The 72,089-nt window shown below is 41.6% G+C and overlaps 2 protein-coding genes across 9 annotated transcripts; both read left to right on the plus strand.

Annotated features, from left to right (window-relative positions):
• The first annotated feature begins 2,253 nt into the window (after positions 1–2,253).
• Positions 2,254–25,492, plus strand: med25 (mediator complex subunit 25). Of its 8 annotated transcripts, none has more exons than XM_008298392.1 (20): positions 2,254–2,371; positions 4,095–4,244; positions 4,339–4,384; positions 4,514–4,638; positions 4,761–4,859; positions 5,176–5,296; positions 5,473–5,629; positions 7,668–7,816; positions 7,941–8,016; positions 10,702–10,949; positions 12,499–12,600; positions 15,547–15,632; positions 15,727–15,784; positions 15,935–16,042; positions 16,636–16,812; positions 22,085–22,198; positions 22,408–22,479; positions 23,470–23,637; positions 23,750–23,870; positions 25,266–25,492. In XM_008298392.1, exons 2-20 carry the CDS (start codon positions 4,120–4,122, stop codon positions 25,367–25,369), a joined length of 2,256 nt encoding a protein of 751 aa, XP_008296614.1. In that variant the 5' UTR covers positions 2,254–2,371; positions 4,095–4,119; the 3' UTR covers positions 25,370–25,492. The 8 variants fall into 8 exon arrangements, with proteins under 8 accessions (XP_008296614.1, XP_008296615.1, XP_008296616.1 ...); XM_008298393.1 differs by having other exon boundaries at positions 22,088–22,198; XM_008298394.1 differs by having other exon boundaries at positions 15,550–15,632.
• Positions 25,493–63,920: 38,428 nt separating this feature from the next.
• Positions 63,921–69,091, plus strand: lrrc4ba (leucine rich repeat containing 4Ba). Its single transcript, XM_008298401.1, has 2 exons — positions 63,921–64,166; positions 67,136–69,091. Exons 1-2 carry the CDS (start codon positions 63,921–63,923, stop codon positions 69,089–69,091), a joined length of 2,202 nt encoding a protein of 733 aa, XP_008296623.1.
• The last annotated feature ends 2,998 nt before the right edge of the window (positions 69,092–72,089 follow it).

Below are 72,089 nucleotides of genomic sequence, written 5' to 3' on the forward strand. Positions count from 1 at the left end.
GATGACCCTGGCCTCCAAGCTTCATTTACTGTCAGTGTGGACATCTATTTCTTTCTCAGCATATAGAGCTGGCTCAACACAAGTGCAAACACAGAACTGTTAATTGAACTTTCCGTTTATGATATGGAATATTAGCCGCTGTCATCTCAGATGGATACAGCAAGTTCACACAAGGAGGATTTGTAATTTGATATCATTTCTGCTTTAATAGAGGTGTTCAAATTTCTTGACTTAAAAGATGCTGAAGAGACAAGTCCAACTACATGCTTTTATCTCCTGGAAGGTCTACGAATGTAATAGCATCTCTAAAAAGATGATCTGACAACTGCAGCTTATTCAGAATGCTGTTGCTCACTTTCACCCCAGTTACAACAGTGGATGGTTTAGGATCAAAATAACCTCTCTATCACCCCAGAAACAAAACAAAACCTGGAATTAGGAATTACTATTAAAGTAGAAAAACTGTTTTAGGTCCTCTGACTGATAGATTTTTATACATGACATCAATACATTATTAATAGTGAAGCACCTGTTGTTATTGTTGTTTTTCTCCAGTCTGGGATCCTTGGTGAGATATCAGACTACTTGTACATTTATTGAAATGAATCCATGTGACCAGTTTAGAGGGAAAACCCCTCTTTAGTTGAACTGTCAACAACTCATTGACATCTGAAATGAGACCACATGCGACTACACACAACATTTTGTGAGAAGCCAAAAAGACTGGAAACCACTGTTTTTTTTATGTTAAACAATGTGTTGTAGTTCTAAAAGCTTATTATATTATTGTGAGGAAGCTGCAGGTCTCCCCTTACTAAACAGATGCACAGTTCCAGTACATGCTCTACCAAATACATACATGCACTCAGACACCAGTTAGGTTCAGTAGTTTGTTTAATGGTTCTTGTCAATGTTTTGATCTGCTAAAGATGGATCCTATTTAGATGAGTGACACACGAGCTGAATTTATTTTCAGGAGCTGTGCTGTTGGCCATCATGATTTATACTCGTTTGCGATCATTCTCTTTGTCTGAAGTAATTTCCTGGGATCAGAATTATAATGGAGGTGACACGTGCCTTGTGGTTTTAATAAGCCTCATTGGGACAAACCAAATGGACTGAGCAGAGAGGCAGGGTTAGGGATGAGTTGTGTTTGGTGAGGAGGAACATATGTCTCTTAGTGCTGTACTTGTTGAAAATGTGATAAGAAGAAATAGCTCTGCCAATATGTGGATGCTGTGTTTCTTTCTGCTGGTCGTTATCATTTTCATCTTAAAATTAACTGGTAACTAAAGCTACTTTCTTCATGAATTGTTTTAATCAACACAGACTGGTCACTTGTGCACAGGATTAACTTTATTTTCAAATGCTGATGTTGCCATAGCTTTACTGAAACATATGTATCAGAGAGCACATGCAAAACATTGTTTTACACATCGTATATACTGCATATACTGTATTTTGTGTTCTAACACCTTTTTATGTCTTATGCAAAGCACTTTGAATTGTTTGTTTTATTAAGAGGAAGAAGTCTGTATTTGTCACAAATACATTAAAGCACAGTGAAATTCTCTTCTTTTGCACATCACAGTTGGGGTCAAAGCTGTGCTATGGGCCCCTGAAGCAGATTTGGTCAATGGCCTTGTTTAACCCTATTCAGGACTTTCATGTTGCCATATGTAGAAGATCTTTTGGGGTCCGTTGGACCCCAAGAAAGAATATGTGTAAAATATTTGTTGGTATTCATTACAGACTTTTATACTATGTTAAATACATTTCTGATAAGTTGATGTATTTTTTTTGGTTCTAAATGCATGATAAATGTTTACAAAAATTCACCAAAAAAAGACAACTTGAAAAAAAAAACCCAAACCTTTCACCTAAACCAAACGGCCTGGGGACCAAAGGACCACAAAAGTCCTGAATAGGGTTTAGGGCCCAACACTGACAGTTTTGCAGAGCTGGGCTTGAACCCTCCACCTCCTGATCAGCAACACAGCCTGAGTCACTCCTGCCATACTAAAGAGTGAAAATCGAATATGCTTGACTTACTTTCCTTATAACGAAAACAAATCATTTTTTGATGCTGTGGGCTGATATATATTAAAAAAAATGGCACAATGAGTTAAAATTGATTCGCAGCTTTAACCTATGTGAGGCAGCGCTGCGGTCTGAGGCGCCTTAACTGCAAAAGAAAAACACACGAAGAAGAAGACGCCGCTGTTTGTGGGCGGGTTCTTTCGTCACTTCCGTCAAAAATACAACAAACAGTGCTCGCAATGCGGTTCAGTCCGCTTTAATTCAACCTAATTTAACGTTACATTCAAGTTCAGCTGATCCCACGATTCCACTGACGGCCATTTACCATCAGGTCGGTCCACAGCACTTTCTGGTTTGCCGGTGACTTGTTAGTTAGGGCCATTTGAACTATATTAGCTTAAATCGCTAACTACACTAGCTAACGCTAAAGAAGATGCTCTGTGCAGTTCAGCTGTAGTCGACACTACTTTTGGTTTCGTTTCAATGGATTTTTAACTCCCCGTATCACTGAACTAACCAGATGATATTAATCTGAGATGAGGGTTTTGTTGGTGTTTTTTGGAGGGAACATATAAGCTTAACTAGCCTTATTGAAAATTGCATCTAATTAGCTAAAATCTTTTGTACTATTTACTACACAGCTAAGGCACAAACCTAATCCAACGATCAGCTCTTCCTTCGATCATATTTCCAGTTAACAAGCTATTGACTATAGGAATAAGAAATAGCTGACTAGAAAAGGTGTAACTTTACTTGAATGCATGATGCTTATTGTATGAGTAACAGAAGACTGTCAATGGTTCTGCTTGAGAATAACGTACTAAAGAATGAATGCAGTGTCTCATAAAAAAAAGCAATCAAATGGGTATGATAGATTAGCTAAAAAATAAAGATAAGTAAGCTACAATAAAACTAAATCAGCTAATGAAAAAGTATTATTAATATATATAATTATAATTAATTCTGAAGTAATAAAGTAATATTGCACATGATAATAAAGTAGTGCACAGGAAATGTGAATGTTTGCTCATGAAATTGAAATATTGTGCACCGTACTGAACTTACTACTGAGAAAGTAATATTACAAATGATATTGATGTTGTTGTTGAATGTGAAGTGTCTGATGTTTTTTAAGCTGCCGTTCCTACAGATAAGAGGGAAACTTATCCAAGGTCACATAATCACATCTGTCTGTTTCTCAGAGGATGGCATGTACCAAATTTAGATGCAGGTTGTCCATGCAGTCAATACTCAGCTTTGGAGAGGTTGAGTCTTTTTTTTTAAGACTTTCTCTGGTGAAAGTTACGTTGTTTTTTTTCTCACCTTGCTCATGTATGTAGATGGGGTTTGTTACAGGCTGGAAGACATCATCATAAGAAAATTAAGCAGTCACTGCCATAGCTAAGTATTTCCCCCCTGAAACAGTGTCTGAAAAACAGATTCTGACCTCCAGGCTTTCATGTGTAGCAAACCTAAGAAACCAATCCTGTCAACTTGCCTTGTGGGAGTATCTGTGCCATCATTCTTTTTCAGAATTGGCTTCTGGTTTGAACATGTACAGCTGAATTATTCCAATAGCTAAACCGTTTTAAAGCACAATGGGTATTTTTTTTCATTAAAAAAACTTCTTAATGCATAATACACAGTTTTTTAGAGGTTTAAGCAGTGACCAGATAGAGACTTAAGGATCCTAGAAGGCTTTTACCCCCTAGATTTTCTCTTTGTTTCAAATATAAACTTTTCAGTTACACTGTACATTATTGAAAAAGTGCAAAAACAACCCCAAAAGTTAACATCAATTTCCCATCACATATTCCTAACTAGATAATCACCTGTGAATTGAATTACAGTGCTTAACTGAACACAGAGATGATATGTAGAGATTAGTATAAATGGGCTTAATCAAACACTGAAGAGGAACTGTTTATGTGTTACTTTGTACTGGTGTGTATTATTAGTCTACAAACTTAGTTTAGTGTCTCATTCCTGTGGTCAAAGTGCAGATAAAGTTCTAGGGTCATAAAATAGAAAGTCTGTCCCTTTTTCATGTCCAGATCCGTGGTGGCAGGTTCCGGACTCATGGAGCCGTCCACTAAGCCTGGGACCAACCAGGTGGCTGACGTGGTATTCGTCATCGAAGGGACGGCAAACCTTGGACCGTACTTTGAATCTCTAAGGAAAAATTACATACTTCCAGCTATTGAGTAAGAACCCAAAGATGCCTCCAGTTATGATGTTATTCCTTGCAAGTAGTCATGAATTAATACCTCTGTTTGGCTTGTGCTTTTCTTACCATAGATATTTCAATGGTGGGCCTCCAGCAGAAACAGATTTTGGTGGAGATGTGAGTGTTTTTGTAATGCCTGTTTTTAATATTTCAAATTGAATTCTTTGTCAGTGATTTCTGCAGATGGCTGTTAAGCATCTGGTACAGTTGCTAATAAACAACATTCCTGTTTTTTTCTTCATCTAGTATGGAGGGACACAGTATGGTCTTGTGGTGTTTAACACGGTCGACTGTGCTCCTGAGTCATATGTCCAGTGTCACGCACCAACCAGCTCTGCCTTTGAGTTTGTCTCTTGGATTGACAGCATCCAGTAAGTCGTTAAAAATCATCCAACTGACCATTACAGTGCTGGTGTCCATCTCATTTAATATTGCCCCGTATTTCATCATAAATCATGTGATGTATATATATATTTTATTTTTTTCCACACAGATTTATGGGAGGTGGAGCAGAGAGCTGTAGTCTGATTGCAGAAGGACTTTCAGTGGCCTTGCAGCTCTTTGATGACTTTAAGAAAATGAGGGAGCAAATGTAAGTTTTTTCCACACTGCAAACCAATCTGTGTTGATGTACAAAGTTGTTGTAATATTTTAATCCGAGTTAGCTTCTTGAGAGGTTGCTCCACTGTTTGAATAGCAAGAGAAACTTTGTCTTCATTAAGCGATGACAATCTTAATCTATAGCTCCTCTAATAACTACCAGAAGCTGGCTTCAGTAGAGTTTGACCTTATTAAAGTAATTTGAAAAAATCTTCTAAATTCAAGTAAAAAAAAATGATACAACAAAGTTTTAATGAGCAATTTTCTTTTAGAGTTCTCCTTATCTTTCACTCTGTGTGCCATTGCAGAGGTCAAACCCACAAAGTGTGTGTGTTGCTGTGTAATTCTCCTCCATACCTGCTCCCTGCTGTGGAGAGTGTCAGCTACACCGGCTGCACAGCAGACAACTTGGTCAAAATCATCCGAGATGTGAGTTACTATTGATTTTGTCTTTTTTTAAATTTTTGTTACAGATTTACTTGTGTGGTTGTTTTTATTTGATGTTTTTTTTTATAGATGTGGTGATATTTTTATTGATTCTTTTAGGTAGGTAAAAAACAAAATAACTGTATTTAATTGAATGTATGTAATCTCTATATTTTTAGAGAGGAATTCACTTCTCTGTGGTGGCTCCTCGGAAACTACCTGCTCTAAGAGCTTTGTTTGAACGGGCGTCTCCAGTAGGAGGGGCAGTGGAACCTCATCCCGACTACAGTCAGGATCCTTTTCACATGGTCCTAGTCAGAGGCATCTCGCTTCCTGGTGAGAAACATCATTGAAGTTCTCGTTTGTTTTGATGCCACTCTGATAAACAGGTCCATTTTGGTTAAAGCTCTTCGAAAATTGCACTAGACTGCAGGGTGTTGTTCACAATTTTCTGTGTGATTCATGTGTGTGTTGTACTGGTTAATTTACTAGCATTAGTGATGAGCAGAATCATGAAATAATTTTAGTAATCAATCATTTCACCATTCAGTTTTTACTACTCTCAGTTGAAAAGCTCTTGATAGAATTATGAATGCTGATTTTAAGGCCGTTCACATCAGATAGACAAAGTTAGTGGCTAGCTCAAGTTGAACATTCACCGACTAGAGGCAGAACATTTTCTTGGAACTTGACGAAGACCAAAACAGTGCTACATGGGGAATGAATTTTGGACGTAGATTTGTCAGATGCCCAGAAACACAATTCCAAATGAATGCAATGAATGTTGCTCTGGGTCTGCTAGATGTGTAAATAAAGGAGCTGCCCCTGTCCGGAGCGTTTCCCAGTTGACTAGGAGTTTTTAATTTAAGCCATTAGTCAACTTTTCACACATTTATGGCATTAATTTAATTATATAAGATTATTTTTTTTGTGGGGAAAACAATATGAGCTCCAGGGCTGAGAGAGAATGGTATAAGTTGGCTAACATTATAACTGCATTACAGAGAAATACAAAACTGCAGCTAATAATGAGTTTTTAAAATATAAATATCACGCAAGAATGAGCTGCAGCAGCACTGGCAAAAGTGATAATGATTCTGAATGTGTTAAAGACGGAACATTTTATTAATAACCCCAGCCATACAGTGTGCCTCGGGTCCACAAAGTGCAGCCAGCAAGCACCTTGTCCTCTGTGATTTATCACTGAAGCTATAGGACACTACTTTAATGCTGCCATCAGGCTGTCAATGACCTGCACTAGGCACCCATCAAAAAAGACAATTGGCTGCTGCATTGGTAGTTTGGTGAACTCTCAATAAAAATGCAGGATGATTTTTTTTACCAGCCCTCCTCCTCTCTTACCTGTCCTCTTTGTGTCCCGCCATTCTGGGTGTGCATGTGAACACACTGCCAACAGGTTAGCTATAGTACATTTATTAGATCATACTATGTCAATTCTGTGTGTGTTTCCGCCGGTGTAGCTGGAATTCAACACTACCGTCTCTATAAATTATGTGTGTTACGTTATCCTTGAGAGCTGCAGAAGGTCTCTTAATTCGATTTGGGCTCACTGGTTATGCTCGTAGACAGGTACGGTGAATGCAAAGGAAAAAGAATGTGTAGAACTTAGTGGTTTTTGTTTGGAAAAGTGCTATAAGGTAAATACATCCTTATTTTCTGTCAGTGTCAAGATAAGCAGGTGTACACCTTCCCAGACAGGAAGGGTGTTTGGAATAATCATGCAGTATAGTATTTACGTAAGTTATCTGTAGCAGCATGCAGAGTACTGTAGTTTTGTAGCTCACCAGTCGTGGCAGCTGCATTCTTGTAAGCCTCTTATCTTCACACACTTTTGATGGGATGTTACACCACTTTTTTTTTCGTATTCCTCAGGGCTGCAAATGACAAGAGTAAAGCTGGCATTACCGTTGTTTATCTCCCTCCATGCATCTTTTTCCTCTGTGATTTTCATTGTGCAACAGCTTTTTAAATATTTGTTTTCTTTGAGTTACCTCCTCTACCTGCAGCAGACTTAACTCTGAGCTTGATTTTTTTTTTGGATTTCATTTTTGACAGTTTCCCATAATGACTTTCTCACAGATGGTTGTAAAAGACTAGTTTCTCATTTTCAAAAGTTAGAGCTATTCTAGAGATATTAGTAATATGACACATTTCCACTGTAAACTGTTCTATAATTTGTGGTGGTTTTTGCAGTCTTAAATAAAGACTTAGCTGTTGTTAAGTGGGTTACTCCCACACTTTACTGAGTAGGAGTTATAAATATACATTATCCTTCACTTTCAGAGAAATATAATTCAGCAAGTCCAACAAAAAAAAAAAAAAAAGCTAAGCTCATCCCACTGTCTCTTTTCAGTTTCCTCAGGTGGAGGACCTGGGCCGCACAAACCTGTCCTCCCTCCTCAGCCGCTGCCTGTCAGTCAGCCCGTTGTGGGACCTTCGCAGCCCACTCCACCCATTAACACAGCCCACCCTTATCCGGTAATGGGAAAGCAACCGCAGAGTGTAAGGCCGCCAGGAGACTAATTCCTGCTGCCTGCCTTTGGCTCAGTTTCAGACAGTTGTGTTTATGTTGTTTCGCTAAAACGTTTTTCTCTGCATTGTCTTCCTTTAATCTGCTTGCTGACAGAATTCGGCCCCGATGACTCCTGCTCAGGTGGCTGCACAGATGGTCGTGGAGGCAGCCAACAGCCAGAAGAGAAGCTGTAAGTTAGCAGTGAACAATTTATGTTTGCCACGACTTTAGTTACAGCGCGTCTGTGTTTGCATACTGTCTGCGTGATTAGACCTGTGTTTAACAGGAAAGTGTATTCTTTCTTTCTCTGGAAAACTGTTTTCCAAAGAGACTATTATGCTATATTATGTGTGTGTGATGTAGTGCAACCTTTTGCATTAAGCTCCTTATCATTTATGCATATGTAGTGATCATAATCAAGTACAATTATCCATAATCCAGGTAATGCTATGTATACTCACATTGTCTGGATATCAGGGAACATATTGTTTTGAATATTAGAGCGAATATGATGAGCTTTGGGCTGCAAGGTGGCTCGTTGGTTAGCACTGTTGCCTCGCAGCAAGAAGGTCCCGGTGAGGACACCCGGGATCTTTCTGCGTGGAGTTTGCATGTTCTCCCTGTACAGCGTGGGTTCTCTCCAGGTTCTCCGGCTTCCTCCCACAGTCCAAAAACATGTTGAGGTTGATTGGTGATTCTCAATTGTCCGTTGGTGTGAATGTGAGTGTGCTTTGTTGTCTGTCTCTAAGTGTAGCCCTGTGATAGACTGGTGACCTGTCCAGGGTGTCCCCTGTCTTCACTCTAAGTCAGCTGAGATAGACAACCCCCCTGTGACCCTAAGGAGGATTAAGCGGTGTATAGATAATGCATGGATGGTGAGCTTTCAGTTGCCTTGTGTGAACCCACAAAGAGGAGGAAAGGTAGATGACTACTAAATGGAAACATCTGTCACTCTTGTGTTTCACCACAGAGGGAGACTGTGTGGTCAGAGTAGCCTGGTGTTTACAGTGTAAGGAGATTTTAAAAAAACAAAAACTGGATTTATCCCACAAGGGAAATTGTCTTCACGTGTCCCAGCTTGTTTTGAAGCTGGGATCAGTACGCAGGGTCAACCACACCACGGTGCCCCTGGAGCAGACAGAGTTAAGTGCCTTGCTCAAGGGTCCAACAGTGGCAGCTTAGCGGTGCTGGGGCTTGAACCGCTGAGACACCACTACCACTATTTCATGGTTGAGTAACTTTGTAATTTCAAGTTCACACAAAGGGAGTTTTGTGAGCAACATTAACCAGCCCACAGCAGGGTAATATCTTTACGTTAAAACAATTTATCTAATTAATTAGAGGCTTTGAAATGAATGAATCTTGATAAATCACATTTTAGTCAAATAGCAATATTTGACAAAATAAGCAATGTTTTTCAATTCAAATAAATTTTGGTTTACAACTGAATCAATGAATAGACATATAAGTGAACTTAAACAACAAAAATGTTTATTTTTCGCCACCTACCCGACTGGAATGTGTGCATCAGTGTGCCCAAAATTAGGCAACTAAGAAAGATGCGATTAAATGCGTTATTTTTTTTTACATGTTATTTTTTCTGTAGCTAATTAATTGAAATTAATGCAATAAAGTCCCACCCCTACTTTTCACACTGGGTAGATTCAACCAAAAAAGAGTGTCTAAAATAGGAAAACTACCCACATATTTAGGTATGTTGAGCCTAAAGTCAGACTTTCCAGTGTCTCAAAGGTATTTTTTAGTCTAGATGATTACTCATGCTGCAGAGCTACACTAGTCCTGAGAACAGTCTGCCTTTTTACCAGTTTGTTTACTGAGGATTCTGAGTGATACAGACTCTGAGCTGAGGAGATATGTTATATTTTTCAAACCTTTTGAGTCGTACATTGCTAATACCATTGAATAAAGCCATGCATACACTGTGAGGGTTGTGTTGCCACGAGAAACTACCTGCATTCAGTTGGCAATGAAGAAACTGCATAAATATGTGTTTATGTTTGGTCCTGATTTGCTGCAAAGTCCGTTGACATCACTGGTACTGCAATTAATAGAATACAGATTAGAAAATTGATTAGTCTATATGTATTTATTGCAGAGAATATTTTAATCAATAACTTTAATTTGGCCAAAGTAATATCCTTCATTATAGGACAGTGTCAGGCCTGAATCCATCCATCCATTATCTATACACCACTTAATCCTCACTAGGGTTGCAGGGAGCTGGAGTCTATGCCAGCCGACTCAGGGCGGAGGCGTCCTAACCAGGACTGGGGATCTTCTCGTTGTGAGGCGACAGTGCTAACAACAACCCCTCCGTGCAGCCTCAGAACTATGTTATGATAGAAATAAGCCCTGCAGTGATTGGTAAAATAGATATATTAAAACACCAATAACAATTTCCCACCAGCATTACTCTGTTGCAGTGCATTTTTTAGACTCCATGATAACAACCTGTTCCTCTTGACTGAAGTAGGCAGCACAAACTCATTTTGTGCAATAAAGTCACTGGACCATTAAAGGCCTCCTTTTATGTAAAAGCACAAAGAGTCTGAAGCAGAAAACCTGAGTTAACAAATAAAATTGGTCATGATACTCAAATTTCTGACTGGGGTTTTAGGTTTTGTCGAGCCACCTAACACGACGAAACCCTGGCTGTGTCAAACGTGCTACATAATACAGCTCTTAGTTTGGCTCTTGCTATTTGATAATAAAAGCCTATCTATTATTTTCTCTTTGTCTGGTATTTTATGACTATTTTGTTTTACATTTTTGGTATTTACTAAATCCTCTGAACTTAACAGCTATAGCAGAGTCTTAGTCCTTCTTTTTGTAATGTTCTTTATCTTTTCTCTAGACCCACCAATGGTCCAGCAAGGTCCCCCATTCCCCAGTCAGCCAACAATACCAACAGTCCCTGGGGTGAAGCCCAGCATATCAACAGTCACCACAGGTACTCAACTGCTGTCGCAGCAAGTTCCTCCAAATCAGCAGCAGACAGTCCCACCCTCAGGACAGTCAGCACCCAATCAGCAGCCACAGGCACCACCGCAGCAGCAGCAGACAGCAAATCAGCCCACGCCGTCGTCAGCACAGTCCAACATGGTACGTCAGGTTACTCAAGATAAACTAATCATATGTTTAAAACAGAATCTGCTTTTGTTTTTAGCACTTTCACCTACACGTTGGCACTGCTCAGGATTGGATAATAATTCCAAGTTCCAGGTAACCTCAGGAGAAAGAAATGCAACATGGCACACAGACCAGTTGATGAAATATTCTGACATTTTGGGAAATACTCTTATTTGTTTTCTTGCTGAGCGTTAGATGAGAAGATCAATACCACTCTAATTTGTCCTCAGTAAATCTGGAGCTATAGCCAGCAGCCTGGTAGCGTAGCACAGAGACGGGCGAGAAGGGATTCAGCAAGCACGGCTCTACCCAGTTTTCTACCGACAATATGCCTACCATCACCCTTAAATCTACCTAATCAACACATGTCTTATTGCAGTCTGTACAAAGTGTAAACACAACAAAGTGCAGTTTTTATGGCGTTTGTGTAGTTTGTGATTGCTGTGCAGTTTAAAGAAACATGATATGATGGATTATTTAGTAGGTTTGAAGGCTTTTTCCCAGTGCTTCCAGACTGTAACCTCATTATTTACTAGAAATACAGATCTTGTCATGTAACACTCAGCATAAAAGCAGTTATCTGCTAAGTCTGAGGTTATGGGTGTTTAGTGCAGTTATTGTGTCAGACGTAAATATGTATTATGCTTTGTTGTATCTCTTACGCTATATGTTCAAAAAAGATCTGTTTATTTTTTCAACCCCAAGGTTATTCACAACTGCATTGTTTGACCTATGAAATGAGCTCTTGTCTGTGTAAAAAGAGGTGTTCCGTGTCCATCACCATGTTTAGATTAGTTGCCTGTAGATCTGGTCAGACGTACATAAACATGTACCACACAAATCACCATGTTTTGGAGAAACGTGGGTTGAACACAGGCCCTCGATACAGAAGCAGTATGAGACGTATTTTGGATAACTTGTAACTGATTCATGATCTTTTGAAGTCAAATGTTGTGTAAGTCATTGTTTGCTGCTTTAAGGTTTTTATTGTCTACTCATTTAGGAGTTTCACTGTCTCACAGCGCTCAGTCCTAGATTTAATTCGCTGTTCTCATCCTTGTCAACGTTATCAATGTTTAAGCCTTACTGATATTTTGCAATGTAAGTGCTCGAGTTAGGCGACAGAGAACCAGATCTTTAATTTGTGATGCTGTACCACCAGCTGCCTTGAGCTGAGTTTGCAGACTAACACACTGTCTGAAGTCCCATATCAAAATGAATTTTAAATGCTACTACTACTATCACATCAAAACCAGATGATGGTATCTTTTCCCCAGATCGTCGTGTGGTACAATGCAGTGTTTCCTCTGGTTTCCATTCCATTCATACATTTGTTTTTCTTGTAGTGCAATCTCATGTTATTATGGATTACATTGTTGAAAATTAGCCAGAAGTTTATTAATGTTCCAGTTTAATGAGCACTACAGTATTACATGTTTCATTTTACTTGAATATTGTCACCCACTGTTCTCTTCTGGTGGACAACATGTAACCTCCTCCTCCTCCTCCATTTTCTCTGTAGGCTGGTGCAGCTGGAGCTCAAGGCAACGCAAATCAAATTGGACAACAACAAGGTGTAGCCAATAAGATAGTGGCATGGACTGGTGTTCTGGAGTGGCAAGAGGTAACACAAAAACTCTGATATTCAATTCATGTTCATTTGGGGAACAAAACCCGTCTTACTTTTGAAGATGGGTTGGTACTCTGAAAATAAAACTTGTCAAGGAAACCGCTATCAGGAAGTACTTTAAGTCCTCCAGACTCAGATGATGGAAGTAAGTTAAAAAGTAAAATGGGATGATGACAGCAGAAAGTTGACTTGGCTTTGCATAAGGACCTGAAACATGGAGAAACAGTAAGACTAAATCGGTTTGAAAGGAAACAGAATCTGCATACCACCAGACTTGATGTTACATTGTGAATGCACTAAATGTTCTTTGTTTTTTTTTTAATCCAAAATCCAATAGTATGCCTGTCCAAGCATTTATTTTTCTCAAATTTGACATAAATATTCACTCGATGATGAAGTAATTAGATATTTTTGGTCACTGCGACCTCACTAAGCACATTTTTAACCACAACTACGCAATTCATACATTTATTATGGCAAACGTTTACACAGATATCTCACAGGGCAAAATGACGATGTGATGATATTTTATATCCAAAAGGTCGAAGTTGAAGTTTAGATCTGGATGTTTGATATTTTAAGTAGTGAAAACTAGTTGTATTGTGGACTACTGTGAGGCTATTTCTTGGCCAGTTACAGGGACTTCCTGGATTTTCTATTTGTTGCCCAGCAACCTCACAGTGATGACTTCAAGAATATAGGATAAGTGTATGTAGGAGGATTTTTAACATTCAGACAGAGCCAAATTTTCTTTTTCCCTATGTTTTCAGTCTTAATGTTAAGCTAACTTGCTATTGCCTATAGCATGATATTTAAAGTCTATACATGAGTGGTGTTCATCTTACTCTGAACAATAAGCGATAAAGCATTTTTTCTAAAATGTCTAATTTTTTTTACCTTCCTGATCCCAGCTGTAAATCAGCCTGTGTTAGATTAGAGTAAAACCTAGCAGAGCCTGAGAGCTGCAGTGAGGAACCACTTGCCTGCCAACATATTGTGATCATCACCACTGTCTCAGACATATCACAGTGGTCAGTCTTAATAAGCAGCTGTCATTGATTATTGTACAGTATGATTAATTGCACATCATGTTACTGTCCTACTATTGGTTTAGCTCAAGGTCAAATCGATGTAGTTTACAGTTGCTGTGCTGAGCCAGGGAAATGGATGTTAATGGCTTTTATGCGACACTCATGAGGTCTTGAAGTGTTTGTGTTTGGTGGATAGACTCAGATCAATTCCCTCTATCGACTATAGTCTCATCCTCCCTCCTCTGTTTGTCAGAATTATCTAAGTCGGTTAAATGGACAGGAATAAGAATGAGAAGCCCTGGAAAGTGTAAATCTTGTCTATGACAATGTACAATCACAAACAACCTGAGTGGATAAATTAGTAGCTTAATCTGCTACTGCCTCCTGTAGTTAACTCATCGGGCTTTCAGCTCTGGAAGTGATTCCTATCTGGAGCAATCTGTAATGTTGAGAATAATTTCACTACAGACACTAAAACTCATTTGGAGAAATGGTTGTTGATAAAAACTCTCACAAGGGATGCCAACACACTTGGCTGGAGCTTGCACTGAGTACAGTGTTATCAATATGTTGTGTTTTGGCTGAATTTCAATCTGTTATTTCCGGAGAGCTTTTCTTGTCTAAAATGTGGGGTACCCTTCCAAAATGGTTTACTGACACACTTTTTAAATCCACCTCTTATTTAAGACAGATTAGATTTTTTCGTTACTGTCCACATCTCTGGCACTTAATTCCTTCCGCAGCAAGCCCCAGACATAATTTGTCTGCACCACAATGCATTTGTAATGGACTACAGTAGACCTGACTAATTTGTGATTGATTAATCATTAATCCTGTATTGATGCGCTGAAGATGAGTGCTGGCATTTTTCCCAGTAGAATTGCTGCATTGATGCGCTTTGAAAGTTGTCCTTGTTTTTCTTTGATTCTTGACATTTTGTCTTTAAAAACGTACCCACCTGTTCGTTCCCTAATTGCTTCTCCTGATTGGGGTCACTGACAAAGGGGTGAAGGAGGGGGCCCTGTCGTGTTTCAGTAATATTCTCCAATGGCTTCCAGGCTAACTTGAATCCCCAGATCCTGATCAGACTGCTCAGCAGCATATTAAACGTTACGGTCACCCAAAATGGCAGCGTTGTCTACAAATAGAAAAGAATGGCACAAAGTCAACTGAACACACTGTGTGTTACTTAATCTTACAAAACACCTTGGATCTTGCAGACTATGTGAGGATGTAACAATTATAATAGCAGTCCTCTAAAAGCCTTGTGCTTTTAGATATTTGCTGCCATGTTTAAAATTTTTTTACAAGTTAAGTGACTCTGAGATGCACAAAATGAACTTTTCCACCTTTCTTTACTACATTAAAGTTGAACTCTGTGATCTGGCAGCAACTGTGCACTTTTGAGCCTTTTCCAGACTTAAAAAATACATGCAGACAAAAATAGAAACATTCCCATGTCCCTTTAATTATTTGTGAAAGAGTAAAAAAAAAATTGTCCTCTGTGCCTGCTGAATCTAAGGTTTGCCACTTGTTTTGACTTTTCCAGCACCTTGGCAAAAGGCTTTCACAGGGACTGTTAGTGTTGTGATTCAAGGCACTTAGAGCACACCATCAGGTCTGCTTTGAAGTTAGGTTAGAAGTGTGTGTTATCTAGAAGTATTTCAAAGTTTTTTTTCACCTTAACATAATACAGAGCAGGCTCAGTCACAACAACATGCACATCTTTACTAAAAAGTACTAAAGCTAGCTTTGTATTTTAGTTTTAGTTTGGTTGAATAGTCAGCTATTGGAAAGATTTTCAAAATGTCCTGCAGGGTATCAAAAGTAGCATTTGTCATGTGCTTCACTTTCTAACTTTCATCATGTTTTTCTGTCATACCTCACCCCTCTATATCAATTCCTGCAGAAGCCTAAAGCCTCATCTATGGATTCAACCACCAAACTGACGCGTTCTCTTCCTTGTCAAGTGCACGTTAACCAAGGAGAAAACCTGTGAGTCATTCATCAGACACCTTATCTGGAGTGAAAGTTAGTTTGTTTCCCACAAACAGTTCACCACTGATGTGTCATTATTGTCTCTGAACAGAAACACAGACCAGTGGCCACAGAAGCTCATCATGCAGCTGATTCCTCAGCAGTTACTGGTGAGACCGTTTTTGTTTTTTTCTGCTTTTGTTTTAGCGGGTGAACATGTTGTGCTGGCTCCTGCTTGTTTGCAGTGGTGACTTCTTTATGAATGATGCATAACTAAGTCCTTTCTCGCCTGCTCTCTCTCTCTCTCTCTCTCTCTGTAGACAACCTTAGGTCACCTCTTCAGAAACTCTCGAATGGTTCAGTTTCTTTTCACCAACAAAGACATGGAGTCGCTAAAAGGCCTGTACCGCATTATGGCTAATGGTTTTGTAAGTTTTCAAACTCACTCTGCCCCTCTCTCCACCTCAAATGTGTGTCCCCTGTCTTATCCATCATTCAGTATTCCTCAATGTTTTCCATGAGTGGAAACTGAGTGCATGTCCCACCTCTGTCCAGTAGATGGACTGAACATAAAGCTGTGTTGCAGTGTTGCAGTAAAGACTCTAGAGGGGGTTCTAGGCCGTGCATTTCAAACTACATATGATTTTAAACATGATTTGCCATCAGTTCTGAGAGAAAATGTTATTTGTTTAGTTTTGATTAATTTCTAGAAGGCTAGCATAATGATAGGAGTTTTGTCAGTGTGGTGCATTGTTAATCAGGTAATACCATTGAGAAATAGTACAGGCATTAATAGTATTCAGTCCAGCTGAGCTCTGCCTCTTTGCCTGAATTTGATTTACGGCTCAGGGAAAGCACGGTATGAATTAAGTTAATACCATTTGCATTCAATTTATAAAACCGATATGTTTGATTGGGCAAAGGAGCTCAGGAGCAGGTTATGTCCCCAAGCCGGAGCCCATCACATAATTACAACAGGGTCCCGTGTCAAGGTCTTAATCTGCCCTGTGACCCTCTGCAGGCTGGCTGCGTCCACTTCCCCCACACTACTTCGCCGTGTGAAGTGCGGGTGCTGATGCTGCTCTACTCATCCAAGAAGAGAATATTCATGGGCCTCATCCCCAACGACCAGAGCGGCTTCGTCAACGGCATCCGGCAAGTCATCACCAACCACAAGCAGGTCCAGCAGCACAGAGCGGTGAGTGGAGATGGGAGGAGGAGGAGGAGGAGGAGGAGGAGGAGGAGGAGGAAGCGAGCGGAGCTGGTGGGAAGAGAGGAAGGTTTCAGTGTAGAGTGGGGAGACCAAAAGGAGGGGATAATGAGGAGGCATTATAGAGGTGCACTGGGGAATTGAGGTGCATTGTGTAAGGCGTTAAGTTGCATTGTTATTGACATTTCATTTAGTGAGCCTGGTATCTTCACAGCAGCCACTCTAGTAGGGGCTAATGGGGCTAGCATTAGCTACTGCAGTATTAGTTGACTTGCACTTCCAACTAATTATCTCTGCTTAAGTGAAGGAAATATAGGTGCAATTCATATGCACTCTTTATGTCTACTTTGGTTCAACCTTAACAAAATGGACTCCTCAACACTGTGCATTGTGCACCGTGTTGGGTTATTTAAAAATGCTGTGTTAGCATGCACTCAGTGCTTTTAAGCAGGTCTTTTTCTTGTAAATGATATATAACAGCTTTAAACATCAGGTGTTTACATCACACTCCAACAAAAAAATACAATTTATTAATGAATTAGTTGATAGGCTGATTGTTTGGCTTTGAGTTTGCTAATAATTTAAAGCTCCTGCAAACTCTGCTTTAAGTCCTTAATACATATCCATAATATTAAATATTTATATTAAATCAAGGTGAGGGAGAACCATGGTTGGGTATCAATCATTAAGAGTTTAACACTCAGAAACTGGACCGGCATGGTAAGCAAAGACCACACAACTGAAAGCACATATTGATTCAGATTTGCTCTGATTGGTGTATGGAAGTGTGTGACGCTATATTTCCCCCAAAGGAGCTCCATCCAAATTAAAGCAGCTGGAGGAGTGCAGGCAAAACAAAATATACAGAAAGCTTTCAGTTGAAATAACAACAACTGTCCAAACTTTCATTTAAAACCCCATCGCTCACAGTAAGAAGGCGGCTCAGAAAATAGATTTGTGGGTTTCTTTAATTGTGTTTTAAGCAAAAATGGAAAATATGTTTACTCCAGCTCTGTAAACGTTTCCATTTAGCAGTTTCCTCAATCCTATATAATGGGAGAGTAAACGTTTTAGATCGTTCAGAAAAAACAGGAATTTTGAAGCTCTGGTAAACGGTGATGGGCCTCTTCCCCCAAAATAACTCGCAGATTAATCAGTAATTTAAATGATTGCTACTTGGAGCTCTAGTTTTATACCTCCATCTATTCATTACCTACCTCTATTCTGTAGAAGGCCACAGGGGGCTATGAGAGGGGACATGCACCCCATATAGGTCGCTGGTCTGTCGCAGGGCTAACACAAAAAGACAAATGACCATGTGGCCAATTTGGAGTCACCAATCAACCGACCTTGCAGGTTTTTGGACTGTGGGAGAAAGCCGGAGAAAACGAGAAGAACATACAAACTCCACACAGAAAGGCCCGAGCCAACCAGATTACACAACAGTACTAACAGTACCCTTGCTCCACAGCACCACTGTCCCGCCGTTTTTTATTACACGTGTGAAGCATGATGTCATTTCACTGTGCAACAAGGTGCAAGAACTTCAAAAAAACTCTGGAAATGTGTAGATTTGTGAAATCCCACAAAGAGCAGTGCTGTGGGAGTATTCATTTTGCAGGTTGTTTAAAGGTTAAAGAGCCACTATTGTCCTTGTTGAGGTTTTGCTCTGTGTGTGTTACGGCTTTTTTGTGCATGTAAAAAGGTCTGCAAACTTATAAAAGCCTAAAGTATCTTACACAGAAAATCCTGCTCCTGATCTGCCTCGTTTGAAGTCCAGGCTTTTCTTCCGTCGCGTATCTACGTCACCATGTACCTCGTTTGCACAACACCTGCCTTACGTTTGCATTAGCAATCAAAGATCACTAGAGCCTCTTCTGTTTGAGGTACCTCCCTATACTCAGAGGTCTGGGGTTATGGTATGTACCGTCACTTCTGTTGGGGCAATCAAAGGGAGAGTTTTCAGAATGAGAGACCTTAAAGAAACACAAGCTAAAACAGAGCAGAGAGGCTGAGCAGAGGTGCTGCAGAAAAGTGTAAGAAAAAAATGTTTTTTAACATTAAACCATGAAGACACATTCTAGTTGAATTTCATAAACCTGTAAATGTGTGTAATATGGGCTCTTTTACATTCCATGAGATGCGCTGTCGGAGGAGCGATGCTGTGGCAGTGATGTGCACCGCTCTTTAGGGACAGAATAAGTAGATCTACAGTGGAGGCCCCTCCATGCAGCCCCCCCCACCATTCGCTGAGTTCATTACAGGTTACAAACACTGCTGCCTTGTCCACATGACATGGAAATTTCACTTTCCCTCTCTGCTCATCTTCATCCCCGGAGACAGGGTGATTTAAAATGTGTCCTCTGGATTAGCTGTCTTTTCCATCACAGGGCTCCACTCCAGCTTATTGCATCCAGGGAGGAGAGGTGCTGCATAACTGTGAAACAATGCCGAATCCAGCCAGAGACGCAGCATGTTTCTCTTTAAAAATGAAGCCCGTTGTCAGGTTTACATGAGTTAGATTACATTTCTCCTTGCAGTCTGCTCTCATCAGCGGTGATAGCGCTTGTTGACTCACCCTGCTAATTTAATGTCTTCACAAAATCACATCAGCCCTATATGTAAGTTGAAGCAGTGTGTGTATGAGTATCAGAGCATTTAGAGAAGGCAGAAGACATGAAATTATAATGAAGATTTTTTTTTTTTCCGCCTCTTGTGTATCATCACATATTCAGTGCTGCATTGCTAATAGGGAAGCGCTACAGCAATCTTAACGTAATTAAAATTTCAATTTGGACCAGTAGTTAAGGTTTCTCTGTGCAAAGCCCTGGAGTGGCATTCTTTGGGAACAAGATTGCAGTTTGTTCTGTTCACGGCGAGACAAAATTGAATATTTTCCCCTTAAAAGTGATGCAGGCTCTAAATCTTGATCCGGGATTTTACAGGTTACTGGGTTAAAGACAGGAGATAAATCACAGATAGTAGAACAAAAAGAGGCAGCTGTTTTGTTAGTTCCCACAAAAGACCTAAAGCTGTGTGTTGCTGGTCAGAAAACATACCATGCATTAGCACAATCCCGGGGTGATTTGCTCAGAATCAGCAAGATGGATGGGTGAAGATGTTTTTCCATCACACTTTTTTTTTTTTTTTCTCCCCCTGAGTCTGTAGTTAATAATTTGTGCTTGGAGGAGGGATGAAACACCCTTCATTCCTCCTTGTCTCTCCCTCAGTGTGGAAACACACAAGGCACCGCTGCACCTGCAGAGCACAGCTACCTCAGGAGCTCTGCTGCCGGTTTCGAATTCTGCCTTTTAAGCAGTTACCACTTGTCTCATATTGCAATTTTCTGTCTTGACTGATTTGTTTTGAAAGTACAGGACCATGCAGATGAAATGTGAAACAGTCAGTGTATCATCTGAGTATTAGATGCTATATTTCAGGATGATCAGAACCTATCCTACAGCTGTGTTCCCAGAGCCCGCAGACTGGTAAACCAACAGCAACAGGTCGCCTACTTTCTTTGTTATTCTGTGTTTAACTGCAGGTGGATATTGTATATGATTTTTCCCACTCTGGACTATGCTGACAGCTTTAGTCATCAAGCTTCAGTTTGTTTTAAACCGTGAAATCTAAAATAGCAAACACCTCAGCAGGTGGTGCTTGAAGTTAAATCTCCAGTGGTGCATCATCGTCCTCTGTTTGTTTTTGCTTTCTGTCTGCACGCTCACGGACAAAGAGAGTGAATACGCAGTTTCACACGCTTCCAGCATTGTTAACACAGTAAACATCAATTACACACAGCAAATATGTGTACGATTAAGTTTAGATGCAGAATGACAGTATCGAAAATATCAGAATTTGCAGAACGCAATCTTTTATTTGGACTTGATGTTTTTTGGCTAAGCTTTTTCAAAACCATACGATGCATGGTATACGTCACTGCTGTTATTTCTGCTATTCACAGGGTTAGGCTACAAAGAGATCTCCCCCTAAGTTACCCAATAGTAAAGATCTGGGACAAAATCAGCAATCGTGGCTGCATGGAGAAAAAAAATGCATTAAAAAGCTAATATAAGGCTTCATCCATCTTAAACATATTGACTGGGTTTGAAAGTTTCTCTATTTAGTGCCCTATTTATTTATTCATTGAATCCTTTATTTAAACATGTGTTATTGCTGAGGTCATTTTTCAATAGAGATCCGTGCACAAAAGATGTATAGAAATTCACAGTGAACACTAAATTCAAAGTGCTTGAGCGTGATATTTTTAAACTCGAAAACAAATGAGAGATTTTAGTGTCTCTGGCTTAATTTGTGAAAAGCATAGTATTTAAAACTAATGTGATATTCCTAACATTAAAACATCCTATCACCTGATATTACAATGAATAGATTTACATGACTAATAATGCGCTAGTCGCCCCTGTGTTGGTGGAAGAGGGTCAGACCACCAACAGTGTGCTGTGATACAGAGTCAAGAGGCTTTAAGGTCGAGGGAGATACATGGATGTGTACTATCAGTGTGATCAAGCGTGCACAGAACTGTACGCTGATCAGTGGTGTTTGTACTGGCACTAGATAAACAGGATTTGTTTCTGTACACAAATCTGATTTTAATCTCCAGTTTGTTCGTCGGGTGTTGCACATGGGACTTAAAAGTGAGGGTTAGAGTTCATATTTGTTGCATTCAACACTTTCAATTTAAAATCCCTCACGGAGTTGGATGTGAACAGTGGGCAACTTATGCTTCGCTTTTTTTTTTTTTTTTTGGTTGTGTGTGTTTTTATTAAATTGGGTTTTGTTAGGGTTGTGTTTTCAAGTCTATCATCTAAGTCAGCAAAACACCTTTTTACACATGCATGCTAAATTAGTTAGAGTTTTCATTCCACTGTATTTTTCTGATGACTCTCGACCCTTGGATTTTCGTGGTCGGACCTTTGATACCATCTGCAGTGCTTAGACAGGCTGTTCAGTTTGTGTAGCACTGCAATGCTTCATTTATTTATCATGTTTGACACTGTGAAGCATTTTGTTGCTGTGTTTCTGTACTTCTTTGGTTATTTGTTTGAGCTTTTATTGATGTGCGAGACACAAGAAATCACGATGAACTTAAAGGTCCACCCTCTGTTAAGTAAGCAAGAAGCAGAGCAGTGCTGAAGAAGAAAATGCATACTGAGCTGGAAAATAAAGTTAATGACGTTTCTGTACATTCTGGGGAAAAAAACTACTAACTGCTGCCTCTCTTTCGATTTTTGCGCAGCAGTTGGGCGGTGCAGGGGGTCCAATGCAGCCTGGTCAGGTCCCCCCGAATCAAAACTTCCTCAACAGGCCCCCTGGTCCCATTCCTGTTTCCCACGGCAATGTCCAGCCTCAGGTAAATCAATGAGCCCACTCTGTCCTGGCATGTCAGCCTGTGTTTCCACATCAGTTTCCCTCTCACACTGCCTGTTGTTGGCACCTTGTCTGCTGGTTTCCGCATGCCTTACTGGTAACTCTTTCCTCCACTGTCCTCCTCGGTTTTTTTTCACACTTCCACCACTCTCCCCCTCCTCCCTCCCTCTCTCTGATCTGTCCTGTGTCCAGTCTGTGGTGGTGGGCATGCCCCCTGTTAGTCAGGTCTCTATGATGGAGGAGCAGCAGAGGCAGAACAACATGGTGAGACCCAGAGTGGCTCTTAACTTACAAGCAACATGTATTCAGGTTGTCCCGAAGGGCTTTAAAGTATGAAATCATATTTCAGTTACAGGTTTTATTGAACTTCATAGATTAGCACACAACTGATTTGTCAGTGCAATGTTAATTTCACAATAAAGCGGTCCTTCTCTGTCGTTTTTCTTTGACAATACAGTAAAGAGTTCTAGAAATAACCATAAATAAGAGATAAGCTGCTTTGTTTCTTTATTGTGAACAATGTTGAAATCAGTTCCAGTCTTTGTGGAAGTCATGGACATCCTGCTCAGGAATCCTGTGATAGACACGCTGTCACCCCCCATCTCATTGCTCAGTATCAGGCTGATGTAATCTCCTATCAGCATGTTGAATGCTCCTCTGATAGCATGCCTTTGATGCAAAATAACACATTTGATTGATAACATGCATGCATTAGTTTGTATTCTTCATTGAACAGGATCTGTTTGCTTTAGATATGGGGTGATTGTTACCAAACTATTAACATCATCTTAAGCCTGGTAGCTTCGGTAATACCAGCCTTAAAAGGGTCTATTTTCAGTTGTTAGTGTTTTTGAAGGGCTTTTTAAAAGTTTTTTTAAATGTATCCGCTAAACTTTTTCATATAAAAGATGTATGCGTGTAAAAAGGACGGTCAATATATTGTCCAGTTCATATCTATTGAAATTTACACAGTGGTCAAATTCAAGTTTGCATATGTGTTCCTCTTCTGGTGTGGTTTCAGTTTTACCTTTATTTCAGCTTCGACCGTGTGTTTGTGCTCAGTCACAAACACACGCACTGGTTTGCTGTATTTTTTATTTGCTGTATCTGTAGAATTTATCATTTGGTCACATTTTATCACGGTATAGTTTGTGATCTCTTTAATTAGTATTTCAATGTTTAGGCTGAGTGCGAGCTAATTTTGTTGAGCATAATCATATCTTCAGACATATTAAACTGCGTGGCTTCCTTCAGATGACAATGAGAGCAACGGGACCGACCAATCAACAGCCGCCAGTCAGCGGTGCCCCACCCAACCAGGTCGCGCAGAGCGGACAAGCCCCTCCCCAGGGTCCCATACTTCGCCTCTCAAACCCAGGAGCCAATCCACAGCTTCGCAGTCTTCTCCTCAGCCAACAGCCAGTAAGAGTGCAACAATGGAAGCAGCGATCTGAGGTTATCAAGTAACTGCAGCTGCTGAAGTCTGAGACTTTGCAGACGTTAACGTTCCTGTTCTGTCTCTGTGTCCTTGCAGCAGGGTCAAGTGTCTCACATGACCGGCATGATGTCTCACCAAGGTTTAGGACAGCAGTTGGTCCATCCGGCACCAGGAGGGGGGGCTCAAATGCAGGGCCAGTGGAGGCAGCCCATGGCAGGTCAGAAAGCACCCCACAGAGAGGTGGAAGGAGTTCAGAAACATCTGACTAGAGTAGACATGACATTTTAGAATATGGGCCTGGAAATGTAGTCACTGAAGGGTATGAAGGTTGACATCTGAAGAAAGCAACTTGAAAGAGTCACGTGTGTGAAAACTGAGAAATTCCTTTGGAGCATCACATATTCAAATTTAGATATAGAGAGACCTCAAAGAGCAGAGTTTGTTTGAGATGTTTTTATTGCATGTAGTTTACTTACATACCAACTGTAAAGTTTTCTTTGTTTGGGTTAAAGCTCTTCCAGTGTTGCAATCTTTATCTACCAAAAGTCAACCTGCAGAGAGTTGCTGGAGTTACATATTCCATTCCAGTGTGCACACTGCTCAAATGTATATTGTTACTTTATTTTTGTGCAGATTGATGAGGTTGTGGTGCTTTTATACAGTGATTAGCAGCTCCAACTTTGAAGATTTCCATTGCGAAGAAATTAATTTCGTTTTGATAGCCAGGCATTGGCGCTATTCAGACAAACCCAGAGGGCACTGAAGAGGAGATGCAGCTAGTGAGGAAGTGGATTATGTTTTCTTCTTCCCCTTATCTGCAACAACAAAAACAAAACTGGGCAGTTCTTCCTAATCGGAACAGTATCATTTGACCATAAAGCATTGGGATCATTTGTATTTATTTTAAGCCTAACAATTTTCCTTCATCAGATAAATGGCTACATCTTCATAATCTTTCTCTATGATTGCTCATCATTTATTTTACTTATAAAGCACATTTACAATAAACAAGAGTTGAACCAAAGTGCTGCACAATGAAAGCATCAGGCCATATAACACAATCAAATAAAATGACTACGAGACAAATGAATAAAAAACACAGAATAAAAAGTTACAATACAGTAAGAGTTGAAATCAGGGCGCTTGAATCGTATACAAACGAGAAGAGGTGGATCTTCAGAAGCAACTTAACCGTTTCTGAAGTCTGAGCATGAAAAGGTAAACAGCCACTACAAATGCTTGATCTCCTCAATTTTTATGCCTGGATCTCAGAACATCCAAGAGTTGGACTTTCAAACAAAAAAGTACAAGAACACATACCGTTTCATAGTTGATTAAAAAATCCTGGATGTCTGAGCTTTGAGCCAATGCATTTTAATGCACCATGTAAACATTTCAAATCACTGTACACAGTAGTTAAGTACCTTGATGTTTACTTATGCCAATCAAAGTGCCTCTAAAGTAGCTCTCTTTTGTAAAGAACAAAAACCCAGATAAAATGACTCCTGCTATCTTTGCTTTTTACACAAGTATCAGTTCTGGAAGTGCTTACAGAGTATATTTTCTGTTATCTCTCCTCTTCTCTCCACCCGACTCCCTCACCTGTGTGTAGGTCCGATGCTGATGTCTGGAGGTCAGAGAGGAGCTGTACCTCAGCCCGGGATGCCCCAAGTCTCCAGCGTCATGGAGGATGAAATCCTCATGGACCTTATCTGATTGAGCGCTGTGGACTCAGCAGCAGGGACTTTAGTTGAATCTTGGCAGCTATTTGCCAGTTTGGACACATGCATCCACTCTGTTGCTTTATTGCTACAAATGTTCAGCATAATTAAGAAACGACTCATGAGTAGTTTCTTCTTTTTTTTTTTTTTCTTTTTACGGGACTGAGCAGCTGAAGTTAATTAGGGGCAGACAATGCAAGCATTAGTTCCTCATGTAAATGGTCAAACCGACAGCACGCTAATCCTCCATGCTACACACTGGATAGAGCCAGTGGAAACAGTCAATTATATCATGCGTCTGGAAACTCCACTCTCCTACGAGTTTTACACTCTATCATTGAAATCTAAATTAGTGTTATTTTTTTTTTTCCTTTTAATTTACTTTTTCTGTTCGTTTCTTTTTTTAATTATTCATCAAGCTGTTTTATGCGTTTAAAATAAAATTAAGGAGCATAGATAACTGAAGAAGTTGTTTGTCACTGAGAAAAGGTTTTTCTGTCGATGCAATGCACACGCCGATGTTGTGTGTGTGATGGGCAGCCAAAGCTCCACACTTCTGTCCCCCCCGTGTGAAAGCAGCTTGCACTCTTAAGGTGAGAGAGAGACTGAAATAGACACAGTAATAGATAGTTCAGTGTCTTTTTCTGCCAAATAGTGTCACAGTGTTAATTTTAACTACTCCAATATGTTGTGGAACCATAGAGAGTCCCCCTTGTGCCAAGTAGTCCTACCAGATGGCATCAGTTGGCCATGTTTCCATTGGCATAACGTACAATCAGGCTGGCCGCATGCGCACATGGCACAGACTCCCCATATATGCCCACAGTCTGCTTTCACAACGCACCCGCGCATGCAATCATGATGCATCCGAATTAAACCCTGCACACCAACAAACACGATCCCGTCATGTACCTGATGCTGGTGAGATGGCTGCAGCAAGGGGAAGAGACACACACATGAACTTTGCACAACCTCACACATACGTTCACGACACGTTCACCTATTAGTTTATACAGCGTTTTTTTTTTTCTTTTTCTTTTTACACTTAGACACTGTGTGTACACATACACACTCACCAACAGGAAGTGATGTCAGTCCCTGTCACCTGGGAGACAGAGACGGTTGCTAAGATACCGTGACAGTGGGTTCTTGTTTCTGAGCTTTTTCCTCAGCCCCGCTTTCACATGGACTCACACAGATAGACACTAGTCCCTCAGTGGCTGGTGTTCATCCCTCCCATCCCTTAATCACTGGCCGGCCCTCGGAGCCCGGCTTAGCTTCACTTTATCTTCCTCTCTCCCGCTCACTCGCTCCCCATCTCCATCTATCTGCCTCTATCTCACTATCGAGCTATTAGCGCCTGTCTGAACTCATAAGTTTTTCAGTATCTCTTTTATTAACAGCAGAAATGTTCACACATTCATATTACGAAACGTAGTGGTAAATAAAACGGTGACTACACTGACCTCCAGTCAGGATGGTCGTTTGACAAACAGCTACCGTAAAACTTTTAACAAATCAATACTGAACAAATCATACTTTAAGAGAGACATTATTTTAAGCTTATTAGCTGTTAACTGTACAGGTCGCTCTTAAGTGTAAATCCCTGCTCCATTTATTCCATTGGGTTTGATTATGTTTCCGCACTGTGGTACATTATGTCATCACGGTGATACTGTAGGTGTGAACAGCATGTCCCCTTTTCTTATACATAGTTAAGAAAAATACACCCAAGATAAATAAGCTGTGCTTCAATAAACCAACACAGCAAAACCAAACAGAAAAATATAAAAGATATGCAAAAAGTGGAGAAATACAGTTACATACAGGGAAAAATACAACACCAAAAATGCCATAGCATAGAGAGAAAAGAGAGTAAAAGAGACAAGATCACATAAAAGTTTTTAAGAGGTGATTTGAAAGAAGATCCTGCAAGACTTGTGGCATCAGTTCATATATAAAATGTGACAACTGGCCTTTAATATGAACAGAGGTGATCCTCAATAATTAAGGGACAGTCCGTATGAGTCAAAATAAAACCCCACTGGAACCAGAGACTAACACCAGCAGTACTGAAAAGATGATTCAATAGGTTAGCTGTATGCCCTGCAAAGCACAAGAGAAGTGAAAGAATTTGACGTAATCGGCAACGAGGACTTGGCCTGTGAATTTAACACAATATAAAATGAGGAGATTAGATTTTCAAAAAGCAAGTAGAAATTATTTAATGCATTGAAGTACAATTAAACACACATTCACATAGAAGTATTAAGTAATTAAAGCATTCGATCATTGAATACCATGTTTTATAGTGTACAGCTGGGTCCATAAGTATCTGGATGGTGACAATTTTCCTAATTTTCCCTCTATTCCACCACAAAGAATTTGAAATGAAGACGTGATTTAAGTGTAGATTTTCAGCTTTAATTCAAGCTATTTAACAAAAATATTGCATTAACTGTTTTGGAATTACAGCCATTTCTCACACAGTCGTACCATTTTCACAGTCTTAAAAGTAAATGGACAGTTAACTGAATATCCAACTTGATATCCAGGTGTGGCCTGTTCTCTCATTATTTCATGATGAATTAGAAGGTTAAAGGTTTGGAGTTGATTTAAAGTGTTGAATTTGCATTTGGTAGCTGGTGCTGATGCAAGTGAAGGAGGCTGAAAAATGGAACAGAGCCATTAGAGAGGCAGCAGAAGCTTTAGGTGAGACTACGTCAATATTTCTGGTACATTTTTGGTGACCTTGGCAACACCAAAACACCTGGAAGACCACAGCAGACAACTGAAGTAGATGATCGCACATTTCATTCCTTGGTGAAGAGAATCCCCTACACAACATCTTGTGAAGTCAAGTGTACCCTTGAGGAGGAAGGTATATCATTTCAAAATCTACAATCAAGTGACGGCTTCATGAATGTAAATACAGCAGATTTACCTCAAGTTGCAAACTGCTGGTGACATTGAAGAACAAAGCAGCCAGGCTACACTTTGGTAGAAAACATCTGCCCAGTTCTGACACAAGATTTTCTGCACAGCTGAAACCAAGAGGAATTTGTAGCAGAGTTACCGGAAGAGAAGAGTCTGGAGAAGGAAGGGAAGCAGATCATATCATCTGTCGAACATGGTGGAAGCAGTGTTATGGTATAGACATGAATGGCCGCCATTGGAACTGAACTACTGGTGTTTGTTGATGACGTGACTGCTGAGTAAGACCTGACTTCAACCCACTTGAGATTGCTCTTCACTTACTGAAGACAAAACATCACAAACACGCAGCACCTGAAGGCTGCTGCGGTGAAGATCTGGCAAAGCATCTCAAAGGAGGAAACACAGCGTTTAGCGATGTTCATGGAGACATAAGGAAATCAGTGGCAGCAAAGATTTGCATCCCAGAATTACAGTCTCACTCTGATCATTCATTCTTTCTTTTTTGGTACCTTGAAAACATGCCTGTATATGTATTTTGAATATGCTGGAATACCATGGCATCGCACTTCCACCCTGAAGCTGCAGTGTACTGATGACCACTTCAGAAACAAAAATCAGACTTCCAAGGCTTCATACGTGACAAACCAAAATTTGGTATCATTATTCTTCTTCAGTATTGAATTCCAGGCCCAACGTGTGGCTGAATTACTTGAATATGACAACTTAGCTTTACTGTTTTTAGAGGTTAATCAATGAGTAGAGACGGACTTAATCGTAATAATTCTATTAGTTTGTCCATTTACATTTGAGCCTGCAAAACTAGAGAGAGCATGTAGAACATTCCTAAACAGTTATTGCAATATTTTTTGCTAAACCCTTAAATGAATCCTGAAACTTTACACTCACATCCACATTTCAGTTACTTCATTTTAAATCCATTATAAAGGTATACAGAGCCAAAATTGTAAACATTGCATCATCATCCAAGTACTTGCTGAGGACATTGATGTCAGCATGATATCATTTTGCAGCAATTGACATAAATAATGATAAAGAACTTTCCAGCCATGATAACATCAAAGTTGTGCAGGATTTCAGCCTCCATCCAGTTATAGTTTCTCCGACTAGACCTGCAAGTGTTAAGATTGTCTACCAGCAACGGCCTTCTTTGGCTGAAACCCAAACCGGTTGCTTTTCAGTGGTCTGGGATCCTGAAATATGCGCATGTGATTGATTTAACAAAGAAGAACAACAGTCCAGTTCAGTCCCAGTGTGTAGCAAAAAGTGACACAACAATGCAATGACTAATCTGTAAGAAAAAGTGGTTTAAAGAAGGAAATAACAATAAACTAGTCCTCTACAAGCATAAGAAACAATACAAATTTAAACAAATTACTAACTATAAAATTGCAATAGCAAATAAGGCTGAATTTTTGTAGCCAGAGAAAGTGCAAATGAAGTGATTTTTCTGCACAGCCCCTGAACACTGACTTAAAGTCTTTTAATCGCAACTGGTTTATGAAAACTGTATTTCATTGTCAGGGCAGCCCATGTCCTGTACATCTGCCCCACCATGCCCTCGAGCTCCTGGTAGATTCTGATTCCCAGACTGTGTTGTGTATGTAATCCCAATTTCAACCTCCATTAAACACACCTAACTACCACTTGTGAGCTGAGCCCTGTGAAACTCAAATTCCTTCCCTTTGGGCAGCAACTGGCTCCCAACAGGACACTCCAACATTTCCAGGACACCAGGAGGTGCTGGCATCAGACAGCTGGCGGAACAGTCAAACCTCCGGCTGAAGGCTGCAGTGTTGGAGTTCTCCCCAGACAGTGGGAAACTTCACTCTACTGTACGTGGCCCACAAGTCACTGAAAGGAAGGCGTTGATGGTTGGGCTTATAAGCACAGGGTGACAGTTGGGAACTCGTAAACCTTCAAATCAGAGAGGAGTCCTGTAATAAAATCTGAAGCTTTAGACTCTGAGACAATAGAGAAATCTTGAGGTAGAGAAGGAAGGCTTGCCTGACTCAAACTTCTGCTTCTTTTTAATTTTTTTTTTAGTCAATTATGAACAAACACCACGTGTAAACATGCAGTAACCAACACCTTTAGCCAAGGAGCTTTTGTAATAACAATGTCAAAATTTCTATTCCAGGACACTCAGGTGGATAAAGATACAGATGTTGGTAAGTGAGAATAGTTCTAGTGTGTGTGTGTGTGTGTGTGTATATATACATATATACCAGTTTTTGATTACTGCTGCTGTTATCTTGCAGATTTTCCCAGTTTTCTTACATTGTTGATGATAACTTCAAAAACAGAGGCAGAAAAAAAAACATTAATTTGCTTGGGAACAACAAAAAGGGCCATACTGTAAATAACATCCACATTAAAAATCTGTATATTTAAAAATGCCCATTTTTTCTTTTGTGTGACTGTAAAATTACACTATTTTTACAGTATTTAAATCTCCTATTGAAAGAAATGGTGCATTTTAAGGATTGAGGAATGTCAGATAAGATTTGAACTGTCTCCACCTCAGGCCTCTGTACTTGTACAGGTGATAGTTCATTCTTTTAAACAGTTACACAGTTTTTACGATACTGAAATCGACTAAAATATTACTATTTTACACATATTTGCTGTTAATATCACTTTATTTATTTTTTATGAATGTAGTTTGTGGCATCCTTGCTGCTAGATTTTTACTGCTGTTTTCCAGGTTTTTGTTTTTTTGTTTGTTTGTGTGTGTTTTTTTTTTTTTTTACAGTGTGAGTGTGCCGGGGCACTATGAGGATGTGGGGTTGCTGATATTAACCAGCAAACTAACTGGGCCATACACATCTAGAGAGAAACCCATAGGATGTTCTCTATGTATGTAACCAGCTTCAAGGGTTGTCTTAAAAAATAACAAACCGAACTTTTAAAATGATTGTTAAAACTCTAAAATTGAGGTGGAGCATCACCGCTATGTTAAAAGAGAAAATCCATGAAGCTGCAACCTTTGCTGCAAGAAGTTGTGTGACTGCATGGCACGAACAAAGCAAAAAATAAATAAATACATAAAAATCTGAGCTTCCTAAGTCAAGTAATGTAGTTATTGATATACCACAACTTACTGTACACAATCGAGTGTTCCATAAACATTTAAAGACTGACATAAGTACATTAACGTTATGTAATTTGGAAAATGTATAGCTTGTTTTGTGCGAAGGCAAAAAAAAAAAAAAATAAATCACACTAATGGGAGATGCTACAAATGTCTAATGATCATTTTCACACAAGGCAAAAGCAACATAATTAACAATAACTGTATGTAGTCAAGTGCAAAAAATACCAAAAGCAGAACATAAATACAGCAAACATTCATCCATTTCAATGACATGGGACAGAACATACACATTAAAATATAATCGTGCAACACATTAATTCACTCTACTCGGACTGGCTTCTATCAAAGCTTATTCTGGCAGCATTTGCGTGAAATATTAAATTATTTTTGGCAAATTGCTGACAAAATTTTCTTTGGTCACCAGCCTGGTCAAAGATATTCTGTAAAATGAAGCCCAGTGTTCCATATATACTGAACTTCCAAACACATTATGGAGCAAGTTCACACCGAACAAATGGCAGACTGAAGTATACTTCCAGACATGCATACTAAAATTGCTAGAAATTATGGACCTACTCACAACTTGTCTTGTGGGCGATGGTGTGCTGGCACAGGCTCTGGTAACAGCTCAGTAAAAAAGTTTGTTTTTTGCAGAGTTTCTACATTCAAAACGTTTTTTTTTCAAGTTGCACTTTGATTATGATCCAGCTATGCTTATGTTATGTTATTTCTTGTCCTAAGGAAGACATGAAAAAGCACAGGTTAATCATAAAATAACGCCGTAAACGCTGTAATGCTCTGAACATCCCAGTATAAAACATGTGAGTAAGCGTATTTCATTTATTATGCCTCATATAGATTTATGAGAATTGCATTAAAAAATCTGATTAAACACCGTTACCCTTCCATCCCTGGACACACCATGTCTGTGATGTTTGATATCTCTTCACTACAAACTGGTTAGGGTGAGGCGAACCGGAATGACAATGCGGTTGGTTGTGTGGCATTTTGGTTGGTGTTTGTGTCCATTGTCACCATAAGAAAAGCAGAGGACCAGTTGAAGGGGCAGTTAGGGGAGACTATGGGCTGGAGATGAAGATTATACAGCCTTGTGGCAGAAGTGCTGCTCAGCATAATGGGGTTTATAGGCCTGGGGGCAGAGTTTGTTTTACGCCCCGCCAGAGGAGGGTTTGATAGAAGCGAGCGATGGAGGAGCAGGAGAGACAGTCTTATTATTAAGCCTCGCCAAACACAAAGTCAATGTGTTGTGATGGTCTTGTGCGGTAGATGACTTTAGCCTGCACATCGAGAGACAACAAGGAGCAGGAGGTGGGTCAGAGACGCATATAACACCTAAAATTGCATTTTGTCTTCGGGGGCCTGGTGGTTGAGGTCCACTTGGCCTGGGTGTGGGAGGATCAATGGCTCTATCGGGCCCTAATGGATGCTGTTGCCAGATAGGGCTGTTTCTGATAAAGGAGTATTGGCTTTAGTGGTGGAGATACAAGCTTGGTTAACTCTGTGTTTAAAAGAGATTCTTCTTTCTCTGTGGGTGAAAACACAGTGTTTCGGGGTGTACATAGGCATAAGCGTTAGAGCGTTCAACCCTCGCTTGCTAGTCACGACAGCCTGAATGTTCAATTTGGTATCACACAGGTTGAGATCTCTGCAGCCGGTGGCGTGCTGTTTCACCATCAGATACGGATCAGGGCTCAGTTAGGGCCTCGGAGGCTGTGAAGAGTTCAGTCTTCAAGATAGCGTGGGGGTGGGGGGGATGCAGGAGCGGCGGGAGGAGAGAGGCAGGCGGTTTGTTCTCAGCACCACCGGCGTATCTGCCCCACTTCCTCTCACCAGGCCGTTGCAGCACAGTACGGCGATGGCAGAGGTTTCACCCCGACGCAGCAACTGCCGCCGAGGCCCCGGGACCCGAACATAACCCAGGGCAAAGAGGGCGCCGGCGTGTCTCTCAACCAATATGCCAGCGCAGCATTAACGCACAGCAAACACAAGGCAGAGCGCAGGAGGAGAGAGCAGCCTCATCCACGGGGCAGAGGCAGAAATACTAGATGGCAAGCTTTTTGTCTTCATATGAGGCGCATTAATCCTCACAGTGGCTCCCATCTTTATTCATTTATCGGCCTGTGGTGTCCACTCAATCAGTCAGTTAAAGGCTGGCCTGATGGAGCGAGCCCTGCACACCCACCACAGTGAGGGAGACAGGAGGGGGGGAAGGAGGGGAAGTTACACTCCTCACCATATAGCCTGAGCAGACACTGCAGTACAGAGATACAAACAGGGTGGGTTGGGGAAGGGAAGAGGAGGAAATGTGAAGAGGGGGGGGCTCTTTTAAATAATGAGGCAAGGAGGGAGGAGAAAAAGGGAGAGAAGGGGAGGTGAGACAACTGGAGGTGAAAAGAGAGCAGCCTTGTATCAAGAGTGAGCGAGATTGAGAGGTTCAAAGTAAAGGAGGGAGAGAACAGTCAATATCAAGAGCGAGCGATAGGGAGAGATCCAGGACGACGACAACACCTCCACAGACTACTGAGGTATGTATGTGTGAGAGAGAAGGATGGGGGGGGAGGCGTGGCGGCGGAGAGTGTGTGAGAGTTAGAGAGAGGGAGGGATATCCACTGCACTGTTGTGTGACTAGAAATTTAATGGAGAGAGAGAGAGGGAGGGAGGCAGGAAGGCAGCAGGGGAGGGGAGAGAGGAGAGAGAGAGGCTGAGAGGAAGGAGCGACGCAATGCAAAAAGCACTGAGCGAGAGCCGTTGTTGTTGGAATTACAGAGGACTGGGACAGCAGGCTGTGGATGCTGCGAGACCCTCACTGCAGAGCGGCGGAGGGGTGGGGAGGGAGGAGGGGGGGGTCAAGTGAGCGAGAACATATTGTGCATAAAGTGGAAGAGGGCAGCCGAGGCCGAGCGGAGTAGTGCGAGCTGTGTGATGCTTAATAGGAGAGAAACAGGTTGGCCACCCTGTTGCTGCATCCAGACTAAATACGCAGGGGTCGCTCATTACCCCCCCTCCCTCCCCCGATCCCCCGACTAAACCGGCTCGTGTGACGGAGCACCGCTGGAGAACACGTGTGTGGGGAGCGTGTGCGGGAACACGTGCCAGTGATGGAGAACTGGCGTTGAGGTGCGAGGATGTGAGGAGTGATCCTCCGAGTCTCGATATAGAACGTTATCAATCCAGCACTAATCACCCGTCTGGCCACCTCCCCCCCCTCAACACTCACCCTCACTCCCTGCCTCTTCCTCCCCCCCTCTGCTATCTGATGGACACACTCAACCACCCACCCACTACTCCCGCATATGTCCTCCCTTTAATATCTTGCTGGGGTGATTGACAACTCAACCCTGACCGGACCTGTAACCTTAACCTGACCTTAAACCTCGCCTCGCTCTCCTTTTTAATTACCCCCCCCCTCTCTATCTCTCTCCTGTCCCTGGAGAGTCTTTGCTAAACTGCTATCACTTAAGATCAATCACATAATCGCTCACATTCTTTAAAGAAAAAGATGTTCTTTTGAAAAACAAACACACAGACCTCCATCTCTCCTTTCCCTCCCTTGACTCCTTTGTTCCTCCGTATCAGCATGCCAATCAATATACCTGCACACGTACTGCTATGTACCGTATATATGATGGGATCTGCAATGGCAGCAGGACTCAAATCCAATGAGGCAGTGCTGTACAGGTGGGGCTGAGCGCTATGTGTGCGTGAGTGTTGCCAAGGGAACCGGCCAAGCAGCAAATGTTCCTTGTAACAAGTAGTAAACACCACCATCATCATATTTTAGAGAATATATGACCATATGGACACGTGTGATTGAATGAAACGCTGAAATAACATAACAAAATGTGCAGTAGCCTAAAAGAGAAGTGTGGGTTCATGTAACTAAATCAAAAAAATAACAATTAGGAAGATGGTAATTATTATTACATTAGATGCATTTGTTTATTATGTCATCTCATTTCGGGTTGTTAATATTTAAACCTTTGCCACTGGCTGTTTGGGTCTTGTGTGCGAAAGTACAGGGTGACATGTCTGACGTTTCGCCTTCTTTCAAAAGGCTTCTTGACTTCTCCCAGAGTTCCAGATCCATTGTGTCACCCCCAACTCACATGTCATGGGAATGGTTGTAAAACAAGGGGTGACTAAGGATGTTAACGGTGGTGAAACTTGCTGGAGAGAGACCTCAACACTGCATCATAGGTACCTGATAACTGGTGCTGTAGATTTCTTCCTCTATTTAGAGATGGCTGTTCCAGTTTAATGGCTTCTTTCACTCCTCTCTCAAACCATCTCTGTCCAAAATAGTAACACTGCTGTCCTCAATGGATTGACCTTTTCCCTTCAGATGCTGGAGGACTCCTGAGTCTTGTCCTGACTTGTTCATTGTGGAGCTGTTAAGTCTTCCTTATATATAGGTCTGTGCACTCCTGCATTAAACTGAACGAACAAGAGAAAACCTGACCAATACCTTCTGTTTGACTCCCACCACCCACTGGAACATGAGCCACGCGTTATGTGAAGTGAACAGCAACGGAGGGAGAATGTCCCTACCAAGGCAAACAGAGTACATACAGTATACATTAAGAAAACACTGAAAACCTGTGGCTTTCCTGACTGGTCCTTCATGAAGACTGAAATGAGATGTGGATAATACAGTCCAACAACATTGTCATCCCACTTTCTCCCAACACAGCGTACCGGTCACTTGTACCATGGCTGGGCTCGGAGCTTAGAGATAAGGTGAGGAGCTCGGACATCCGGAGGGAGCTCGGAGTCGCTGCTCCTCACTGTTGAAAGATGCTAGTTGACGCATCTGGCAGTGATGCCTCTTGGTGACTGGGGACGTCCAACTGGGAGGAGTCCCGTGGGAAGATTCAGAATTTGCTGGAGGGATTTTATATCTCATCTGGCCTGGGAACACTTCTGGATCCCTCACCCAGGACGAACTTAAAAATGTTACTTGGGAGAGGGATATCTGGAATGACCTGCTTAGCCTGCTTCCTTGACCTTTGGCTAAGTGGAGGAGGATGGATGGATGGATGGATGGATGGATGGATGGATGGATGGATGGATGGATGGATGGACAGCAGCACACCGGTGTATGTCAGAGCCAGCAACACTCAGACAAAAAATGATTTACAATGAGGATAAAACTGCTAAACACAAGCTGAACAACATTCTACAAGGGTACTTCAAAAAGTTCTTAGCTTCATCAGAAAATAGCAGAAAGATTGTTGTTCTTGCAAATATTTTTCAACATAGTCTCTTTTACCTTCAGTTCACTTGATCCACCAATGTTCAAGCCTGCACATCTTCCTCAACAGCATGCACGAGTTCATCATCATCACTCTGAAACTACGCAAGTGTGATTTCCATTTGGGAAACAGATACAAGTCAGATGGTGCAGGTTGGGTGGATAAGGTTCATAGGATAACAGTTTAAAGCCACATGTGACTGCTTCTCCCACCTGTACAGTGTGGACATCGTCATGAGACAACAGAGAAACAAACATTTGAGTTTTCACAACACTTCATAGCATACAGTTATGCCCCAAAATGGGAGTTATGCCCCTTGTTTCTGAGCGAGAACTTTTTGAAATACCCTCGTATATGCTGCATTGAGATCTCCAACCAGAAAGTTTCCCCTCTGAGACATCCCTCACCTGGAAGTTTAACAACCCTTCACACCTTCAGGCCAGTGAGTCTGGAGTCTGCAATGGACCATTTGCCATGTAGGTTGGGTGGTAACAATATATAGTCCTATATATATATATATATGTCCAAGACGCCCCATCAGTAGGTTAGAAGTGAAGAAATTTCTTGGATTAGAGGCAAAACATCTTCCGAAACCAAAAAAAGAGAGAAGTCCACTTGCCCTCTACTGAAGCTCCTAGGATTACCATGAATCTACACAGAAAGCTGCAGTCATTGTAATATTGTTTCTTGGTAGAAAACAACAAAAATAATTTCAATAAAGTTGAATATTCAGTGTCCCAGCAGAGGCAGCAGCAGTGTGGAGCCCAACATCCCCTCAGCGGCGGCCAGTGGTTCCATCCACCTGAAGATTTCTGAGACAATTCTCATTACCAGCGGTGGCAGCGCAGCACTTGGAAAGGGTGAATCAATCTGAGAGAAAGAGAGAGAGGGAGAGAGAGAGAGAGGGGGGAGAAGCAGCGAGGGAGACAGAGGAGAGAGAGAGGGAGAGGGAGAGAGAGAGAGAGAGAGGAGGGAGAGAAGACAGCGTCGGCGGCGGCTCTGCAGTGGAATACGCTGTTATTTGAGGGAAGGTGAGAGCTCTCGGAGTACCGACCAGCGCGCGTTGAGCAGAGATGCGTTTCAGGACTTGATCTCAGAATTTAAAAAAAAAAAGGTGAGTCTCGATGACATCCACGGATGCAGATTCACGCGCTGTGATTCTGATGTTTGTCTCGTGTTGGTGTGTTTGTATGTGTGTGTGTGTGCGCGCGCTTGTGTGTGTGTGTGCGCGCGCGCGTCTGGCGGAGACTTAAGTGCATTCGCTCCAAAACTACTAACGAATGGAAATCCGCATTCACGACCTGATGCGATGTGCGAACTGTCCCCGTGCGTAATCCGATAGAGGCCCTGCTAAAGGTGGCTGGCATCCAGGAATTACATGTGTGACGAGACAGACGTGTGTCACAGAGAATTGGTTTAATTTTTTTTTTTTTTAAAACAACTGATTTTTTTTTTCACGATCAGATTTGATTCGTTTGCGCATTCCAAACTTTTCTCCCATCACCTGCTTTTGTTTTTCATTTTGTTTGGGTTTCGTGTGTTTGTCAGTACAAGTTAATCTAACCTTGGCGATAAGAGCAGCATCCACTGTAGCACAAGCTGTTGACAGGGCTTAATATTTGATCCGGTTAACGCGCAGCTTTCACTCAAATATACTCAATTAAAGCTCCCTAATCGGCGCAGTTTACAGTGTTAAATTGTGTGTTGGGGCTCAGTTACCCTCGCTGGCCCCTGCTGATGACCCCAGATTTGGAGGAAAAATGCGCAGGCACCTTGCGGCTTACGCGCGGTGGGTTAAGCTCTGAGTCAGAGCCTGGGGCCCCTCCGGCTGAGAACAAGGAGCAGATAGATTAGGACTGATGAATGAAGATCTACTGCCTCTATCTGCAACACAATGATACGGTTATGAGGGGATTTAAATGCTAATGTGCAGTGTTTCAGAGAAATCCGAGCGGACTGGGACTGGCGGGCGGAGATTGCTGGCAGTGCGTGTGCTGTGGACCAGCTGGATGATCTCCTGAGTTTTATGATAGAGAGAATAAGTTATTAATGGGGTGTTGGAAGGTGAACTGGGGCACTGGGGCAGGATTAGACAAGAGAAAGTTGGGGCGGGGGATTGTTGAGCTGTGGCTCTAACAAGCAGGGATGGGGAGGAGGATGCACTGAGAACACTGCAAGTTTTTGCAGATTTGCATGAGAGAAAGGAAACGGAACAGGAATTCTGGAGGAGTGCTGTTGGGGTTTTTTTTTTTGTTCCTGGAAGATGGCTGGTGTCATTTTTGATTTTTAATAATCTCCTAAACTCAACTGTTCTGCAGCTTGCATTTTACATCCTGTGATTTTTATGCATGCACTCATAGATTTAATGCTTGTTTCAGCACCTGTAAACTTCTACACTATTGTAGCTAAACATCAAGTGAAAGACCATGACACGTAGCATTTATGACCCTTTACTTTACTGCATATCCTTTCCATTAGATCCAAAATAATCCTACAGATGTAAAACTTTAAGAGGATGGTAAGTTTTTATGTTGCCTGTAAAAGCATGCATTTTATCCACTCATATTGTGGGCTTCATGCTCAATGGTGAGGAAGCCAGACTTCTCTCTCAGCTGATCATGAACTGTACATAACAGCACCAGTCACTGCAAGGCCCCAGCTTCATGAGAAGCTTGTCATATGATATCACATTTAAAGGCAAGGTCCTCCAGCTCAGGGCAGGCGCTTCAAAAAAAAAAAAATCGAGACATCTCGCTCCTGCAAAAGTGAAGGAGGCCAAAAATGTAGCTAGACTTTGTTCATCTTGAACTTTGCCGCTGCCCTCCTCCCACTCCCCGAACCGGAGCTCTTTTCCTGAGCCGGAACTGAATTCAAAGTGGGCCAGGTTACTAAAAGGCAGCCATTTATGAGAATGCGGCCACTCTAAGGAAAACAAGAAAGTGGTCTATTCAGCATCTGTGATGTGATTTTATGGTCGGAGGCTTCATTCTTGGGAATTTGGTGGCAGAGAAATTCTGGAACACACTGTACTGAATTAGTAAAGACCTGGAAGTGGAGGGAATCTGCTGCACAACTTGGGTCAAATCTCCCTTTGAAGTCCTGAAGGTGCAAAGTCATGACACGCCTCGACCTAATATGCATGTTATTAAAATTGAACAATGTCATGATCCACAAGGAAAGGTTAACACAGATTAGTTAATGAAATGCAGGTGGACTGTTTTATTCCCTCTTTAAGGATTCTGCACCTGTAACAGTCTCTGCATTTAGACACCGAGAGCTTCAAGCTCTTCACTGTGAGCGACCAAAGGACAGACATTTTGGCAGATTTGCTAAATTCTAATATGTTTGTTCTGTATTAAACCTTTAACATCATTTTAATAATGAATGCTGCACATCCACTTTTTATTCCTGAGATGCTGAACAAAGAAATACTAGCCTGAACTTTCCCACCAGTCTGACAGCACACGGTCATCTTACTAATTTTAACTGTCAACTGTTAATTTTAACACATAGTCACATGTGTCCCTTCCTGTGTCGCGAATCAAGCACCGGCTGAGCAATTTCAGTCATTTGAGGAATAAGGCCAGGCTGCTCTTTAATTTCCGAGGCACACCGCTTATGCATGGCCGATGAGCTTGATGAAAACAAGCAAGCAGGTTAACAGGGACATGGTAAATTACACCTGCACACCTGGCCTGGAGGGAAGGTGTGACTTTGAGATAATGCTCGGCCCCCCTACCGCTCCGACGCTGCTGGAATGGTGGAGCAGTCGCGGATTATTTCCAGAGGAGATGTTGGAAAAGTCACAGCAAATCCTCCCCAAAACAAACACATGAGGTGGGAAAGGGCGCGAGAGGAGTCCGGCATATAAATGATTACCCCCTAAAATATTGCCCAATGTCAATGATTTGTGCATCTATAAAGCCGGGATGCTTTCAATCTGGTAAAAGTGTAGTTTGCCTTTCCTTGTCCGCTTACTGTAAAAGGACAAAGGACTGCATTAATTCTGAGGGACGTCTCTGCCTCTACATTAGAATGCAAAGAGAGTAACTGTTGCCCTAAATTTGGTGTCTGTGCGAGTTTGCATCTGTGTTAATGCACATACACTCATCTCAGCGCATATGGCAGAGAGAAGAGAGAGACAGATTATAGATGACACTTAAACTGCTCTAATCAGGGCAAGCTGGTCGCTGATCTCTTCATAGAGCGAGGCTGTCATTGATTGATGGCTTCTCGACTTGCTGATGTACACAGGTTGAAGGGTGAAGAGAGAGTCACTGATCAGCCACGAGAGGATGAACATTTTTGGGAGCAACCTCCGGCTGTCCCTTAATATTGCAGCACGACGAGCCCTCCCCCCCTGCCCCCCGCCTCCTAAATCTGAGGCTCTGGGATCATATCACACACGTCGCCGCCAGCCGCCACGTGCTCCCGCCATGCCTCAACCTGGCCACGGATATCTGAGCTTCTGTTTTTGCGCATGATGTGGCACAATTTGAATCTCAGTAACCAGAGGGCAGCGGAGTGCATGAGCGCTGACCCATCCGCCGCAGAAATGCTAAGCCGCCTGCGATGGCGGGGTGGGTATAATTAGCCGTGATTGGTTTGATTGAGTCTCCCGTCCAGGCCTGGGTGTCGGCCCTTCGGGGATCATGATGACTGTCCGGGCATTAATTATTGAATAATAGTTGGAAGAATGGCAATGGTTAATGATACAAAATGAATGCTATAATCCATTGAATTGACATAATTAGAAATGGTGAGATTTCCCCTGAGGAATATATTCTCATCATGACCTAAAGTGGAGAGGGATGCCTGAAAAATGAACTGAGGCGATTCCTTTCCCCTCCCTCCTCATGAGTGCACGAACGCACCGTGGGAGATCTGTCTGGCAGCGCTCGGCCAAGTATCTGATCAGGAGTTGGTGAGGATGGTCAAAAGTGGCTGCTCCAACAACATTACCTACGAGTTTTAATAACGTTTTAACTCAATGTTTTAATCTACTTCCTGTAAAGTTCCTATGAGGTTAAAAATCGATGAAAGCATAATCTGTATCACTCAGAGGATGCCACAGATTTTGTTACTTGATAAGAAAAAAAAAAAGTGTTCCAAAGATGTTATTGAGTTCTCTGATGACAGAATGTCTTTTATGAAACATTCTTGTATTTTGATACGTTACCGCTAAACACTAAAGATAGAATATTTGGCGTTAGTTTGAATTTAGAACGTTCCCAATGTGAAATGATGATGAAGGAAAGATGTTCTCAATGCAACTTTCGGAAAATGTTTTAAGAATATTGATGCATATTGGTCCAGCAATGTCTAGAACATTCTGGGAACCAAAAAAAAAAAAAACCCTCCCACTGAAACCATCGCTAGAACTTGGCAGAACTTCCCCAGAACGTTTTTAGAACGGCTTGGTCACTCATCTGTCACTGAGAAGCAGTGAGGATGCGGTTGGGCTGTTTGAAATGAGGCAGCCAGAGAGAGCGGTCAGCCCTGTGTGTCTCATATTGAGTTTGGCAAAGAGAAGAGATATTATCTTCCCCTGGTTAGATTAAGTATTAGTAAATGTGATTGGGTAATGAAGGCGGTCAGGCCTCAGTGACCACCCTGCTTTACAGCTACTGCCGCCGTGGCTGCATCCAGGCACAGAGTCTTGAGGGAGTTTGTTTCGGGTCAGTGATGGCATAAGAGCTCAATACAGCATTGCAGAGTCAGGCTGGGGCCTTTCCTCTGTCTGCCTCACTGAGTGGCTACACTGGCTGGAGGCACAACAGTAGTGGCATACTGATGCTGATGATGATGACAGTATAAATATTGATGATGTAGATGGCAAGAAACAGATAGTGCATGAGAGCAATAAACATGAAATTATAACCCTGATGACCTAAGTGTGATGCTGCTTTTTTTTTTTTTTCTTTCATCCTCCTGTTGGTTTTTTTTTTTTTTTCCCACCCCATGTGATTCAAGCCTGACACAGACAGGTTCAGTTTCCACGGCGCTCTGAGAGATCACAAAGAGATGCCTAGAGAGAAGCGTGGGCACGCTGTCGCACAAGATGACACGTAATCAGACGTCCTTTTTGTATCTGGTTGGAGGTTGTTGTGTTTTCAGGGGCAGCGATGGGGGGGCGGTGCTGATGTCACGGCCGAGATGGTGGCTCCAGAGGAGGCCGATGAGACATGCCAGCAGTGGTCCCGGGAGGCCTCTTGGAGCCTCGGAGGAGGCGGTTAGCGAAGCTGCGCGCCTTCGCTGTGATAAATCACAGATTCGGACGGTTAGGGCGATTACTCTCTGTGCCATCACGTGAACCCGAACATGCCTCCACTGTTTGTTTCCAAAGTCCCCGGACTCCCTGCGATATATGTAGAGTGTTGACTCAGTTGTACTAGTTTATTTATATATTTTGCCCCTCTTGCACATTTCCTTGCGGTGGCTTTTGGATTGGGTGGTGCAGTGAGGCAGTCAGGCTCAAATTTCCCTTTGTAGAGTGGAAACAATGGCTGTTAATTGGTAGGGTAAAGTATTTGCCATACCTAAACTCCAAATGAGCCCTGATTTCATCCTTTTATTAGAAAGTTTGAAATCTTACTGGTGCATCAAAAGTACTCAGAGCCAATTTTCCTCTCAGCTGTGCACCCATGGTGACCTGTGTCTAATCATATATCACACTATGCCAACGATAACAACTGTTATCACTCATTTGTCCTCTTCGAAACATTTGGAAGTTTTTGTACGGCAAAAAAAACAGACAGATTCGATTCAGGGACTTTTCCATCACACTGCAGGGTTTAGTGAACTGACGCCCCGCTTTGGGAGCTGCAGAGCAGGGCCGCGGACGCCCCGAGCCCCCGCCGACGTGACGGAGACACGCAAGATGGTGAGTGGTTACTATGGCAGGTTACTATGGCAACCTCAGGTCTCTATGAGAGCTTCCATTTCGCACAGCGTGGGAGAGAGAGAGAGAGAGAGAGAGAGGGGTGGAGAGAAGAACCCGCAGAGAAAGAAGGGTGGAGAAATCAGCAGAGGAGGTGAGGTGTGGAAATAAACATGCCTTAGGTGTAGGAAAGGGAAAAGGGGGCGAGGAGGGGAGCACATGCGGACGAGAAAGGAGGATGGAGAGGCTCGCAAGCGAAGAGGAGTGTAGAGGTGGAAAAGTGACGGAGTGGTGTGAGTGACGGGGTTGAGGCTGAGGTGTGAGAGGAGCAGATTGGAGGGCAGGCAAGACGATCACGTGGCGTGTTAGACCAGATCCGCAGCCGCTGGAATATTTCAACCCTGTTTTGTAATCATTGTGGTACTGCAGAGTGTGTTTCCACTCTTTATCTCTCCTTCTTTCTGCCTCTCCTTTCCTCTCCTCTCCCTCACCTCTCTGATTTAGCTGGCACGGGGCTCGGCTGCGAGAGGCATTGTGTCAGTCTTGGTGACTGGTCTCCATGGAGACGTCCATCAGTCAGTCCGTGTCAGTGTTTTGTGGGCAAAGCCTTATCGTGTTTGTCAGTGTGAGTGTTTATCTGTCTGTGTATTAGTCAGTGTGTCACTCATAGCGAAGGCTGGGGCGAGGCCTGAATGGATGGGGGCCAGGAGAGTGTTACTTATCACGCATGCATGCACACGCTGTTTGTTTGTTTGGAGAAAGGACAGCCATTTATAGGTAAAACTGTAAGCTGCCGTGTACAGTGGTGTAGTTGGAGGTTAGACAGACAGATGGACACATAATAAAAGCGTATCCACCTCTGCTCCACATGTTGCACTGCACTGTCTGAATATTTGTTTCCCTTTATTCACCTGTGAAATCCTAATTAAACACCGAGCCCTGTTCAAGTGTAAAATCTGTTTCTGTACACTGCAGAGTGCTGTCGATGCTTTTTCCTCTGCATATCTTTAATCTAGTCTCGTCCCTTCGGTTCAGTATGCAAGTGTACAGTAATTTGACACTTGTCACATTGTCTAACTTTGATTTTACAATGTCTATCTTTATTACATGAAACATTCAGGGATGCAACTACTACTCATTTTAATTGTCAAATGATATGCTAATCAGACATTTTTCAATTAATCCATGAGTTTAATTGACTAAACTGTCCATCAGTGTTCCCACAAGTCCAACTTGTCTGATTTTTTCCACAACCCAGATGTATTCAGTTTACTATCATAGAGAGTAAAAATAAAAATAAAAAAAATATTCACATTTAAGAAGCAGAAATCAGAGAGTTTTGACTTTAAAAAAATCTTTAAAACATGTCAAATCTATTAGTCAATTCCCAATATAGTAACTATTAATTTAAAAGTTGCTAACTTATCGACTAATCATTGCCAATCTGTTCTGTTGTGTTGTTGTTACACTCCTGCACACAGCTGCATTATTTAAATACTATATACTGTATTACTCGTATGCATAGAACAGCACTTCATTTTTATAATTCATTAATTTCTAAATAATTCTTATTTGTAATCGCTGCTATCAACATTTCTTGCTTTATCCTCAGTTCTTTTCCTCCAGCAGTTTGAGAGCAGTCCACAACTCCATTTGTGCAGTCCTGTATTGATGACCTTGACCTTGAGTAGCAAAGGAATACTTGTAATGGCATTACTCACTCTAATTAGAAACAAGTGTGTTTCACATTAAAGGTGCTCAGTTGGGTGGAGCGCGTGTGTGTGTGTGTCTGCGTGTGCGTGTGTGAATGATGTAAGTGAGGGAGACTCAGCTTAGTGTTAAATTTAAGAACTGCACCTGTTAACTCTGTGCTGCTGTTGCTCAGCATTGTTGAAACGCAGTAGCTTCCCTGCTCCAATTAGAGAATCAGCGAGCTGTGTCCTGGTATGTGGATGTGCAGCAAACCAGCCTCCAACTGTTAGATTTATACTTAACAATCACAGTGCACATTCTGGGGCTTTGCACCACCTAAACAGTGCAAACCTTAAATCCCCTCTCTGCAGTGCAAACGGTAAAGTGCATTAACCCTGTCACACTCACAGGCCCAGGCAAAAAATTCCACCGCTGTATTTTGGATGGCATTGAATCACTGCGAATGAGTCAGTCATTTGAACGCACAAAGCGTCATGATTCAAACAGTGTGAGCCATTTTAAGATACCAAAATCACAGCAACAATAGTTCCTTGCTTTGCAATAAAACAGTAATGAGCAAAACAGTAGTTTCTTGCCTTTCCTGCCTTCTATAGGAGAACATACTTGTTGAATCACTATGTGCTGTTTTCACAGCAAGAGTCTAACGAGCACAAGGCTTCCAAGTTTTTAGTCTTTTTTTGGTAAAAACAAAAAAGGGGTGAATGTTGAGGAGTTATACAAAAATAAATGAACAAAAATGCAGAAGGTGACATTCATCATGCATCAAAATCTTCCCTGTGTTGTACATCTCCTCCAGAGAATCTCAAAATTATAACTGCACTGAGCAGCAACTTCAGCACAACACAAACAATGTGTCAAATATTTGTATTTTCAAGTATTGTTATAATTGCTGTAATTGCTGAGCTCCATATGCTTTGTGTTACTGAAAACATCCTGCATTAGTTAAAGATGATTCCAGAATGATGCAAAACACCAGCTTGCACAGACTCTCCTTTGCGTATTAAGATTAATATAATATGAAAATAACCATATCATTTGGTAATAATGCAGTTGTCAGTTCAGACTCCTTTGAAAAACACATAGATGATGTGTTCATGTTCCTGTAAAAGGCTCTGAAATGTCAGATATGAGAGTTCACAGCCAAACAGCACTGCATTCAGTAGCAGCAGCATTTTGTCAGAAAATCCGACCCAGAGGAATCACATACACATTTTGATCGGAGCATAATGTGAATTTGACAGCCCACTGCTGCTCTACTTCAGTATTATCATAAGTGATTGCAGAACAATCACTTTAATGCATCAATAATCCAAGAAGTGTCAGTGAAGAAAAACAAACACTCTTCTCCGGTTTTATCCAAATAAAAGTACTTTTTCCTGTCTTAACAAATGCACGCTGCTATGTCAAGCAGAAAAGCAAATAGATGCATGTAGGAAATCAGTGGATTATTTCAGAAAATTAAGAATTACAGATGGTAATTTGAGCAATGACAGACAGGTTACACCGCTGTAAGCAAACCAGGAATAAATTGTGATGTGTCTGTCTTGTGTGGAAGTTAGTTAGCTAATAAAATAACCTACACAACTTTGTTCATACACATGCAATGAAAGAAACAAAGTGTAGGTGTTCTGTTCTCACAGACACAGTACAATAAAAAGAAACACATACATAGCAAGGGAGCGTAGACTGACCCCGTCACCGAAATGTCACACACAAACCATCTCATGGAGTTGAGGTTGACATGCCATAGTTTGACCTCCTGAAAGAACACACACACACACACACACACACACGTTTCCTCCTGAGCCAAAAAAAAAAAGAAAGAAAAGCGAGGGCAGCATGAAACACAAAAATGCTGAACCAAGTCCTCTTCTCCAAAACAGCTGGGAGCAACAAAACGCTCCACTCAGAAACACTGGGAAAAAGGTTTTAGAGCAACCCCCCAAAAAATTGTGCAGTTTACATTGCTTTGTAAATGGCTGAGAGACATTTTGATTAGCTGCTAGCTTTGGCTTCCCCCTCAGCGAGCAGGAATTCAGTGTATCAACACACTTAACAACCTTAAACACGGATTAATTGTTCACGAAATCGGCGTCCCGACCAGGCAGCGCCACAGAACGGACAGCAATAACTGGATTTCATTTGAAGTTGGGAGCCGGCGCAGTCAATGTGAAGATGTTAACATTAAAAAGACTTTTATCCCAGCATGTAATGACAAGCGGTATGAAGCCCCCAGTTAGAGATTTGAACATGTGGGGTAGGTAATGTAATGTCTGTTAATGGGAGTGCTTTAGCAGGGTGATGAACACAGTGACTTTTAATCTGCAGCTCTTGGCCCCTGCTGAAGGGGAGGAGGTCCCCGCTCCTGTAGGAGCAATTCTGAATAGATCAGGGCTTCTCTCTGCATCCTGCATCCTAATGAGAGCAACGCAGAGTCTTTGGACATTTTGAGTGGGAGGGCGAGGTAGGAGACCGTGGAGAGGGGGCGGCAGTATATCCTATTTGACAAGGATGAGTGGTGATTAAAATGTGGAACGCCGAATGCTCCAGTTTAAGAAAAACCTCATCAGGCTGTTCTGCTGTTTTCTAAAAATAAGTGCTTATTGTAATATTGCTCCAATAACCAAACCGTTGTCGCAAAACACACACAAAATGCGAGGGTGTAGCATCACCCAAGACTGCATGTCCTGTCATGAGATCACATTAAGAAGCTTAATAAGTAAATAGGGAGGAAATGAGGAGGAGTTTCTGTCTAATTAATAGTTTATCGTACAATCATAAGCTCAATTGACCTTCTGTACATTCAGCTGAGGAGTACAAAATGACAGATTAGCTTAAGTGGTAACAAGAAATCGTAAGACATCCAAAGTGCATTAACTATGACTGCTATTATGAATATGCTTTATTTATTGACCTTCTGGAACATGATGTAATGAAAACTTTCCGTGTTCTGCAATTAGTTCAACTGGAAACTCGTCTCGTCTTCTGAGTATGGTTTAGTTCTAAGGAAATATTGATGAGTGTAACAGTCTTGTAGTCCATTTCATGCAGGTATTTCGAAGAATTTGGGACACCGGCAGCATTTTATTTCTGTAATTTTAATCAAAGTTGAATCTTAACCACCATCTGTACAGATCATACCTCTGCCATGGTTGCACGACGCCAGGAAGAAACTCTTAATAGGCAAAATGCAAAATACACAGCGACATGTTCAGTACAGGCAATCATGGCATATGTGTGACTTTCTTCCAACAAAGTAAGTTCAGTTAATGAGAGTTTAGATGAATTATTTAAAAAAAAAAGTCCTTTGCCAAAAGTTATAAAATCTTGGATCTGGATTTGCACCACGTCTCAGTCACTTGTTCCTTGGCTGTGGACTTAGAAAAGATAACTTGAATCTGTTGCAAACTTTTTAATCCTGTTAAAAAAAAAAAAAAGAACAAGCAAACAGGCAAGAAGAAATAAAGAGGCAAAAAATGTCAGTTTCAAGGTTCTGGTGTCAAGATAACAATCATCTATCTTGCACTGATTTGTCCACAGCATACACAACATTCTATTTTGAACCATTTCAAGTGCAGTTCTAATTCTGGTCACTTTAAATACACACATGCACTTTGTAGTTAGTCTAAATAAAACTAAACAGAACTTCTGTGAGGTTTTTCTAATCTATATTTTTGTTTTATATTCTCTCCAGTTAGGAATTAGAAGCTGGGTAGACATTCCAAATAAAGTAAGAGACCCACTGCTTGTTAAGGTGTTAATTAAATGTGACTACAATGTGATTAACTACAAAGGTGGCATTAATTCTCTATAATTTATAAGTATTGATAAGATTGCAAAGTGGTGGCTGTGACTCAGTTGGTAAAGGCTTTGTCAGGCTGTAAGGTTGCCGGTTCATATCAGCTCTCCTTTTGTTTTTGCTTTGTGCTACACAAACTCCAGTAGGCACAAGCAGCAGCAGCAGCAGCTTTCTGCAATCACACATGCAATATCTCCAAGAATTTCCCAGTCTAGTTATTGAAAATTTCCTGTCTTAATTGATCAGTTCATTATACCTTAGTTCACGTGTGCACAGCATTATAGTGAAACATATCTTATGGTGCAGGGTGCCATGTTTGTTTGTGTCGATATATATATGCCTCCTTCAACATGTTCCAGGCTCGTTTCATGTGTGAAAATATAAAATAACACTTGGAAACCAAATTTCTCACTCCCCCCCCCTTCTCTCCTATTACAACCTACCAGCCACTTAATGATATCAGCAACCAAACACAGGCTGAGTCAATAGGTAGGCAGGCTCCAATATGTTTCTACATAAACCTGCACTTGGGAGGAAATCACTGCATGCAATATCAGGGAGAAGAAATCAATATCAAGTACAATGGTGGTGTTTTCACCTGAATCTGGTAACGCGCTGCTATAACACACCCCTGTCCTTAAGTCCCATTCGAGGGAGGGGGGGGGGAGTTATTGACTGGTATCATTGATCCACCTGTACTAACATCTAACGCTTCTGAATATTTCAATAACCCGGGGGGCTCCTTCCCCTGGGAGCCAGACATGAATCAGGTATAACTGAGGCAACACAAAGGGCGTTAGTATGCTATTAGTCACACTGCTTACAGTCAGTGTTTGTGTGTGTGTGTGTGTGTGTGTGGGCAAGTGACGTCAGGGCTTCATTCACCAGCAAGGCCAGTGCTCGTCCAGTTCTCTTTCAGTGCCAGGGGGTAGGAGGGTAAACACAGCGGAGGAGGCCGGCAGAGGAGATGGAGGGGAGGAAGCGGAGGAGCGCGGGGCTTCCTCTCTCTCCCATCCAGCACAATGCAACACAGCGGCGTCCCCCCCTCCCCAACCGCTCCCCATTTAAAAACTATTCACAAGCACCTTCTGTCATAGCCCCGTATTCCCAGACCTAACCTCCCCCCCTCCTCCCCTCCGATCATTAAAAAGAGAAAACCCTCTGCGTGACTCGGCTACTTCTGCAGAATGAAACTGCCTCTTTTTTTTTTCTTTTTTTCTTTTTTTTTTTTTGTTTTCCATTAAATCAAGGCTTCTGTGTCCTGATGCAGAATTTCCCTTTTCATTTTTTTAAAAGCCCCCTGGTCTTTCATCCCAAAGTCAATTTTGCCTGGCGGTTAGTCAAATGCTTTAAATGTGTATAAGTGCCTGTGAAGAGTGTAAGCTTTAAGTGTGATAGACTACCCTGGGACCAGAACGGGGCTGAGAGCGAAGGAAAAATGAGGCTAGATGAACAGACTGGGCTAAAAATTAATGCTGGTTGGGAGCAGACTGTGGAAGGTCTGGATGGGATTATAATGGGCTGATTATGGAGCAACTGTCTCTATGTCGGGATTACTATTTGACATGAATGTAGAAGGATGCTGTAACAAATAAAATGTGTTGCTTTGTATATATATATATTAATTTCCTTTTGAGCTTAGGTGGCAGGGTTTATATTTAGTTTGGACTCTGCGCGCTGTGTTATTCTGCATGAGCTGCTTCTTTCCCCCCCTGGTTGGGACAAACAAGATAATGCAGGCTGAGTGAGGAGCGCCTGCTAAGTGAAAATTTAGTGGTTGTTTTATGTTAACCAGCAGACACTGAGGGTAAATCATATTAGCGCTGATTTATCATATCCTAAATTTGTCTGCTTCTTATGAGCTGTGCAGCGCAGAGATCACACTTGCGATAGACCAGCTCCGCCTCGGCCCAGGAAGGCCTGGAGAAATTAACGTCTGGGAAAGTGAAAGACCTCACTGCAGCCTCTTACTTGATTGTATTGTGGCCTGTCATATTCCCTTCTAATAAGAAGCAGTGAGATGAGACTGATTTGGTTTGGCGCTTTGTGTTCGAATGCAGTTCACCAGAGGGGCCAGCCTCTTTGGAAATCTGAATCACTTTAGGAAATTATGATTGAGCTGATCTGGTATTTAGAGGACATTTGTCTGCTGGTCAGATTACTTTTAAATGATGAGAAAACTGTCATGTCTGCGCTGTAGACAGATGGATGTTGCACGCAAACACTTGTGAAAAGTGAGAAGGCTGGACTTTGATGCTAATTCACAAATTTCACAACTTGAAGTGACGATGACAAATCTTTTTAGATTAAATGTAGACAGCTGGTTAAACCTCTGAGCCCCAAACACTTTCTGGGCATTTTCCTTTAGCTCCAGTTCCATATTTTTTTAACTGTTTTTCACTGCAATGTAAAGTCTTGCACCTCTGTAGAAACAGTAGAGAGAACTTAAAACGTCTTTCAGAGCAGCAGAAAACAGCTACAGTAGCATCAGTCATAAAAACGACAAAAAATACGTTGAATGTCTTTGATTATTTGCTCTACAAAAATGGGGGGAAAAAAAACCTAGATGCAATATGTACAACAATTTTCCAAGTGCCCACAGGTGTTTATAATGGTAGGAAAAAAGAAATTAGGCTATCCACATGCCCTATCTGAACTATCTGACTGGGCCTATTTACATTTTTACAACCTCTACAAAGCAGGTGTTTTTCACACCACTCTGCACTTCCTAGAGAGATTTTTCACCGCACTTTTGATCAATACTGCATTTTTCTTTTATTGATCAAGAATGTTTTATTTTTCTGTCAACATCCCTTGTCGTCTCCTATCTGCTCTGTGTGAACACAGCCTGCAGTTCACTCAGAAAGACGTATCGTGGCTTTGCAGTTCTGTTGAGGAGCACAAGATTTTTAGGTTGTTTTTTTTTTTATTTTTTACACAGGATCTGGTGCAAATGGTTTCTTTTTAGCAAATTCTTTGAATGAGACGATCAGAATGAAGTGATTTTGATGAACTACCATGAAATCGTACGTGATGCTTTCAAAGACCTGCAGAAAGGTGACAAATCTCACTATTCAGTCTGTTTTTACAGTTTCTTGTTTTGAGAAATTGTTAAATTTTCTTTTGGGCTTTACAGGGTCAAAAACTTTAACTGAGGCTTATTCTATAGATGTTAATAGTTGAAAAATGTCTCATATTAGTCCATTAATTACTCATCAGCAAAATGTTATTTTACTTCACTTTTATTAGTCACCCCGGATCTGTCAGATGCCTTTAAACAGCTCCAAACCCTACACACTCACTCTTTGCAGCTTTCATTTAACTTGTTGAAATAATAAGCAGTGCATTGCGGATAAAGAAGCGGGCCGACCTACGGTGTGGAGGGATTTGCTGACCATCCAGCAGCAGCTATTGTAGCCTTGCTGACTGCACAGTATCCCAACCTGTCAGCGTAAAGCTCTAAATGCAATTCGGTAGCACCTAAGTGTACATGGCTGATGCTAGCAAGCCACACAACTTTTAAATCAGACATATTTTGAGTTAACAGGTGTCACGTTTCTCCTCTTGGAGGCTAACTTGGACTCCCCAACTGTCTCCTGCATCTAAATAATGTAGATCAGAGCAGTTTGTCCACTGAAGGCAGAGAAAGAGGACATATAATTAAATAAAATACTCAAACTTAGTTGATTTTAACAATTTGTACTGTAAAAAAACAAACAAACAAAAAATCTTATGGAATTTTCAATGGAATTGTCTTTTTGAAATACACTTAATGCCAATAAAACTACATGTCTTATATAAAATACAAATAAAGACAGAAGAATTTCAGTTTTTTAAATAACATTTTTGACATAAAAACACTCTAAAACACACGAGCAAATTTAATGTACATTCACAAATATTTGCTTTTTTTTATTTAATAGATGAAACTATTCAATTCAAGTTAAATGCTGCAAACGTAGTTCTAGAAGTAGCTTCAATTACTGGCAAAAGGAAAAGAAGTAGTGGTTCTGTAATTTGACATAGACTTGTTTGTTCATTTAATTACTATCTTGTATAAGTAGAGTTTTCATCGCAACAGTGTTTAATGAATATGTTTTCATCAGTGTCTAGGCTGTAGATGAATTGATAATCAGCTTTTATCATTATCTATCTATATCTATATCTACATATCTATATCATTCTATTTGTTATTATCACGTTACAGGTTTTTGTACATGTAAATATTCTTCCCTAAAGAATAAAAGCGAGAAAACACAGATGAAATAATGTAAAATTAAGGCAAACACATTTATTTAATTTAGAGAAAAATCTATGTTTTTATGAGACAGTTATATTGTGTTATTCATTCATTCATTCATTCATTCATTCTGTACAATTCCAGGGAGTCAAGCTACCGTTCAAAATACCTCTGTACTGACTTGACTCACTTGTCAGCCTTACTGTACCACTTTACTGTACTACGTTTTTTAAACTTTAAAAACATGCTTATGTTACTAATTCAACCTGAGCAGACTCTTAAACCTTCTTCACTTTCTGAGAAAGCAAGAGAAAGTCGCCTCTGATAATCCAAAAACATGTTGCCATTTACTGTTTATGAAAAGATCCTGAACTGCCATCACTCACACAGTGTTTGAAACGGTATTTGGCCGGGGGCACAGAAGGAAACTCAGCGAGTTGACCGTTTGGTTAAACACCCAAAACTGTGTCCTGAAAACGGAGTTCAAAAGAATCTCCACAAAGATGGGAGAGAGGGGATGTTTCTCTCGCTTCTCCCTCGAGACTTCGCCCCCTAGCGATGCCTCGAGGAGCGAAGACTGTGGCATTCATACCGAAGCAGGAGGCAGAAGAGTTGGAGGAGGGCAGGCAGGAGGTGGATCTGGGTTCTCCCTGCTGCCCTCCTCATCACCTCAACACACTAACTCACCACCAGGTTGTCAGCAATTAGAACACAGGCATTGTTCCCGTTTACAGACGCCCTGTGTGCTGCAAATCCTGCAGGATTGTCTCTGAATCGTTTTTTATTGCTGCCTGTTATTTGGACTTTTAAGGCCGATATTGACGCTATTTAGATAGAGGGAGCCAATTTCCCTGAGAATTTTATTTTTCTCAGGGTGGTGGAGGCTATGGGCACTAAAAATCTGCACTAAAACACAGGATAATAACGAAAAATTGAACCGCTTTCTGGGGAACCTGATCATCGAATTCAGTTCAGATTAAGAGATGCAGACGGTGTAGTTGATCAATATGCATATCGATCAGAAAAACCCAATCATATTCATCATCTCAGACATGGACTACTGCTAACGGAATTTTAATAAAAGGTAAATTGATTAAATTGATCCAGTAAATTGACCGAATCAGCAGCTGCCATGAAGCATACTGTCACTGATATAACAGCAGTATCAGCGGCTGCAGATAATTGGAATAAAACCCGATTTGCGTTATTTTATTTTTTTAAATTACCTCCTTGTGTCTGAAATGGAGCAGATTTTAAACTGTCTTATAGCCTCACAGGCACAACCCTGATTGGTGAGATGTCACCGCCATCAGGAAAGGTCATGGCTCTATTCCCACCGCACACACAACCGACATGATGAGCTTTTTTTCTTTTCTTTTTTTTTTCTTCTTGCGGCTGCATTAGCTGCCATCTTGGTGTGTGCCGAGTCATTATTGATGGGCCTCCATGCTGATGTGCAGACAGGAGACTGGAGAGAAGGAGTGTACTCCTGTCTGCTCGACTCACCGCTTGTTCGACTGTCAGCCCATCTTTCTTGTTGTCTCTTGTTTTTTTTGTATCTCCATCTGCTGCAAATCTCATTCACGGTCACCAAACTCTACAGATCATTGCTTGCTTCTGGTGATGAAAAAAGTAAAAACCCAGCACCACTTATTCCGCTTCTTTTCCCAGCCCCTCACGTTATTTTTCTGTGGTCACAGGCAGAGATGTAGTGGAGGGGAAAATGATCCAACTCAATTACCTAAAACTGACATAAATCTTCACGAAATAAAGTTCACAGGATACATCATTGCAGCGAGGATCAAAAACACGAAAATGGGGGTCTTTTAACCTCTTTAACCCTACGGAGCCTTTGGCAAGTCAGGCATTAAAAATTCATAGCGCGCAACCAACCGGTGCTCAGACGCACAAAACTTTATTTTAAATTCTTGTCAAGATCTTAAAGAAATCAAATATGTCAGGCTGAATTACGGTGAAATACTGCAAGTGCAAAATGCACAAGATTTTCCATTTGATGGAATCGTGCCGCTTTGAAAATGGTCTGGAATTTGAATATTTTATAGAACACAGAATATACATGTAATGTTGTGGGAAAAAACATGTTTTATTTAACTTTGAAGCTGCTCTTTGAAGCTCGAGGGAGAATTAAACAGGAGCACTGGGGACAATTCCTTGCAAACCACAGTTATGTATTTTAAAAAATGTATTCTGTCCATCCTTCCAGGGATCCATTGACTTCCATTCCTGTCTGTACATTAAGAAAAGCCATTAGTACACTCCTGGAACCAGCTTGAGTCACTTAGCATCAAATCTGCATTCATTTTCCGGTTATTGGGAGGTTTCCGAAACACGAAAGATAATTGACTTCCTGCTTAAACTTGTTTGTTAAAAACGTAATGACTGCTTATGTTATGACGAAGGAATTAGAAAAAATGACTGTTTATTGTGACGGGATGCAAAATATAAGCATGTTTCGGTTCTCTTGATGGTTTTCAAACAATGACAAATTAGGGAAGTTTTGTTAAAGTGCCCAAAACTTAGTTTCACAGTTAAAGTCCCTCTCTGGTTATTAATTTAACCTTTAAAACTCACCTCAGTGGATTAAAGTAAGTAAACATGTATTACTGTTGTGACGTCCAGTGTGCACATCTCTGCCTCTTGCTGCAGCTTGAGCACACCAGCTCCCCGTTTAACATGCACTACACAATGACAAGTTGTAGTATTAGCGTTATTTCGCCATGCATGTTTGACATGAAAACTAATTCTGACAAAGAATAATGATACAGTCATGCGTTCCTTCCAGGATTGATGCCTTCGGTTTGTTGAAACTCTGGAAGTCTGAGTCTGTGTTTTTGAGCCTGTCATTGGTACGCTGCTGTTTTAAGGGGGAAAATGTGTGTGTCTACTAGCATATAAAACCAAAACACCATATAGGTATGTTAGCAAAGTAAAAAAAAACTGAAGGTCAGTGCTAGATGGGACCACTGCAGGAATGTTTGCTGAAATATTTTGCTGTTGTTCGGTAACTGCTGCTGCTGCTCCAGTTGTATCTGACTGACAGCAGTTTTTTTGTTTTTTTGTCAGTGGCTGTAGTTCATGTGAAGGATGGTCAACACTCAAGAGCTGAAGTACAAAATAAATAAATAAATAAAAGAATGGGTAAAATGTCTGGCAGAAAACATTATAGTAAATTACTTTATTCCACAATGAATAACTGTAAAATGACAGATTTTTCACTGTATATCTGTCTCTGTGATTTCATAGCCACATTTGAGCAGAATAACGTAATTTGACAAGTTAAAAGCATCTCTTAATATGCAAAGATAAATTAAATTTAAAAAAAATAAACATTGTAAAGACAAACTTTAAATGTTGCTGTCTTTCATATAGAGGCACAATTGTGTTATTTCATGGAAATATTTCACTAATTTACAAAATATGTCTTTCAATGTACAGAAGTTTAGAGGAAAAGCATCCAGAGTTTTGTCTTTTGAATCATATATGTGATATTTCTTTTGTTTTATCAGTTTTAAAAATAACAACAACCCCATTTTGTTTAAATTACACTGATTACCTTCGTAGAACAGAGCGCTACAACTACAGTAACTCGCTTTTGAAGTCGGCTGTATTTTAATGTGTTTTTTCTCGCACTCTTTCTTCCAGATTTTTTACGGTTCTTTTTTCTTTTATTGTATCATCTTTTTTCTTTCTTTCTTTCTTTTTTTTTTTTTAAATAGACTGAGGCCATTTACTCAAAGGCAGAAATGTATTGGAAACTGTACTCCAATAAGTGTATTTGGGAAACCAAGCAGAGTAATGTAACTTAATGTAAAAAAAAAAGACAAAAATGACAAAAAAGAATTGTGAACATGTTAAAAGTTGACAGTTATATTTATAGTTGCCTAAATCAAGTCCATCCATCCATTATGTATACATCGCTTAATCCTCATTAGGGTCGCGGGGGGCTGGAGTCTATCCCAGCTGACTCAGGGTGAAGGCAGGGGACACCCTGGACAGGTCACCAGTCTATCACAGGGCTACACTTAGAGACAGACAACCAGCACGCTCACATTCACACCTACAGACAATCACCAATTAACCTCAACATGTTTTTGGACCGTGTGGGAGGAAGCCAGAGAACCCGGAGAGAACCCACGCTGCACGGGGAGAACATGCAAACTCCACGCAGAAAGATCCCGGTGCCGGGACACGAACCGGCGACCTTCTTGCTGCAAGGCAACGCTGCTAACCAACCCTTAAATCAAGTCGCTAAGAGTAAATTTATACAGTAGCCATGTGTTAACAGTCACACTTGTTTTTGGCTCTAGAAAAGCATCAGATTTTACTGTTTCAACCGATATTTTAGAAAAAAAAAAAAACCCAGTACACCACTGTTGGAATGTGGCTGTACTTTCACAGTCATTTATTACAGTGTATAAACACAACAGAAAACAGCGTGCTGAGAAAATAGCCTATCAGTGGCTTTAAAACTTGCAGACACACTTGTAGTATATTTTTCATATCTAATTTCTTTTTACTCACCAGAGTGTCAGCTTGCTTACCTTTTAATTTGCCACTGCATCATCACTCACAGGACAAATTACCCTGACCTTTGCACTTGTGATTTGTGGTCGCCTGACATTTGTGGTGACACACAGGACGGATTAAACTGTACCGTCACCGGCGCGGCTTCACGGCCGCCGCTGAAAAAAACAAGCGACGCGGGCCTGCTGCAACGCTGCCTCGCAGCTTTTGGAGAGTTGATGTCATTGGCGCTCGTGTTCGGTTCGTGCCATTTGTATATGAGTGTGTATAGGGTGCTAATGAGGGAGGCCGGGGAGGAGGAGCGGGGTGGATGTGGAATTGGTGGGATACAGCTGGACGGAGTGGGAGACTGTGGTGAATAGGTAACCATGGTAACTCTGTTGGCTAAGATTTGAATGCAGAGAGAGGAATGAGAGAGCAAAAAAAAAAAAAAAAAAAAAGAGGGGGGGGGGGAGGAAGCTGCAGTGTGTTTGTGTTTGGTGGAAAGAGAAAAGAGTCGGGGTGAAGGGTTAATATGCATCATTGTAGCAGGTTAATCTTTCATCAAACTGCGAGGTCAGCGCAGCGTTTACCCCCGCCACTGGACACTACAGTGTGCTGCACAAGGAGAGAGTGGGGAAAGAGGGGGGGGGGTGGTCCAGGAAATATGTAGCAGCAGGGAGGAAGGAGGTGTGAGGCAGCTGGGAGGGTGAATGAGTTCGCAAAAGAGTTCGCAGAGAGGAAGAGAGTGTTCCTACTTTTATAGGAGGAGATGGGCGATAGGAGGAGGACGATATCAGGGGAGATAGAGGGAGGCAGGAAAGAGAGGGGGGGAGGAGGATAAGGAGGGGTGGGTTACAGGTAGAGACTCTTGTAGCATGTGGATAGTGACAGCAGCGAGGCCGAACACAATCAACCAGCCTCTAACCAGCTGTCGGCTCCGACTAGTCTCAGTCTTCTCTATGGACTCTCGCTCACCTCCCCACCCCAGCATCTGATCTTCACCACCAGCCTTTTCTTTTTTTTTTTGCACCTTTCGACTCAGCTCGGATGCCGTCTACCTGAAATAGCTCTGGCACTTAGATCTCGCTGGCAAGGAAAAAAAAAAAAAAAAAAAAAGGTGGCTGGAAATTAAAATAAAAAGGTGAAAGCTGCTCCAAAAATACCACTGAGTGCCTCTTTACGGCGTCGGGGCGCACATGACGAACCGGTTCCTGGCGTTGCCGTGCTTCTCCCCCTGACCAGAGATGCTGCCGCCGATATGATTCATCACGGCGTCCTTGTGTGTGTGTTTTTAATGTCATTGAACTTGTGCGTTATTGATCAATCTTGGCCACACCAATCGCAGCCCGACTCTCCTCCCCTGGAGGAGCAGCCCCGCTCTGTCCCTCCACCTGTTTCATATTCATCCCTCTGTATTGTCTTCTTGCCTCCATCTCTCCATCGTTGTGTTTTATATGCGTCTCTGTGTTGTCATTCCCCTCCCTCCATCTCTGTCTGCTTTATATTCATCTCTCTATTGAGCCTCCCTCCCTTCTCTCTCTCCTCTCTCTCTCTCTTACTGAGTGAGAGATTATTAATATTAATGTCTCTTCTTCTTCTTCTCTCCCTCCCTATTTTCCCTCTTCAACTTTTTTTTATCATTTTTTTTTTTACAACTGATCTCTTTTCTGCTCTTCCCACTATTTATACCTCTCTCTAGGTCTTTATCCCTCATCATCCCTTTCACTCAACCTTCCCTCCATCTGTCTCCATCTCTATCTCTTTCTTCCCCTCTGTCTCTCTTTCTCCGGCCCTCTCTCTGCAGCTGTTCAGTATTCATCTATTACTGTAGTGTTGATAATTCCCTTCTCTGCCTGCAGCCATACAGTCATCTATCAGATTAATAATCCTTCTCTCCTTCTCATTCTCTGCCCCCCCTCCTCATCTCCTTTCTTACTGTGCCAAGTGAGGATGCTCGGCGTGTCAAATGAGTTTGCGTGTCAAAGTCCCATCATTACAACCATCATCATTAATAACTGTATCTAGATTGCTGGATGCCCTTATTTAAGGTTATTCAGATCTAAATAACCTGCAGAGGGGAACGGAGGCTCTCCAGGCTGGTGGAGTCTGACTTGACCGGCCATCTATTAGTGTTAATGTAGACTGCACCATTCGCTACCATTCTCCAGCCCCTGGAGCATACAATGCTACGCTGGTACAGGAATGGAATTAGCATTTCAGTCCCACCTCTGTGTCTTACTGCAAACAGTGGCGCTGCTTACTAGAATCGGCTACTTTTTTTTTTTTTGTTTTCAAGGTTTGGGCCTTCTTTGATAACTATGAGTTTAATTAAAGGTGGTGAGTGTGGCATGTGCAAACATCAATATATCGTATTAATTGTTATACCTGGGTATAATTAGTGTTAACAAATGAGACCTTGGCAGAGATGACTGGAAGCCTCTATCTCACACTAGTGGTGTTATTAATGGTTCTCCGAATTACGACCAAATGTCCCCCAAAACCCTGCTGCTTCCTGTTACAGAGCGGATCTTAATTTTTTTAACCGAGGGGGTGTTGATTTTACATTTTGTGTTTTTTTTATCCAGCTGGTGTTGCAAAGATTTTCTGTTCTCTTTGCTTCTTTTGCTCAGATAGAAAAGCAGATTTCACACTGTGTAAATATTTTTGATTGATGCAGAAAGTAGTACTGTGCAGCGTGTGTTTTACATTTCCATCCATCCATCCCTGTGGAGGGTCGCTGGGGGCTGCAGCCTCTCCCAGGTGACATTGAGAGGGAGGCGGGGTACAAATCTGGACAGGTCGCCATTTCATCACAGGGCTAACACAAAGAGACAGATAGCCGTGCACGCTTACACCCACAATCACCAATTAACCTACCATAAATGTCTTTGCACTGTGCAGGAGGAACCCCCCCCCAGGTCAAGGAAGAACATGCAAAACAGTGTGGTACTACTTCTTCACATTGCTTCTACAAATTAAAAATGACATTATTGCACTATTAGATTACAATTTCAAAGCCATGACATTTAAAATGCAATATTTTCATATTGATTGCAGTGTAAATCATCCAACCTAAGCAGCCATAGAGGTTGTTGGTCCCTGACAGCATCAAGGGCTCAAAAATGGCAGTTCCTTCAGTTTTACAGTAGAACTAAACATGTGTACAATCTGGTATAAAAAAACAGTTCTATAGCTACTATTTTCATTCATGACAACAGCTGAATTTTTATGAAACCTACAAGTTTAAATTGTACTAAGGCTTAAAGTTATGGATAATTAAGGGCAGGGGGCAGGTAGGGGCCATCAAAGGACAGTCCATGGCTCATGACCTGCCTCAGCTTCACTCCCGCTGCACCTATTTTGGATTAGTCAGGAGTTAGGAGGAATCAGGCTTTGACAAGATAACGACAGCCAACGCTACCACGCTGAGCTTCAAAACTGCTGTTCAAGAAACAGAGAGTTTGTCCATCTATATATTCAGTCTATGGTCCCTACCCTCTAAATATGATCCAGATGAGGTATATTTTCTGCACAAAAGGCACAAAAAGAACTTACTTTAACTTAGATTACAGTTTGAAGGCCTTCACTGTCACATAATAAACATGCAGTTAAAGTTAATAGGAACTCCAGCTGGCTACTCCAGTATCTTCTTAAAGGCCACTGCTGAAGGCTTATTTGTATCAGAAGGCTTTCTTATATAACATATATATGAGGGCAGTTAAATTATTTATTTAATGATAATATATCTAATTATTTAAGGGGCTGCAAGGTGGAGCGGTGGTTAGCACTGTTGCCTCACAGCAAGAAGGTCGCCGGTTCATGTCCAAGTGAGGACACCTGGGATCTTTCTGCGTGGAGTTTGCATGTTCTCCCCGTGCAGCGTGGGTTCTCTCCGGGTTCCCGGCTTCCTCCCACAGTCCAAAAACATGTTGAGGTTAATTGGTGATTCTAAATTGTCCGTAGGTGTGAATGTGAGTGTGCTTGGTTGTCTGTCTCTAAGTGTAGCCCTGTGATAGACTGGTGACCTGTCCAGGGTGTCGCCTGCCTTCACCCTAAGTCAGCTGGGATAGACTCCAGCCCCCCGCGACCCTAGTGAGGATTAAGTGGTGTATAGATAATGGATGGATGGATAATTACTTAAATATAAAGAGTTCATTTGCAAAAACAGACAACTCCATCTTCACAAACCTTCAGATAACCCACTGTTCCATCGTCTACCTGAGACAACATCAATCAAAATTTAGTTATCTCTGTTTTCATCATGTCATTTCTACTGAGTCAAATCCACTTAACTTCAGTTTGATTGATATTATCTCAAGCAAACAACAAAAAAATAAGTTTTCTTAAAATCTACAAAAATGGAGTTACGTGTTTTTGCAAATGAACTCTTCATATATACATTTTTATTATTGTCACCAATCCATCTGTGTCTTTCATTGCTCTATTTTAAGTTTTAATTCAACCCTTGTTATTATATTTAATATTTTATGATTTCAATTGATATTCTTCTTTCGACTGTGTATTTTATTGTGTGTATAATGTGTTTTTCCTGAGCACTGGTTTCGATAAATGCTAAACAAATGGACTTTATTATTATAAAGGAAGGGGTATGGATGAATGAAACACTGACTAATTTTGTAAAGGGAAAAAAGTCACATTTTTTTAACTGTTTGTCCTATTTCCATAGACTTTGACCTGTTGAGTCTCTCTTTTCTTTTCTTTTCTTTTTTTAATGGGGGACAGTTATATGAGTGGTGCCTTTGCCTTTCGAAGGCAATGCGCAAATCATTTTGAAAGTTGTGCAATAATCATCACGCTACATGAGTCCTCTTGTTTTTAGATATTTCAAAAAAACTGATTAAACAGAAAGTTCTATTTTTAAACATACTTTTATTTTTAGGTTGTAAATTTGACTCTAAATTTGACAAAATGACCATGTTGATGGTATCAAACTGGCTTCAGGTCATTTCTGATTGATTTTGCATCATTTTCTGACACTATATTGCATTAAAACTCATGTCCCAGCACTTTAGAATAGTTACGTATCAGTCACCCAAACGTCACCATTCAGTGAACATACAGAATTATCTAATAGCCCTTTTCATGTCAGTACACATCTGATTCTCCTAGACATGAATCTGAATACAAATGTGCAAAATCTCTTTTCTGTGTTTGGTTTACTGACCAAATAATAGGTGATCTGTTTTTTAAAAATTGCAAAAACTTCTATTGAAAATATGCATAGGAAACCCATAGTAGAAAATTATCTGTACTTGCCTTGTTGATCTACAAAAAATACACAATTTCTTGGTTCATTTTGACGATATGCGATGTTGCTTATCTGTTTACACCAGTGCTTCAAAAAGAATTTATACATTGATTTTTCTGATTGATTGACATATTTGCACAAAAACACCTTATTGCCCTCTTTTAGATTTCATGTTTTCGTATTTCTACTGTTCCACCTTGAACCATTAATTACAGAAATCGGCTTCCACCTGCCCTGGGTGTGAGGATTTGATTTCTGACAAAATGTCTGCTTAGGGATTATGTGGGATTTGATATGAGCAGTGTCATAGAAGTTCTAATGCTTCTGAAAGATTTTTTTGACAATCCCTCCCATGATAAGCTATACTGTAGATGTCTACCTATTATTTGCTCTGTTCCAGTGTCTGTTGGTGAAAACATGAAGTGCAGTGTGTGTTCTGCCTTTAATATCTGCTCTCTCTCCCTCTCTTTGTCTCTCTCTCTTTTGTTCTTCACAGTAACTCCTGGGTTCTTCTCACTTCACAAAAAGCCTCAGTCAAATCCCCAGACAACGCAAGTAAAAAAAAAAAGGGAATAACATCTGTTTATCTGCATATTTCTATGTTCAAAAAACAAGAGGAAAAAACACAGAGATCGACAGAGGACACAAAACATCTCAGAGGATGTGGAATTAGAAAGTACAAATTGCCACTGGAGGACCAAAGGGAAAGTAAACCTTTTCTCACAGATCCACCAGTGTGGAGTCACCTCACCTGTACCTTCGGATTAAAGAGCAGGGTCATGTCCCAGTTGCCATGCGCATCGCCACGCTGACCTGCCTTCCCGGCCCTTCCCCCTTCCTCTTTCTATTGGCCCAGCTGCTACTGCGGCTCCTCCTCCCTGGGCCGGAGTTAGTGGGAGCCGCCTCCTCCTGCCCCTCCCTGTGCACCTGCTCCAACCAGGCCAGCCGAGTCATCTGCACCAGGCAAAACCTGGAGGAGGTGCCCGAAAGCATATCCGTCAACACACGATACCTCAACCTGCAGGAGAACTCGATACAGGTAAATATTAGCTGGAGGAAGCCGCTTGTCAGGTCAGATCCTGTCATGTCAGTGTGGATTTGAAGTGTGCATTTCATACAGGACATACACGACAAAATGTTTTGTATACAAATATGGCACACACACACATAGAGGTTATATAAATGTCTCGATGACAACTAAATCCATCTTTCAGGAGCTAAAACGAAACACATTCATACTATTTCTTTCTGTAGGTTGCATCATGATGGGTTATGTAATTTAACGGTTGTCTGAAAAAATTATTGATTTCTTTCAACTGCTGGTTGTTTTTCACGTAATGATGATCGACTGGGGGTCATGGTTCACTCTCGTTTTCATTTACAATCGCTGCACAGGATAAATCACAACAAGAAAACACACATTCTGTCATTTTAAACATGTCGCCATCTGTACTTTTCAAGGTTTCTTTCCAGCGCATAGCCTATTGACACATCTTAATAAAATTATGGATTTCTTCTTTTGTAGTTGTTCATAGAGTTATTGATAAAAGACGCATCTTGCGCAGCAGACTGAGGATTTTCTGTTCATGCACACATACTGTAGGAAATCAATTCACTCACTGACTTTAGCATATTTATGTGCCTTTAAAACTTGCACTTTTTTGCCTGTGATCAGAGAGAATATTTTCCTTTGCAGACAGTTGCAGATGTTCGGATTAACTTGTTGATACAGGTTTTCTCACAGAAACTCTATTTCTAAGAAAAGACAAGAAAAAAACGTGGTTGTAATGACAGAAAAAGACACTTGAGCCTCTTCTGAACTGAGGGAATATTTTATGAATTGAAAGCCAGGCGTATTTCTATGACACCGTATTGCCTTTTGTATGCATTACCAATTTATCTAGAGTCCCTAGACAGCGTTTGTGGCTTTACAGCTGCATGGAAAGATCATTTAACCACAGACCATCGATACAAAGCACACCAACCTCTACATTTATAAGCAGAGTGGGTTGATTTTACTCTTTGCAGCAGCGTTTGACGTAATTGGATGCATCCTCATGTTGCTGACAGTGCTTTGTTCTGTTGTGGTTTTAAATTCATTTCCACTACATTTTTATCTCGACTAATGAAAAACAAGGAATATCCTAAACATTGTTAAAATTGTCCAGGGCATCACTTATAATGTCAAACCGCTCCGTACATTGGACAGAGCAGCCTGATATCATCTATTCCTCGGAGAAAACATCCTATTAAACATTATGTGATGTTAACAGAGCATAAATGGGACATCACGCCTCCTGATTTGCTATGTGAGGTTTTAAAGAGATGCTGTTAACATGGAAGATAGAAAAAAAAAAAAGAAATAATAACAGTATTTGTTGCGTTTCGTTTTTAGCCTACAAATTCCGATTCGGTTTGTTGTATCCTGCAGCCCCACTTGAAATGATTAAAAATCTAAAAATGTTTTAACACCTGAAGGCATCCTAGATTCTCTGGCTTATTTTTTCCTCCACTGAGTACCCTGAGAGTAAAGCCTTGACAGCTCCCACCCCCTCTTAACATCCTCACCCCTCCCTCTTTCCTCTCTCTCTCTCTCTCTCTCTGTCTCCCCCCTCTTTGCCTATCAACTCCCCCCTCTCTCTCCCCCTGCTCCTGCTCTACATACAGAAGAGGCAATGGCCTGACTCCAGGAGTCTCTGTGTGTCTCACAGAGGGCTTTGGCCACACATATCTCAAACAGTCAGAGATTTAAGGGGCTTTTAGTCGCGCTCGCGAGCTGTGTGTCTTTGACTTCTCGCCAAATGAGCTCCAGTTGGACCACACCAATGCTAGTGTGCCGTCCAGGGCCCGTGGCACCCATGTTCTTCAAGAAAAAAAAAACCTTTCTTTTGCTTGCTCATATGTGAAAAGAAAAGACAGAATGTTTAAAAATGTATTAATTTAGTTTCATAGTTTTTCTTCTGTGGTGACACTTCATGTGAATTGTCCAACACTGATTATCAGCTTATTAGCGAGGGATTATAACGTGTCAGTAGGAAGCCCCCGCGGAAAAAACGGCGTGAAAACAACTTCAGTGTCTGAAACAAGGTCAGGTTTAGGCATGAGACTGGGTTTGGTTTACCATAGTGCTGAGAGAAAAGGTCAGGTGTAACACGTTCTTTCTGGAATGTGATAATATGTTGATAATAAGCATTTACCTACAAATTAAGTGTGACCATTTTTATACTGTGGTCATTCAGCAGGCTGAGGATCACATTCTCACGACTTTATTTTGGTCACCAAGTATTTTTAGTGATAAAACTAGATGTGAGAGCAATCTTCAAAACAAGATACCTGTGCTTCTGTGCGGGTCAGGGTTATTGATCTGGGCTTTACTGTACCAACACTTTTTAAAATCTCTAATCGTGGATCAGCACAGTCACTGTAACTCTCTGTCCATCACGCAATGCACATTGTTTCATCAGCAACATAGAAAGTCCAACATGAAGGCCAGGGTGACCCTTAGCTGTCAGGGAGAGTCTGTCTGAAAAGCAGACAGCAGCAATAGTCAGTGGAGTGGAAGGGTCAGCTGTTACCATAATGAGCAGAAAAATGAATTATTTATATTTACTTGTAGCCATATTTGTGCCTTTGAATCATTCATTGACAGTGTTCTGTTGCTTATTTACATTGATTCATAATGTATTGCAAACCATATCATCCCTGCATTCTGAAAATGATATGTCAGTATTACAACTGCATGTCTGTGAAGGTTGTATGCCACTCAGTGTGTTATATGACATCAAAAATCAATGCAAATAAATATTGTGCTTTTATAGAAGCTGTGTGATAAGTAAAAATGCATGACAGACAAATTCATATTTTATGCCTTGAGTTTTTTTGTTTTTTTTATAAAACACTAGTGATATATATTCAAAACATTCCATTGTCAAATATCCAGACAACTCTTAGTCTGTCATCATCCTACTTGCTGTACAGTAAATTACACTTTTTTTCCCCCTCATCCAGGTCATCAAGTCAGACACTTTCAAGCATTTGAGGCACCTTGAAATCCTCCAACTCTCCAAGAATCAGATACGTCAGATTGAAGTCGGAGCATTCAATGGCCTCCCCAACCTCAACACACTGGAGCTCTTCGACAACCGCCTCACACTGGTGCCATCACATGCCTTCGAGTACCTCAGCAAGCTGCGGGAGCTGTGGCTGCGCAACAACCCTATTGAGACTCTGCCAGGCTATGCCTTCCACCGTGTGCCCTCGCTACGGCGCCTGGACCTGGGTGAGCTCAAGAAGTTGGATTTCATCTCTGATGCAGCCTTTGTGGGCCTCATCAATCTGCGGTACCTGAACCTGGGCATGTGCGGGCTCAAAGACATTCCCAAACTGACGGCTCTTGTGCGTTTGGAGGAGCTGGAGCTGTCAGGAAACCGGTTGGAGATTATCCGTCCCGGCTCCTTCCAGGGCCTGGTGTCTCTTCGCAAGCTGTGGCTAATGCACTCACAGGTGTCTGTCATCGAGCGCAACGCCTTTGATGACCTGAAAAACCTGGAAGAGCTCAATCTGTCCCATAATTCCCTGCACTCCTTGCCCCATGACCTCTTCACGCCCCTTCACCAGCTGGAGAGGGTACACCTCAACCACAATCCCTGGGTCTGCAACTGTGATGTGCTTTGGCTTAGTTGGTGGTTGAAGGAGACGGTGCCCAGCAACACCACCTGCTGTGCCCGCTGCCACGCTCCTCCATTCCTAAAGGGCAAATACATTGGAGAGCTTGACCAGAGTCACTTCACCTGCTACGCACCTGTCATTGTGGAGCCACCTACAGACCTCAATGTCACAGAGGGCATGGCTGCTGAGCTGAAGTGTCGCACAAGCACGTCCACAACATCTGTCAACTGGATCACCCCTAATGGCACTCTAATGACCCACGGCTCTTACCGGGTGAGGATATCCGTCCTGCATGATGGCACACTCAACTTCACAAATGTCACCCTGCGAGACACGGGCCAGTACACCTGCATGGTCACCAATGCTGCTGGCAATACCACGGCAACTGCTGTCCTCAACGTTACTGCTGCTGATGCCAGTGTCAACTACACCTACTTTACTACAGTTACTGTGGAAACGGTGGAAACTGGAGGAGGTAACGATTATGCATTGGTTGCCATCAATGAGACCTTCATCCATGTTCGCCCTGGCCCAACACCCTCCGACCTGTGGCCGGACGGTGTTCCGACTACAGACTCCTCTCTGTCTGCCGGCTGGTCCTCCTCCTCTCCCCAAACCACTCGACCCACCTTCACTGTGCCAATCACTGTGCCAGGCTTCTCGGGCCTGGACGATGTGATGAAGACCACCAAGATCATCATTGGCTGCTTCGTAGCCATTACCTTCATGGCAGCGGTGATGCTGGTGGTATTCTACAAGCTGAGGAAGCAGCACCAGCTGCACAAACACCATGGCCCCGCTCGAGCCATCGAAATCATCAACGTAGAAGACGAGCTAGGTGCCGGAGCCAGCGGTCGGGGCAGCGGCATCTCAGGAGGCTCCACCGTGACGCAGAGTGGAAGCAGTGGAATAGGAGGGGGCCAGAGCCTCAGGCTACATCACCCAGAGATAGTCAACCTTCCCAACCTGGCCCGATCGGAGCACCTCAACCACTACTACAAAACCCATCACTTCAACAACAACATGATGGGCCTGGGCATGGGCACAGGCCCCGGCGTGGGCCTCAACAACAACAACAACCCTTCGCCATGTTCTCAGTCACAAAACATATCCTGTTCCCAGGTTCCGACCTCCACCGGTGGGGGAACACCCACGGGTGGCACCTTACCCTCCCCTGTGCCCTTGCCCCAGTTGGGTCTCCACAGTTCTCTGAAAGGCCTAATGGGGAAAGGCCAGAATGAGCCACTACTTTTTAAGAGCGGCTCAAAGGAAAATGTGCAAGAGACTCAAATCTGAGTAAAAGTGAGGGTAGAAGTATGAGGTAAGACGAAGGGATGCTGGATTGAGACAGTGATACAGAAAGCACCTGTGAAGCCAAGTATATGAGACTGATTGTAGCTAACTGTCCTCATGGACAGATTTCAGAAAAGATGAAGTTTCACATTGTCGCTGCTTTGTGTTGTCAATCTGTTGACAGAGAGAAGCAGATAGGAAGAGTGAAGTAGACAGTACGGTATCTGATCAACGCTCGTCCCACCAATAGCATCTTCACATACTTTTAAACTAAATCAGACACAAACATCAAAATTAATCATTAATGTGTGGAACCTGCTATAGTCTTTGCCAAAGTCCAAACTCTTTCAACTCTTTTACACAGTGGACAGTTATGAACAATGTGCAACAGGCCTCTCTAGGTTTAATACAGATTGCTTCATATATTTCCAGACACATTCAGTGTATATATTTGGAGGGAGACATAATATTGGCCATTGGACATGTTGTCAGATTCGTGTTTGGCAGAGGCGCAGAATAACAAACAATGATTTGGGAGAGCGGAATGATCCCAGGTTTCCAGGAAGCACTAAAACACAGAGAGAGCAAAATTAGAGCAGTGCAGCGATACTGTCCAGAACACAAGTATCAGACTAGTTCTTAGCAGGGAGACAGAACAACAACAATTGTTTTTTTTCAGAGTGGTTTCACTCTCACTTTCTCACCTTTTTTCCCTTTCACACTTTACTGGCTACTGTCTTCTTTGGAGGAGGAGGAAAGAAACAGAGTGGGTGATCATGGGAGAAGAAAAACTCCTGCGGCATAAAGGACAAAGAGAGATATTAAAACGGACTGAACGTACATATTATATATACCGTAAATATATTTTCATTCAAAGAAATAAATTATAAAGAATCTTTATCAAGCTTCTGACTGAAAACTACAACTTCTGAAGAATATATAAAAAAAAAAAACAAAAAAAAACCCCACACACACTCACACAGTTGTTTGAGTGGCCCATCCTTTTGCGACTTTTCTCAACATGGAACAAAATGGCCACTCCGACTGTGCTGCATAAGGACACGTGGGGGAGCGGCGTCCATTGAAAAGGAGCTAAAACAAAAACTTGGCAAAGTGTTTGAGTGAATTTATTTTGGTCTGGACTTTTTTGTAGCCACAAAAAGTGTTTTACCCCTCTCCTGTCGCATTCACATAAACAGGGTCACCGGAGAAGCGAGATCTTTATGCTCCACAGTGAAAATACGACACAGCTCTTCACGTTTGGTATACAGTACAGCTACAGTGTTAATAATAATGATCATAATGGTAATAATGATAATAAGCTTTAGCTTTAGTTGTCATAATGGTCATTCAATAATTATCACATTAAATGATCAACAATACATTTTATTATAAATACTACTAAAATGTTGCACATGCTAATTTAGCATGCACTCTGAAAACCCCTCTAGATTTGCACCAACATTGGGTTTCAACGTATAATTTAAGATCTATCACAATGATATGACATATTATTGTTATTGTGTTATCATTATTATCATTCATATGACTATTATTATTACTACCTGTGCCTACAAATAACTGGGAAGTACTTTTTTCATTTGTATATGACACTGAAGTTGTTTGTGACTGATCCTGTCAGCTAATGAACAGCAGTGGGACGGACTCAGCGTGCCACTAAGCAAACTCTACATTCATCAGCAGGAAATAACCTGGCCCTCAAAATGGCTTCCTCAGTCCAGCCCTCACTGACTCCTCTGCTCTGATGTCTCAAGCAGTCAGGAACCCTCATATTATCACGCATTAAAGACTGGACATGAACCTTTGACGGAGACTGCACCTTTGCAGAGGATTATTTCACAACTGTATCTCAGTGTTATCGTGTGTGAGTGGATTTCATGGCAGCAGGGAGCTAAATGGACGACAGGCATTGCCAAGCATTTTTAAAGGTAAGCGATGCTCGTTCAGTGAAGAAGAAGGTGGCATACAGTACAGTATACAGTGGTGGGTGAATTTTTTCTAAAGAAAAAGGACTATTAAATGAAAAAATATAGAACCTTATAGATCTCTTTTAAAAAAAACAAAACTATTATGATAAGTGTTTTTCATTTTGGGTTTTTATCTAGTTTGATTATTTTTTGTTTTTTTAAATCAAGTGTTATCTTTATTGTAATATTGTTATTGTTATTATAATTAGCTAATTACACTGGTTATAATTATGAGAGATGTTCTGTTAGCAGAGGTCACTTTGAAAATTAAAAAAAACCTGGCACATAAAATGGCAGTTCAAGTCTGTGAAATTTGGTGGCAATTTTTATTTTTATTTTTTATTTTTATTTTTTTTGTTTCTTTATGTTATAATCAACTTTAACTGTAGTATCACTGTTTGTATCCCTTTGGCTCTTCTTGAGATGAGACATAGCGAATGTGAAATGGTCAGCACTGGGTCCTTTTTTTTTCTGCACAGGGGGACAGGAAAGGCCCTGCTCTGGTTTACAAGCTCACTCACGCTCGCTCTGTACTTTCGTGAATGTCATCAGCATCACAGTGCTCAGATTGCACTATGTCAACAGCTCGTTGTCATGACTACACACTCAGACTAATGCGCCAAGCCAGCGTCACCATCGGCGCCCCGTTGCCCCTTGTCAGTCACGTTCCTTTGAGGTGCCATATCTCAACGAGCCGGCCAGTGTTCGTTCAGTGGTAGCAAATCAACCTGAGCATTGTACCCATGTCCTCACATAAAACTCCCCCCCTCCCCTTCTCCCCCCGCCCCCCAAACCCTCAGCATCCTGCCATCAGGTTTCCCTGGCAACTGTTGCCGCTGCGACAGCGCTTATCACACTGTCTTGATTTGGATTTTAAATGCTAAACAGACGAGAGAGGACAGTATAGAACTCATCCATGCTTGCCAGCTTTTCGCCAGGTGATTCTCCCCCCAGTACTGCTCCTCGTTACTGTATTTGATTTGTTTACACCAGAAACAATTTTTCTCACACCA

The sequence above is a fragment of the Stegastes partitus genome, unplaced genomic scaffold (genome assembly GCF_000690725.1).
Source record: "Stegastes partitus isolate 25-593 unplaced genomic scaffold, Stegastes_partitus-1.0.2 Scaffold1313, whole genome shotgun sequence".
Classification (NCBI taxonomy): domain Eukaryota; kingdom Metazoa; phylum Chordata; class Actinopteri; family Pomacentridae; genus Stegastes; species Stegastes partitus.

Bases quoted from the DNA above. Each gene is read 5' to 3' on its own strand.
- lrrc4ba (XM_008298401.1), top strand. From the start codon at position 63,921: ATGCGCATCGCCACGCTGACCTGCCTTCCCGGCCCTTCCCCCTTCCTC. The intron at 64,167-67,135 runs GTAAATATTAGC...CCCCTCATCCAG, and splicing joins TGCAGGAGAACTCGATACAG to GTCATCAAGTCAGACACTTT.
- med25 (XM_008298392.1), top strand. From the start codon at position 4,120: ATGGAGCCGTCCACTAAGCCTGGGACCAACCAGGTGGCTGACGTGGTA. The intron at 10,950-12,498 runs GTACGTCAGGTT...TTTTCTCTGTAG, and splicing joins CGTCAGCACAGTCCAACATG to GCTGGTGCAGCTGGAGCTCA. The intron at 23,871-25,265 runs GTCAGAAAGCAC...ACCTGTGTGTAG, and splicing joins GTGGAGGCAGCCCATGGCAG to GTCCGATGCTGATGTCTGGA.